We start from the raw sequence: 72,089 nt of genomic DNA on the forward strand, positions 1-72,089 counted from the left end.
ACTCAATTTTATGGTTAAGAAGTCAGTATGAAAAAACTCACAATGAAGTACAGATTAATCACTTATAGTCAAAAGTATAGAACTCGCAGTATGAAAAAAATATAGTTAAACAGCAACAAAATGCAGTAAAATGCAGTTAAACAGTAATGAATTGCAGCAGATAGCAATGAAATATAAGTAATCAGTAGATTGCTTTGAAACAATCGCTCACAAATCACAACAGTAACAGACAGCACATATAAAGCAGAGATTCAGTAGAACACTGTCATTAGTTTAGTGGGTCTATATTAGAACATCGAAATTTCAAAACTTCGAAAGTTCTAATATCGACCCCTATTCAGCAAAAGCTGAAAATATCGAAGCAACAGAAAACCGAATTTTTTCCTAGGGAAAGAATTCAGTTGTCTGTTTCTGTTGCTTCAGTATTTTCAGCACTGTGGTGGAAAGTTACGGGTTGGGTTCAGGCAAGTGTGCGATTGAGTGCGGGTTAGGTTAGTTAGGGTTAGGGTGCGGGTTAGGTATGTGTACGATTGTGTGGACGTGAGGGTTTGGGCGGGTTAGGTGAGTTAAGGTTAGGGCGCGGGTTAGGTATGTGTGCGATTGCGTGGACGTGAGGGTTAGGGCGCGGGTTAGCTGAGTTAGGGTTAGTGCGTGGGTCAGGTAAGTGTGCGATTGTGTGGACATGAGGGTTAGGGTGGGGTAGGTGTGTTAGGGTTAGAGCGTGGGTGAGCTGAGTGTGCGATAGTGACGGACCTTAGGGTTAGGGTTTGGGTTAAGGTAAGTGGATAGTTAGTGGTGTGTGTATAGTTTAGTGTAGGGTTAGGTGTATGATTTTAGGTGTATGTGTGTGGATTGCTGTTTGGTGTGCTTGTGTTGTGTGTTTGTGTTTTGGAACAGCAAATGTTTCCCCTAGGAAAAAATTCTCTGTCCTGTATGTTCGATGTTTTCAGCTTTCGCTGAATAGGGGACGATATTAGAACATTTGAAGTTTTGAAACTTCGATGTTCTAATATAGATCCAATTTAGTGAGGCTACCAACAAGCAGTAATAAATACGGCAAACATAAATGAAGTAGAAGGAGGTACAGTTTTTTTTTTGGATAAACAATCTGAAAATGCTGAGAAGGTTCCTGCATACTCCTCTACAAAATGTTTATAAAACAGTCATCCTTATAATTATTGTGATTTAGAGCATGTTGATCTTCCAAATATATTATTATTGAAAGTAGTACAATTTTTGCATAATAATAATAATTAAACATTCTCCACCTCACCACATCTGTTACCTAAAGTAATGATACCCAGGAATGTTAAAGGGTTGAAGGTTAAGGTTAAACCAGGTTAATATATCAGTGACAATGCTTTCCTCAAAAATAAATTGTACAAATCATGATTTTTATTGTTTAAGCTTCTTCTATTGCAAAGTTGAAATTTAGCTGCCTCAAACCTTTTTATCTACTGTTACAAGTGAATTAGTCATACATATAAAGCCATTTTACCAATTTAGTTTAGATCCTAGGACCTTATTGCCTATATGAGTAAGATGAAATTTGACTATTAAGTTTTCCCCATTGAATAAATTCCCACTCTCATATAGAAAGATGCATTGTCATATTTTACTTCTAATCTCAAAAGTTTTAAATGCATAGTGATCTCCAAAATGTGCTGCATAACACTATCTATATGAGTGGTCTTGATATCACTGTGCCCTTCCAGGACCATAGTGTTTTACAATGTTAAGCATTCCCACCCTGCATAAAGATAGCATCCTTAATATCTAAGATTTTGCACCACATCAAACCACTGGCCTAACAGCATACCTGTTTAACCTTTAGAGCATATTGTGCAAACCCCATAAGGTCTAGTCACCAATTATCCACATTTTTCTCTTGGTCTTGTTGCGGACTGTGTTATTGTTACCTAAAGGTGCTGATATCTCAGAAGAGTTACATTCATTTGCATTCTGTGTGTTATACTCCAAGGACTGCAGAATTGCTGTGCTTGTATGACTATTGAGGTTGTATTAACTGGCTCACACATAATTGAGTTGATAACAGGCCCTTTGCCATCCAGTATATATTTTCATTTACACAATTGCAGAGTAGAGAATTAAGATACAAGTGACTCCTGAAAAGAAGCAAATGAAGGACATTGATGACAATACTAAAGCTTGCCTCAGAGAGGCATCTGCTATTACTGCACTTTATAGTCAACGGACAAGAACAAGTAATCTTATGGCTAATAATAACACAGTTGTCACCAGTATATATGTATGTATGTGTACTCTGTCATAGCAAAAGCAATAATGCCATACCCACCCAGTACAGAAATAGAATTTAAAGAGACCAAGTATACAGGCACTACCTGCTTCCACTGTCACCTGTTGCTAAATCACTATATGGCTATTTGGTGCCTTAAGGTGAGTGGCTAAATATAAACTCTTTTTTTCTATTATTGTCAAAAAAACAGTTAAACCCCTCACTTCACCATTTGGAACTTGGGATTCTTTATACTGACCAGTAATGGATATGTCCTAATGTAATGCTGAGTGTCCAACTTGGGCAGTCCGTGCATGCACAGGAATGCTAGCTTTTTTTTTTCTGTTGGCGCTTGTGTATTTCTGCCCTTGCAGATGACATATAATCTTGTTTAGACGGCACACTATAATGACAAATAGTAGCCTGTATCGAAAATCATGGATTCACATGAGACAACCCCCTCTGTTGTTTTCATTTTTTTGTGTTGACTGGTATCCCCTAACTGATTTCCTTGAAGCTTCAGGAGCTTCACGTTACTAAAGTTATTGTGTGTGGTTATAAACAGCATTGCTCTTTACTAATATTCGCTCTCTGATGCTTTACTGAATGACAGTTCTAAAGTCAGAAGTTGCCTGACAAAATTAATGTGAAGAAAGATGTGGAAACTGATAAGTATTGGCTAAAGTATATGGCTACTAAATGAAGGACTCAAGACAATCACACACTGTAGGAATATAAAAAACAGTCATGAAAAATAAAAGGGATCAGTGGTCTAATGATCAGGGACCACCTGGCAGACAATTAAAATGCAGATTTGCACTCTGTAAGTCCTATCTCGTATCGTGAAAGCATCTTAAACTACCAGCTGTGTAGAAACATATATAATACAGCTTGCCAATGATGATTTCATTAACGTTTGTTTAGTTTAGATGAATTACCCAACAAGCTGATGTTGAATGCAATTGTACATTTTCAGAACATTGTGGTTCTGCCTCCCTGTAAGTAATATAATTAATTCTGAGATTCTGATATCACTGTCATAATTGTTACAGTGTCTGCTCTTTTGATCTAGTTGACATGATCAAATGGGGTTTGATGGAATGGTTGGTAATAACCTGAAAGCACATCTGTGAAAATATTCCATGTTGATACATGCATCTTATCCTAATGGTAGGAGAAAGGAAGGGCCTGTTATCATGCAGATTTTTCTGATGCATTTAGCAATTGTTACCTCTGTTGATCTTATATGCATATCATATGGAGAGGTATGGGAAAGAAGTCATTTTTTTTTTATCTTAGCATATTTCAGTTTTCCAACCAGACAAATGATTACAACATAGAAAAACTAGGGCTGCTTTCAGTACACAGAAACATGTTTTTTTTTTTAATATTTGTTTAACTTCACTGGGATTTGTACCAAAATTGACATAGACTCCTCACATTCAAGTAGGATCTCTCCATTAAACTACTAGAAAAAAATAAACAGCTGTCCTCATATAGCTCCAGAATATGCAGAGTGTTCTTTATTTATTATCAAAAGCTTATACAGAGCTTATACAGACATGCCATGCCATGGTAAATATCCTGTTCAGCTGCAGCATCATTAGTGAGTTACATACCATCCAGTGACAACAGAACTGTTTGTAGTGTGCAGAGAAATGCAGTTACACTAGAGGGTTAAACAATCTAGACATAAAATCATGCAAAGCACAATATTATGCATGCCTTACATTGTCATGACAGCTTATCCTGAGATGTCAAAATTGTGAGGAAATGTATATAACATTTAAAATGCAGTGATATGCTGTGAACATTGTAATACAAAAGAAGCATTATTGTGGCATCAAACCTGTCAAAGATGACTAACATGCACAGTGTGTCAATGCCAGCACAGCGGTTATCATTATCATGGATTCAGGGTGAAATGAAGGTACACACATGAAGACACACACACACATACACATGCACAAACACAAACACACAGACACAGACACACACACACACACACACACACACACACACACACACACACACACACACACACACACACACACACACACACACACACACACACACACACACACACACACACACACACACACATATACACATGAATGATGCATACCATCTGTAAATATAAAATCACTATAAGCATGTAACCATGCAACATCTGCCTATGCATCAAATATTTTAATAATCCTACAGGACATCACTGTACACGTATAGGTTCATAGGTTCATAGGTAGGTACTAAGTTATTGGCCCTAGGTCCAATACAAGCCTAGCCAAAAAGGTGCCCTGGCTTTCGCCACTCAAGAAAATTATTTTCCTGTGCCCCTGTCGAGCAGAGCCACAGAGGTGATTCCTGGGGGGAATTTAATATTTCCCATCCAATTATCAAGATTTTTCTTGAAGAGTACTAATGAGGAGCTTTGTTTGATATAGATAGGTCGTTTGTTCCAGAGTATGGGAAGTCTCTGGGACAGGAATCTATCCCTCCAGCATGTTCTGTTTATTGTGGCGACAAAGTTTAGGTTCCTAGAGCATGTAGCTCGGAGGGATTGGGATTTCTTTAAGTGGAGCATGTCCAATAGCTCTGGCCTTGACATAGCTTTGTATGTTAGGCAGAGATCACCTCTGAGTAGGCAAGAGTAAAGCTGGAGTTTTTTGAGACGGTCTGCGTTGGGCATCTGTTTGAGGTCAGTAATCCTCTTTGTGAGGTATTTCTGCGGCCTTTCCAGTTGTTGTAGATGTCTTGTGAGGTACATATCAAAAGGGGTATTGTACTCTATAATGGGTCTAATGAGTGACAAGCAGAGGGGAACAATGACCTCTTTTTTCCTGGATGAGAAACCTTTTGTGATGAGGTGTGCCATTTAGAAGGATTTCCTCACTATTGTGGTGATATGATTATCAAAGGAGAGACTACTGTCCATCTGTGTCCCAAGATCTCTTATCACAGTTTCAGTATTAAGTAGACTACCACCTATGTGGTAGCTCATGGGTACAGAGTTTTTACCAAAGGGGATGACAATGCATTTTTGGCATTGAGCTTGAGGCCATGGCTTTGACACCAGGCATCTGTCTCAGTGAGGCCCTTTTGTAGGATGTCCACATTGTTAGGAGTTTCAGTTATGGCTCCTAGTTTTCAGTCATCTGCGAACTTCATTAGCCAAAGATGTTCTGTGTTAGCTTGTACTTCAGAAACGTAGATACCAAACAGGAGATGACCCAGGACTGAAACCTGTGGTACTACACTTGTCACTTGTCTGATATCGGATTTGGAGTCTGCTACTTTCACAGTGTGAGTTCTGTCAGTAAGCCAGTTGACAGCCCATCTTGTGACATAGGGATTTATACCTAGTTTAGTGAGTTTATCTATAATTCCGGAGTGGGGGATGGTATCAAAAGCCTTGGCAAGATCTCGAAAGGCTTTGTGAACCACCTTATCCTTGTCTATGGCTTTGGTGACTGCTTCAAAGAAGTCAATCAGGTTTAGGAGACATGATCTGCCTTTTACAAACCCAAACTGGGTGGGGTCCAATGTTTGGAGATTACCAATATCTTTGTTTATAAGTTCCATGATAATATGTTCCATGGTCTTGCAGACCAGGCTCGTTAGGCTAATGGAGCTGTAGTTCCTGGGGTCCATGGTGGCTCCCCTTTTGTGGAGTGAGATAACCATCGTTGTGCGCCATTCAGTGGGCACAAAGCCTGAGGTGAGGCTATGATTGAACATGGTGCTTAGGTGGGGTGCCAGTTCATTCTGTAGTTCATGTAGAACACAGCCTGGGATGTTGTCAGGTCCCATGGATGCTGCGTTCTTGGCTTTGGAGAGTGTGGTTTTTACATGTGCAGCCATGATTACAGGAACTTTGCATTCTTCTGGTATAGAGATGGGCCCTTTAGGGGGTGGTGGGGTAAAGTTAGCACTGAACCTATCTGCCAGGATGTTAGCAATATCAGTTGGTACTGTATATTTAGTGCTATTGTGCTGTAACTCAGAGCAGATCTGAGTGTTGCCTTTGAGATTCTTGACATAGCTATAGAATGCTTTGTGGTTGTCTTTAGAATCAGTGGCGATTTTGTTTTCATAACTAGCTTTGGAGGATTTTATGAGGGATCTCAGCTTGTTACTGAGGCTGACCAGGGAGTTCTTCCAGTCATGGGATTTTGCTGTTTTTTGCAGCAGTTTCTTTCTTCTGTTGTAGAGTTTGTTTATGGCAGGTGACCACCAGATTGGCTTCTGTTTTTTGGAGGCTAACATCTTGGATCTGTTAGGGATAACACGATCCATGCACTCATGTACATGCTTATAAAGTGCATTTGTGTAGGATTCAGCAGTCGTATCTGTATTGTCCTTCTGCATGGGTGTTGTGAAGTTTGCCACTTCTGTCTTAAGAAGCGTGGAGAAAATTTTTCCGGTGGTTTCCCTAATGGGGGGTGGGGGCGAGATGTGGATGTCTAGGCTGATTAGCTTGTGCTCAGATCTGACCAACGAGGAATTTACCTCTTTTCTGGAACACCGGTCACCCATGTTGGTAATGATCAGGTCTAGGATATTGCTGCCCCTGGTGGGGGTGAGGATAAGTTGATCCAAGGCATTAGAATTTATGAATTCCAGAAAACGTTGAGCAAAAGAGTTGGTACATGAGTAGTTTTCCAGTTAATGGTGGGGTAGTTGAAATCTCTCATTATTAGGGTGTTGGGTTGTACCCTAATATTTTCCAGTGTATCAAGAAATGAGGAGTGGGAATCCTGGGGCATGGTGGGGGATCTGTAGCAAGTTAAAATTTGAATTGTGGTCTTGCCCAGAGTTAGTTGCACTTGGATGATCTCGGACGCATTATGCTGAGCAACTAGCCTGGAGGTTTGGATATCCTTAATGGATATGGACACACCTCCACCTTTAGTGTTTCGGTCCAGGTTAGGTGGCCAATTGGTGTGGTATGAATTATAGCCTGGTAATGCAGGGGTGCTCTCTGGAGCCTTGAACCAGGTCTCTCTCACTGCACAGATGTCTATGTTCTCCATTTTAAGGAGTGCCTCGAGTGAATGCATTTTGAGGTTTAGACTTCTAGAATTGAGTAGCATTACCCTCAGATTTTGCTTGCTTGTACCTGTTATGGTGGTGAATTTGTCATTTGAACCTTGCCTAAAAAAGCCACTATAGGGGTGGCAAGAGCCTTAGCCAATATCCGGAATCCCAAGGGTGACAGGTACAGGCCATCTCTGGCAAAGCATCATGGTCTGTCGATCATGCCATCCCAGGCAGGCAGATACTGGATCCCCTTAGAATGACACCAAAAGCTTAGCTAATTGTTGAAGTCAATCATTTTGTCCTTGTACTGTGGTATCATTCTGGGTGATGGCAGGATACTACTCAGGGCTAGGGTCATACCTTCCTGGGCTACAGGATCAGAGAGCTCCTCCATGTTTCTTTTCATGTAGTCCAGGGAGATACGTCTCAGGTCATTCACACCACACATTTACAGGTAACATGTGAATGTCCACAGCTTTAAACTATGTCAGACTTCCAGAACAGAAACAGACTGAGGACAGCAGTATATTATACTACAAGTCCTTAACAATTGTCTGTAATGACTACTCCATAAGGTGCCAAAATTCAGTATCATATAAAAATCTGTAAATATCACTAATGCCATTATGCGGAACATTTGTAAAACAACAGTACACCTCAGTATAAGTCCTTATCATATGTTTGTACAACCTACTGAAAAATCATCCATAGTTTAAGAATTGTAAGATAGCATGATTCATGTTATAAAGAGCAAAAACAAAAATGCAGTCCACCTTAGTAAGTTCTAATATGCCCAAGGCTTCTGGAAGAATCTGAGTCAAATTTGCATAATTAATAAGCATTATGAATATGTACAACACACCTGCCAGTAAAAATCATCAAGAAATTGACCCCTAGGAAGTTCACAATTTTTGAACATAGCCTAGGGTGGACTGCATGAGCAACATTCTGAATTGCATCAGCATGCACTGATGTGTGCTAGCTGTTCTCAGCATAAGTACTTATAGTTATCTCAGCATGAGTGCCTATAGTTATCTCAGCATGAGTGCCTATAGTTTGGTGTATGTCAAAAATTGAAAAATTAGAAGTATGCTATAACAAGATTGCAAAGTTTGCCACAGACTCACCCCACAGACCACACCATTGCCTAGCTCTAAAACAACCTTCTTGGCTAGAATTGCGTCACATATTGTTCTATAATCAACTGACAATATCACACAAAATCCTTCACAACCTGACAAAAGCACCATCTATACAGAAAGTACAGTTTTGTACCTACCATAAATGTAGATGTTCGAGGATCTCCATTGCTGCAGTCCTTGCATATGGGTACTCCGCTGTCCACAATCGGCCCGAATACCAAAGGGCTAGAACCGGCATCGGTCATCGGCGCCCGAGACTGACGTCAGTACGTGCCAGTACAAATGCGCATGACCGACGCCATAACCTCAGTCTTTCTTGCCTCAGACGTCAGAATGCAAAAAAAACACCTCCCAAACCCCAACCTAAAAAGAAAAGGGGGGAAGGAGGGAGGGAAAATTGGACTGCAGCAATGGAGATCCTCGAACATCTACATTTATGGTAGGTACAAAACTGTACTATGTTCTTCGTCTCCCATTGCTGCAGTCCTTACATATGGGTAGAATCCCAGAGCAACGGAAAAAGGGAGGCTGGCCAACTAAATAGCATTAGGAGCTGCTAACATGCCCTGTAAGATTGCAGTGGCAAACCCAGCCCTAGACCTAGAATAAAGAGGTAAATGATAATGCTTTGTAAAGGTATGTACAGAACTCCAAGTAGCTGCCTCTAGAATGTCTTTAGTAGCTACCCCTCTCAAAAAAGCAGTAGAGGTGGCCGTAGCCCTAGTAGAATGAGGCCTGATCCCAACTGGAACATCCTTTCCATGATGAGAGTAACAAAAAGCAATACAATGGCCAATCCACTTGGAAATAGTTTGTTTCGAGACAGCCTTCCCTCATGAAGTCAAAGCAAATGAAACAAATAATTGTTGAGATCTTCTGAACTCTTTGGTTCTGCTCAAATAATACCTTAACTGCCTATGTACATCCAAAGAATGCAAAACTTTTCCCCTTCATTTTGGGGGTTAGCATAAAAAGTAGGCAAATGTATAGATTGGTTCAATGCCACATTAGAAATCACTTTAGGCAGAAAAGTAGGATTAGTACGTAAGGAAACTCTGTCATTGTGAAAAATCAGAAAAGGTTCCACTGCCATGAGGGCCTGTAATTCAGATACCCGTCTAGCAGAAGTAACAGCCAATAAAAAAGCAGTCTTCCAGGACAACAACTGCAATTCAGCTGTAGCTGCAGGTTCAAAAGGAGGCAGAGTCAGCTTTTCCAAAACAAAATTAAGATCCCAAGTAGGAGTAGGAGCCCTCCGTGGGGGTCTTATATTCTTTGCCCCTCTAAGAAACTGTTTAACCAATGGATGTGAAAATAAAGGAGGGTCACAATCATAGTGAGCAGAAATAGCTGCAGGAAGTATAGGTGAAGATTTCTTTGTTTGTCCGGGGTAAGAAATGCCATCTGAGCAGCTGTATTCAGTCTTACACCCAGAAAACACATCTCTTGTGAGGGTACTAGACTGGACTTTATTTCATTCACAGAATACCCTAGGCATCTTAAAACTGTCATTACATACTGCAGATGTTGAAAAAGTTCGTGCTTGCCTTGAGCCAGAATCAAACAGTCGTCCAGATAAGGATAAATTTGAATTCCTGTTAGTCTGAGAAAAGCTATTACTAGAGCCAGGACTTTTGTGAATACCCTGGGCGCAGTAGACAAGCCAAAGGGCAATGCAGAGAACTGATAATGCAAATTCCCATTCCGAAACCTCAGGAATTTTCTGCAACTGGGCCTGATAGGAATGTGAAGATAGGCCTCCTTGAGATCCAGAGTCACCATCCAGTGATCTTTGCCCAGCATAGGTAACAGCTGTTGCAGTGTTAACATCTTGAATTTTGGAATTTCCAGAAAGGTGTTTAGAATGGACAAATCCAGAATTGGTCTCCAAGTATTTCCTTTCTTTGGCACTAAGAAAAGACGGGAATAAAACCCTGTGCCTCTTTCTGCAGAAGGTACTTCCTGTATTGCTCCCAACTGAAGCAGAGAAGAAATTTGTGTCTGTGCTTCCAGTCTTTGCTGATGAGGCACATCCGGCATACCTTTGAAAGGAGGGAATGTGTGAAAATAAAATTTGTAGCCTCGATTTATTATGTCCAATACCCATTTGTCTTGGGTAACCAAATGCCAATTCCTTGTGAAAAGTCCCAGTTTTCCTCCTAGAGGAGCTGCCAGCAAGGCAGAGTCCGGCAGCTGAAGACAGAGGTCATTGGGTCTGTTTCCGAAAGGACTGACCCCTGCCCTCCCCAGCAGAAGGGGTAGAAGAACTCAAAGACCTTGAAGTAACAGGGCCCTGAGAGGAAGCCCTACCTCTACCTCGCCTCGACCTGCCCCTAGATTGATAATCCAAAGAGGGGAAAGACCATCCCTTAGCAGGCCAATTCCTACTGAACTTAGCGCGCTGAACCTGTAAAAGTCCTTAACTGTCTGCATAGACTTAGCTTTTTCCTCCATTTTTTCAAAACTGATTCTACTGGAGGACCAAAAAGAACATCAGATTGTAGAGGAGCATCCATAATTCGAGCCTTAACATGCTCTGACAAGGTCTGATCTTTAAGCCAGGCATGCCTGCGAACAACTGAACTAGTAGCAGCCACCCTGGAAGAAGCCTGTAGAGCATCAAAACCACACTGCAAAGAATGCTTACCAACTTGGTCTGAAGCATGCACTAAATCCAGAAGCTCCTTACATTCAATACCTTCAGCTAAAGCATCTACTTTACATTTCAATTGGCCCAGCAAATAATTTTGATACCTGAGCATATGAAACTGACAATTTAAAGCTCTCATAGCCAAAGTAGAAGAGGTATACAGTTTTTTACCCCACCTATCCAGGGCCCTAGCATCCTTGTCCAGAGGAACTGGATTCCTAACCACAGAAGCCCTAACACCTTTGGGGCCTTGAGTAATAGTTTCTGGATCAGCCCTAGGACTCTTATATAAGTACTTGTGAGCTTCCGAAACCCTATAGTATCTATCTGGTTTAACCGGGGCAGGAGGCAGAGAATCTGGGTTAAGGGCAGCCTCAGAAAATACATCCTGAACAACATCCAGTACAGGGGGAATAGCCAAGGGCCTATGCTGAGGCAAAAACAAGAATTCTCTTAGCCTTTTACGAGAATCAGAATAATCCTGGCCCTCCCATTTGAAATGTTCCCTCATGGAATGCAAAGTCTCAGAGAAAGAAAAATCTTCTGGAGGGGACGCAGAGGGAGTAGTGTCCTCAGCCTCCGAATCAGAATAGGGAGGGAAATCCTGAAGCTCTTCTACAGAGGAATCTGACTCATTGGAAGACTGAACCAAACCCTCCAACTCTGTCTCTACCCTGGGCCTCTTCGCAGGGGGGGGCATAGAACCCCTAATTAAAGTAATCAAATCTTCAGCCATCTTTAACATGTGCTTCCTAGGAGCTGGACCCTGGGGACTAGCACCAGCAGGGGCAGACTTAGACATAGAATGGGCTTTGCTTTGAGAAGGAGGAGGCCTAACTACCCTATGAGGGGAGGGAACCACTGGCATCAGAGAAGCACCCTCAGCCTGGCCTAACACAGGAGAAGCCACTTCCTGTAGTAACAAAGGCTCCCCTTGAGACTCAGGTAAACTTTCAGAAGGAGCTGCTGAAGTAGTCAGTGGTTCTACAGAACCGGCGTCCGGAGTGGACGACTCATCCTGTTTGGACCGCAAAGACTTTTCTTTGCGTTTCTTAGAAGAACCAGGCGTCGGAGAATCCTGCGGCATGTTGTAATTACAACGTTTACCAAACACCAGCCTAGCACAGTCCAACCGACGTTTAATAGTACGCTTGTTAAAAGTAGCACAAAAGCGACACACAACAACGTCGTGCTCAGGCCCCAAACAAGGAATGCAGAGTGAATGGTAATCCCTATGAGGAATCTGTTTCCCACAAGAAATACAGTTATTAACTTTTTCTGACATCTGTCAATACTGAGGCAAGAAAAAGACAAAAGTGTCTAGCGGGTACTTAGCCCAACTTGGTCTCCGGTCTGAAACTCGAAAACCGACAATTCCAGAACGCCGAACGGCACTTGCAAATGCTGCTTCTGCTTAGGACCACGCGGCAAGAAAGACTGAGATTATGGCGTCGGTCATGCGCATTTGTACTGGCACGTACTGACGTCAGTCTCGGGCGCCGATGACCGACGCCGGTTCTAGCCCTTTGGTATTCGGGCCGATTGTGGACAGCGGAGTACCCATATGTAAGGACTGCAGCAATGGGAGATGAAGAACATCATTATATTACCTTATTCCAATAACTGTACACTTTGCTCCACTAACAAGTCCTTACTAAAGGTAACGAGGTCTACAAATACTGTGGGAGAAACAATTTACTCTGGCCGTATAGCAACATTCTGGAATTCTCCCCCAGACTCTATCAGATCTACAACAGGCACAACACTTTTTAAAAAATTACTTAAAACCACCTAACTAACTCCTGACTTTGTTTATATAATACCCCAGGATAGTGCTACCACAATATGCGAGGTTCACCTAACAATTAAGGAAATGCACACAACTAGCCAAGATCTTGCATTAATTATGTTTTCTCTCACCTTTATAAAACTACTAACCCTCCTTTTTTGCCTATTACCTCTCTATCACAAATCACAACTTTCCTACACCCTGAGAAGAAGAAGAAGAAGGGAAAACAAGTTTTTACTCTTTTTGTTCTATAGGTTATATAGCAAACTGTAGAACTATATATTTGTTCTTCTTGAATGATGTATCTGTAATTTACTAGTTTTTTTTTCTTATATACCAAACTGTAAAAATGAGTACTACATCCTTTTCCTGAATGATGTACCTATGATTATAACTGTGTTTTTCTCTGTACTGTTCTACAGATCACTCAACCCTGTAACCCTCTATTGTAATTACCACTGTATAACCTAACATGTTAATTATACTATAAATCCTTCTGCGTATGTGGAGCTTTTCTCTCCGGGCTTCCACTGAGAAAGGGTATCTATCCAGTCAGACTTTCCCGGTAAACAAATGTAAAATAAATAACATAAAAGATAAATGTGAGGGATAACTAAAAATCTCAGTTCAGTTACAGAGTATGGCAATGACATCTGCCAATAAAACATAGCCCACTCACAATGTGCCCAATTTAAAAATGAATCTGAATGTTCTAGTTCATTATACCTTCATCTGTGATCTGAGTAGCATCGCAGTGAGCCTTATTAATGACACCATTCCTAACTACTCAATATAAACAACAATGTTGATGAAGAGACAACTGAGGTGCATGCATGTGCTACCAAGAGACTCTCCAACTTCTTAATGTTTATGTTGCACATGAAGTGAGGACATCAGCCTGACAGCAGACCTTTGCAACGATAGAGGCATAGAGCACCATCACCAGGGAGTTCCACAGATGAACTGGGATCTATAGACAGGCATCCTGATCTGCTATCATTATGATGACTGCCACCAGAGGATGGAGCAGCAGCTTCAAGACTGGATTGCTGTATCTATCTGTCTATCTATCTATCTATCTATCTATCTATCTATCTATCTATCTATCTATCTATCTATGTATCTATCTATCTATTTAAAATTAGGGGGTGTGAGGGGGTAAATGGGGGCTTAATCCCCTGTTAAAACATTGGTTTTGGATGTGGATAGATTTTTGCTAATATTTTCTGTTTAGATATTTATGAGTTTGGATCATTGAAGTAGACGTACACAAACACACACACACACACACACACACAGGTATGTACAACATGCTCACACACACACACACACACACACACACACACACACACACACACACACACACACACACACACACACAGGTATGTATGACATGCCCACACACACTCACATACACACACATATCTATATTTATGCATGTGTGTGCATGTGCATGTGTGTCTGTGTGTGTGTGTGTGTGTGTGTGTGTGTGTGTGTGTGTGTGTGTGTGTGTGTGTGTGTGTGTGTGTGTGTGTGTCTATATGTACGTCTACTTCAATGATCCAAACTCATAAATATCTAAACAGAAAATATTGGCAAAAATCTATCCACATCAAAAAAACAATGTTTTAACAGGGGGTCAAGCCCCCCTTTACCCTCTCACACCCCCTAATTTTATATATCTATAATATATATATATATATATATATATATATGTATGGGAGCAATAGTTGTGTGAAGTTTTCTCCTTTTTACCAAGCAACACATAATACTTTAAAACAACATCTAACAGCTCAGCAACTTTTCCAAACATTTTCAGTTGTTAATTGAGAATGACTAGCAATATTTTCTTTAAATCCAAAGTAGAAACAAAACATAACATGCTAGACAAAAGATGCACAATACAGTATTTTATAGTATAAAATGCATCATTCCAGTTAAGAGTCCAGTGCTAAAGTAATACTGCAGCTGTATACGTTTCATGAAAGCCTTAATGAGTATATGGAAACAATTACAATAATAAACTAATAATACCTACAATTCTGTATTTTCCATTTTGTTGTATATTTTACAACTCTGTTGTATTACTTCATATGTACAGGAAACAAGTGATTTGTACATATACATTTTCCCAGGATATAGCTAAAATGAGATCCATTGTAGGTCATCTTTTCTATACAGTCATCAAAGATGTAAAATGCTAGAATGAAGCAATGAAATCAGATTCTTTAAAATGAATAATAATAAAATGAGGTCAGCATGTCACTTCAATAATGACAATCATCTAGAGCCAATGTTTGCACCACCTGTTGGCTAGCATATACATCTATAGCTATATCGACTATATAGATAGCTACCATATTTCTCCGTAAATAAGACCTAACCAGAGAGTAAGGCCTAGCATTGTTTTCCAGGGTGGTCATCATATAAGCCCTTCCCCAAAAATAAGCCCCAGTTAAGATCGTCAACAACACATGATGGGCGTGTTGAATTATAAAATAATAATATTATTGACACCTGTTGACTGAGGTTATCATACTCTGCTCACCATTTTAGGACCATCTGGATACCCAACTTCTTCTATCTGCAGAAAGTCATAAGATTCTTTCTCCAGGAGTCCTCCACAATTCTTACTGTAACCCTAATCCTCACTCACACTTGACGTTTGAGATCCTTGTCCCATAAACACTGGCAAGTGTACTTTGATTGGTCAAAGTACAGACAATGCACGTAAAATGTGTGCACTTAATAAAGAACAGGAGTGGTTGTATTTTCTTAACTGTCAACATTTCTGTTGCCACTCCTGTCTCGTAAGTCTTCAATTAACCCCCCCAGACAAGATGAGTGCAAAAAGAAAGAGCTATTCCATCGTGTACAAGAAAGGAATCATGGAGGACTCCTGGGGAAAGAATCTGATATTTTTCTGCAAAGAGAAGAAATTGGATCTCCAAATGGTCCAAAAATGGCGAGCAGAATACTATAACCTCAGTCAACAGGTGGACGAGGGAAATGCTAAGAAGTGCAAGTGTGGATCAGGTGAGCAACCAATATTTCCTGAGCTGAAAGACATCATCTGTGAATGGATTGCTAGCAGGAGAGCAAAGGCTTTGGTTGTGCGCAGGGCTGATATTCAAGCATTTGCCTTTGCAGTGGTACCACAGTTAGAAATATCACCAGAAGAATTCAAATCATCAAAACATTGGCTGGATGGCTTCCTTCAACAATATGAATTGTCTCTAAGAAGATCAACAACACTGTTCATGCTGGAATTTACTGAAGTTATTAAAGGTGCACTTGCATTCAAGTCCTTTGTTGATGGCATCAACTTTTCTAAATATCAACTCTGCAACATGATTGCTATGGATGAAACGGCAGTGTTTATGGGCCAAGGATCTCAAACAACAATTGATCAGAGGGGTGCCTCATTAATCTACATTCCCTCCACAGGTTATGAAAGCACACGTGTTACCTTTAGTTTGGCAATTCATCTAGATGGAAAGAAAATCCCACCTCTAATCATTAGTAAGGGCAAGAAAGATAAGATTGAACATGTTTCAGGCATTTACATTCTTGAAACCGAAAAAGCCTGGTGCACACAAGCAGTTATAAGGAAGTGGGTCGATGTAATGCTGCCACTTGTTTTGCAAGATGGTGAAAGAGAGCACTCACCGCACTAAAGACATGAAGAACTTCCTTGCACAGAGAAGAATAGATCAAATAATGATTCCCACAGGAATGACTGCCTATCTCCAGACTCTTGATATTGCAATAAACAAGCCATTCAAGGACCATTTGAACATGGAACTCAATGACTACACTGAAAATAGAATGGAGAGAAATCAGCGTGGAAACTTTGTGAAGCCTAGCCTCCAAGAGGTCGTGACTTGGGTGAAGAACTCATGGGATAAAATCACTGACAGCTGTGTTGCCAATGCACTATGAGCAGGCTACATGGACAAGCAGTGCTCATTTAAGGAGAGCTCTGTTGTTGGACATGACAGATTGGGGCCAATGGTTTTACAGGAAATGGAGTCACAAGAAATTCAGGCCGGAATTCGTGGGTTGGAGTCTTATGACAATGTTCCAGAAGAAGATGACATGACTGTATTTAAATAACTTTTCCATTATCAGGGAAACAGAATGGATTGCTTCTGCTTTCAGCTGTCAGCAAGCTTTTGTCAGTTTTTTGACTTTATTGTATTAAGGTAATGTTTTATTATCAGGGAGTATTTACAAAGTAAAGCCACTAGTTCCCAGACTTCATTTTTATGACTTTCCATCATTCTTCTCTTATGGTTTGGGTAAGGAATAAAGAAAGCATCATCACTCAAAAAGTGTCAGTCATTCACCTGTTTTATTCTTCTCCTCCAATACACATGTATTGAGATTTTTCTGCACTTTCTGTTAAGCATGAAATATTGCACTGTGAAAGCAAAGGTGTAGATATTCTGAAGTTGAAATGTTTGTTGCACTGTTTATATAGAATTCTCACACAACTGTTAACGCGTTACCTAGAACTATTGCCCAGTAACAGAAAAGTTTGTGTACATGAAAAAATGTCGATTTGTGTACATGAATAAATGTCGATTTTTGTACATGAATAAATGTCGATTTTTGTACGTGAATAAATGAATAAATGTAGATTGTTGTACGGGGGGGGAGGTAAATAAGGCATCCCCTGATAATAAGCCTTAATGCGTATTTCGGTGGGGGGAAAAGTATAAGACCCGGTGTTATTTTTTGGGGAAATACAGTATATAGATAGATAGATACACATGCATACATGTGTGTGTGTGTATATATATATATATATATATATATATATATATATATATATATATATGTATATATATATATATATATATATATATATGTATATATACATATATATATATATATATATATATATATATATATATATATATATATATAAAAACAAACCAGGCACCCAAGGAGGCAGGAGGAAATAAACCATTAAATAAACCATTAGGATTCACATATAAAAAAGGAAGAAACCTTAAGGAATTATTGGAGCATAGTTGTAGAACTACATCATGTAAAAAATTGGGTACATACAAATGTGGGTCTTGTGCCCAATGTCCATATATACTTAGACAGGATTCTGTATATATTTTACATAGAGAACATCAGATTAGGAGCAGTAGTTTTTCCAATTGTAATAGTAAGGATTTGATATACTTAGCTCTATGTAAAACCTGTGGTGCATTTTATATTGGAAAAACTGCCCAAAAACTCAAAAGAAGAATTTATGAGCATTTAAATACTATCAGATTCCATGATACCAAAATGCCTTGTTTAAACACACTATGATATGCCCCCAAGCAAAATGTTTTTTTTTTTTTTTGTTGTAGAAATGGTCCAGCACGATGTGAGGTGGGCCCTTGGGAAAATAGGATAGAGGTCAGAGAAGTATTCTGGCAGTTGTTGTTGTTAGCCAACAGATTCCCAGGGCTCAACAAACATATTTCCATTACCCCCATTTTGAAAATGAGGGCAGCAAAATTATAAAGAAATGTGCATATTTTTTCTGTATTTTTTCTGCATTTTATCTGCCTTATAGATATATATATATATATATATATATATATATATAGTTAACATACATATTTTTAGTAGGGTTACATTTTATATAACACTGTTTTTAACGTGAATTATTACATAATTATTTTAACAATTATTTCACATATTTTTAGAAATATTCCTTCACTTTGATAGGTTCTTATGGATTATTGATTTCATATTAACTCATTCAAAGAATTCATAAGACTCTTATACATTTTAACATAATTATTTATATTTAGCATATTTGCACATCATTTTTACTATGGTTATTTTTTAAAATAAGCTATGTTTAGTATATAAAATTTTTTTATATATAAAATTTGGTCTGGATACAAATAGTACATTTCATATTTAGTTTGTGTGGAGGCATTATGTTCTATGGCTACTATGGACATGTGATATTGTAGTGACTCAAGATTTTAATTGATTTTAATTAAACTATTAAATTACTGTCCAATTAAACTTTTGGGAGGGGTATAAAGGTTGCTACAGCTTGATATTCATTAATTTACTTTTACATCTGATGAAGTCTGGTGGATGAAAACGCAGTGAATTGTGTGGCATTTATGTATTAATAAACTGGTTGTTGCTTCCACTACAAGATTCGTGGTTTATTTCCTACTGCTTCCTTGGGTGCCTGGTTTTATCAAACTGCAGGATAGCCAGAACAGTTTATTGAAAATCTGCTGATCAAATGTACCAGCTTTTTTTAGGTGAGAGATTGTGGTACAGTGGGGATCAGGGATTTACACTTTCCCTCATGCATTTCAGTCTCAGAGGTAATACATATTATTAGCAAGGGTGTAGGACAAAAACGTAGTTTTTGTTTTGCTTCTAACTTTTGCGATTCAAAATATTGTGTAATCGGATTCCTGTGATGCAAACTGTTATGGGTTATGACTTAGCATTCAAACTTTTGAAAGCTTGAACATCTATCATACACTTATATCTATATCTATCTATCTATCTATATATATATATATATATATATATATATATATATATATATATATCCCCACTAGAAAATTTTAATACTTTGGAACTTAATCTTAGATCAGTGATTGTTTGTGAATATTGGCACTTCCTGCTGTGAGTCCCTGGTAAGCTACACATATTGCTCAGAATAAAATTATGACATGTGAGGCCCATTAGTGATTAGAGTTACCACATGTCCCTTTTTATACATGACAGGTCTTATTTGGACAATTGTGTGCAAAAAATATGAAAAAATAGTGAGTACCCTGAGATTTTAGGACAAAAAGCGTTTTCTAGGTTTCCTATAATAGTTGCTTAAAACAATTATTCTGTATTTGAAACACCTTACTATTATACAAAACAACTGAAGCAACACATGTACTACAAGATTAAGCTTTTTGCAGGAAAAAAGTGATGTCTATTCCTTTGTACTGTGTGTGAGCATAGTTTGCCCTACAAATCTCATGTTTCCTTGAAAAATATCACACTTTCAGGGTTGGCATAATGGTTAAAGTATTTTCCTCAAAGGCACAAAGTGCAGAGTTAGATTCTCACCTTTGAAGGGAACCTGGCTCAGCTCAAAATACCCTGTAAAAGCAGACAGCATAGTGCTTAACTATGAAAATGTGGCAACCCTGTTTTAGATGGAGAGTTAAATACAATGGTGAATATGTCAGGCAATTTTGTGGTATTCTGATGCACTTGCATATGTTGGGTTATTGCCTTTACATAAGAAACTAGTAGAGCTGCCTAATACCAAGGTATGCCCACTAATATCCAGGGAATTGTTATGGCTAGACTTGCATAGGCCTTAGAGCTGATAGCATATTACCAACCCATGAACCTATATTGGATGGGAGATAGGAAATTCACCCTGGGGATCATGTCAGTCGCCCTGCTAGACAGGGGCCCATAGAAGTAAATATTGTGTGATGAAATATCCAGGGAATTGTTATGGCTAGGCTTGCATAGGCCTTAGAGCCGATAGCCTAGTACCAACCTATGAACCTTATCTATTATATCACATTCACTAGGCTGTATCACCGTTTAGGCCTGTATTGTAATGGTGCATGACTATAATGCTTCTGTCATGTGTTGTTGTTGAAGAATACTTTTGTATGGAAGGTACAACCTGTATATAGTACACCTGCACTAGCATGCTTATTCTTCAGTCATCTCAGATATGCCTTTCTCTTAGTACTACTACTAAAGGTGCTCTTAAGAACCATTTCTCTCCTAACTCACACATCTTTGGCATATTGTCCATGACCTCATCTGAGCCTGCTACTTTCCCTAATTTAATTTTCCTTAATGCTATTCTTGCATTTTCTAGGGTGGCTCATCTTCTTCACAGACTGAGCCATGGGTAGTACAGCTTCTCTGGGTTTACTTCATTCAGAAGCTGCTGGAAGTACTCTTTCCATCTGCCTTTGAAGTCCTGTGGATTGGTGATCAGGTAGTTTCTGGCATCCCTTATTGCGTTAGGAAAGAATTTATAGAATTAGGGAAGAAATAGCCAGGGAATTGTTATGGCTTGGCTTGTATAGGCCCTAGGGCCAATAGTCTAGTACCAAGCTATGAACCTATGAACTGTCGCCATCTCTTTCAGTTCAGTGCCACTCTCCTACCTTTCTCGATAGTCATGCCTGACTGTCACAGGTCTTCTCTTTGGCGGATGCCCTCATTTCCTTTTGTTTTCTTCCTGTAAAGAGTGTCTGATGACTATCATCCTTATCTGTGTCTTTGCTTTTCAACCTGATAGAGTTTCTTTGTGCCATCTATCGAGTCACTTTCTGGAAGCGGGTAGAGTGCCTCTGACACTTTATGCTTTGCTATTGCAACTGCTCTCTCAGCCTTTTTGTTAGACAACAGTATTCTTTCCTAGCCTGGTCTATCTTTCCTATCTCCCACTTTTTTCTGGACTTCTGCATTCCACCACCACCTTTCCATGTGTACCTTATTTCCACACCTGTCTCAGCCACGTATCTGTTCTATAGTCCTCACAAATGCTGTTTTGAAGTGCTGCCATTCTCATTCGAATCCACCTATTTCCTCTTTTTCAAGAGGTGCAGGAGTCCTGAGTATTTCCTTGAACTCTTGTGCTTTCACTACTCTGAAGTTCCTGGTACTCAATATAGTATCTGATGATCTTAGAGCCTTCTCTGACCACTGCTTGCACCTGATTGTGTCAACCATTGGTTTATGCTGTGAGCTGCCTGTTTCACTGCAGATAAGTTTGTAATCTTTTACTGTACCCCAGTGCCTTTTCCTTAGTAGCAGTGAGTCTCCCTGAGTTGCATGTCAGATAGTCTTGTATGTGATCTTGTGACTGTCTCTCTTGCTGAACCATGTGTTGACTACTGTTTGTTATAGTACCCTAAAAAAGTTGGAGTACAGTAATTTAAGACTTTCTAGAATTTCCCACTTTTGCACATGCATATGTAGCTATAATGCATGCAAAGCCAACATATACTAAATTAGTCCACTGGATAAAATCTGTTTATCAGTTTTACTATGCAAGTGCATTTCACACACAAATACTGTTTGTTATATTGCTTCTTTAATTACTACAGAAAATTTGGAGTAGTATATTGTAGTGTAAGATGTATAGAATCCCATTTATTGTTTAATGATATTAATTCATTCATTTCTATATTTTTGCTTAGTTGTTAGTATGCCATATACCTGCTTTGATTTTTTTTTCAAGTTTTCATTTGGCTTTTGCTTTCTTTCTCTTATATTGTACCGTTCTTGTTCTTATTCTGTTCATTTTCATAACAATATTATTTGCTGTTTATCATCTGGTAGTGATATAGAGATATTTTGTTAATTTATTTTTATTATGCTTACTGTTGAAGTGCTGTTTTTGGTATGATCAGAAGGTACTTTTAGAGCATTGTTTGGCCCAACTATTCATTTGCTGTGTTAGTGATTTGATGTTTATGTTTTCCATTGTCAGCTTCTTTGATATCTGATATTATATTGTTACTTTCTGTTTTCTTATTTCTTTCTTCTGTATTGTTTCTGTGTTGAATGTTTCATGCAAAATGGTTACCTTCTGTTTTTTGGTATTAAAGGTTGGATGTAGGACTGTTACATTACTCCGATTTTGGTAGCTTATTATGGTTTAGTTTCAGTAAGACAGCAAATATGTTTCTTGTTTATGGCGATCATTTTATTTATTTTTTGAACTCCAGTCCAACTACAGTTTAATACCTTTTGCTTATAATCAGTGACGTAGATGTCTGACATTTTGCCTTCTTCACAAATTTTGTGCAGCTTAAATGCTATGAACTTCAATTAAACTGGATGTTTAATTGCCTTAATATCTTCACAGACAAGCACTCTTGCTATAAATGAGTGGTGGTGTTTTTAGTTTCAATTCTTTGTAACTTTTTTCTGGTTATCTTGACTGTTATTTTTAGTGATTTTTTAATGTTTATCTTTTCATGCACATCTTAATTAAATATATTGTTTTGGCTGGTACTGTTTGCATGGTGAAACAGTTTCATTTTAGTAAGCTTGTCTATGGAGATTTGCACATGGATAAATTCCAGGTTATCATCCTGTTTAACCAACTTTTTCATTTTGTTATATACCCTGTGAAGATTAGGATTCCACGTTATGCTTGTTGCTAATATGGCCTGAGACTCCAGCAACTTTTGTCCCTGGCTGTGCAGCTGATGGTCTGATTGTGTGGATGGGCTGAAGTCTTGCACTGGTGGAGCACTTTCTGCTCAGAGTGAGGAGAGCTTGTAGGCTGCACAGTTTCTTGTTTAGGCACCTAGCACTGAACAATAAAACCTTTAAGTTTCCGTGAGTTTTATTTGTTATGCCAGTAGGTTTGTTAATTTGACATTGCCTTAAAGGTTCTAAGGGCTGGATAAAGTTTTAGCCAGTATTTGGAAACCTAGGTGAGACAGGTGCAGACACCCTTTGCAAAGCAACATAATCTGTTAACTATGTTATGCCATGCTGACAAATACAAAATCATCCTGGAAAGAAAACTAAGCCAATTATTGAAGTCAATCATCTTTTGTTCACACTGTGGCATCATCTTTGGTGAAGGTGAAATGCTGCTCAATACAAGGCACATACCCGCCTGAGACACATATTCAGAAAGATCAACAATATCTCTTTTGATGTAGTCCAGGGAAGTACGTCTCAGGTCATTAACTCTCACATGTATTAGGATAGAATCATACTAGTACCTGTGGTGTAGTGACTTGAGTGCATGTGTAACTTCCTGGATCCTGGATCCAGATAAGCAACTAACTGTTATCTTCTCTTTGTTCAGTCTGGTGAGTGGGGCATCTGTGTGCTGTACAATGGAGTCCCCTATGATAAGAGTCCTGGGCAATGTGTTGGCTTGCCTTAAGGACTTTGACCTTGGGGCTCCACTGGGCTTATGACTATGTGTGGAGTTTGGTATTACTTTTAATAGGTGTTTTAGAAATTGCTGAGGGTTGGTGGCCCTCTTTGTAGGTTTAGGAGGTCTTTGAGGTTTGAGAAGATTGCTTATTAGTGCCTCAGCTTATATTGGTCTATGTGTGTGATGGACATTATGTGCAGTGGATGTAACGCGTGTGTGTGTTTTTGACAGCCTTGTTTGTATGCAAGATTTTTTGAAAGTGAAATTGTGTATGTGTATCTCTCGCATAATGTGTTTGTTTGTTTTTTTTAAGGACTAAGTGGTTATCTTTGGGCATGAGATAATTGCGCTTATCTACCAAGATGGCTACAGAGACATTTGAAAATTTCATATCCATGTTGTTTGGACCTGTATTTGGTTGGGGTACTGTAAGTCATGAACTGGGTTATACAGAGGTCTCCTTGACTCTAGGATCTGACACTACACTCGGTTAGATTGTGCTAAGATTTTATAGCAGTGCTGTTTAATGTGCAAACTAACTGCTCTAAGCTTGTCTCTCCATCATGGCTTTATTTTAGCCATACTAAGTTATAGGTTTCAGTTCTAAGAGATGTTTTATAGATAAAATTTACATTCTGGGTGTTTGTGCCTGTATAGGGCATTGCTAACATCTTTATGTAATAGCACCAAGAAAGATTCTTGTGCGTGCAATGCTACAGCAAAACTTAAACTACCTTGACAAAATAATTTCAAGTATTAGGACCTTTAGAATTATTTGAAGGCAAAGTCAACAAATAAAGCAAACATAAAGCAGTAGCACTCTAAAGAGTTAAATGAAGTGCAAAACAATAAAATAAATCTCTTATCTGCCAAGGATGGAACAGGCTTAACTCAGGACCCCATCAGAGTGTGGCTAGGATGCCAAGCAGATAGGAGTTCTGGGAAAATGAGCAGGAGAAAATTTGTAGTAAGGGAGGTTTACTCAAGTGCATTACTGGATGCTGGCTGAGCACTTTGTATAATAGATATATGGAAAACAATGGGTGGGAAAGCACTTAAATATGTTACACAACAGACAAAAGCAATGAAAGAGGGAAGGGAAGTACTTTGGAAGTCAAATTACCATAAGGCACTATAGTGCCTTTTGGGAAAATGGCCACCCAGTTTAATTACTTCATTGATAAAACACACCTAGGAGTAGACCCCCAATAGTTAGGGATCAGGGAACACATGTAAACAGTAATCTGGCCTTTGACTAACATGTGGCTAAGGTAGTGAGATATTCATTCTATGCCACTGAACATATAAGAGCATGGCACCCAGGACCAAGGAAGTTATAGTGCCATTTTACTTGGCCCTTTTCAGACCTATCAGTCAGTATAATGCCCCATTGGTATGCACCTGATCAGACACATGCAACAGTTGAAATGCCTGCAAAGGTTCCTTCCCAGGAGAATCCAGGGTATAAACATATTGTCTTATAAGGATCACCTTAAAATCCTATCTCATAGGTTCATAGGTTTATAGATTAGTACTAGGCTAACTGCCCTTGTGAGCCATTTTAAGCCTAGCCAATTACCCGATGTGGGAATTAAACCCTGCACCTTTTGTCTATAAGGTAAACATCTTAACCATTATTCCAACCTCCCACTTCTCTTTACTCTGTCTCCTACAGGTTACTGAGAGGCTATCTATGTCTGGCATACTAGGCATCATAGGATCCAGCTCTGAAGGACCTTTAGCATATCCCCAAAATAAACACTATCAGAACCATTAGATCCAGGTATTACAATTTTGCTTGCAACATAAATAGGGCATGTTGGTGAGATAGATATGTGTCTCAGAGGATCACCATGCTCTGGAACAGGCTCCCCATCAATAATAAGTAGAGTCCATCCTAACCCTATTTACGCATAATCCTGACCAATGAATGGGCAACTGTAAATTCATTCCAGGTCCAGCCCCCATGCCTCTGATGGACAGAGGCAGACAGTAATTATGTCCAAATGAACATACTCCCCAGCATAAACTTTGGAAACTTCCTAACTAACATACTTGTTCTCCTAATAAATATCTATGATACACAGGGATGCAATTGGGTTGGATTTTCTGCTAGTATTATAAAGGCCATCATGATAACTGGCCTAGTATATACCTATGAATGTATGACCTATGATGATGGCTCCCTGTCCACTCCCTTGGCCTATGTGGATATGTTAATGTCTAATGCACAATGTGGTCAGTCAGTGTGCACTGTATTGCATCTGGGTGTGTTATTGTATGCATCAGTTTTATTCTATGCTTGTCTTGTCTTATCTGAACACATTATTATTGACCAGAGGACCCCCCTTTACTATTTGCATGACATATTGCACCTCGGGCTGCCTCCCATGGGGTGCTGACACCGTCACTTTGTCTGACAACTCCTGACACAGCTCTTCCTTGGTTGCTGCCACTGGTATGTCAGACAGTGTTACAGTATCCCCATGTTGCAACTGTCTTCATAGAAGCATGGTATGTTGCATGCCACAGATTACAGATATCTTCCTGTTGTTATACTGCAATGCATCAGCAGATATAGACAAGTAGCAGAGCAGCCCTTCAACAATCTGAGGACATGACCAATGATGTTATGCATCTACAACAGTCTAGTGTTCTATGCCAGCTCTGTCACTGTTTAAGCGCTATGAATATGAGTCATTAGCTATGGTTGTCGTGCCTATTATTCACTATTATGAGTAGTCTACAATCAATGTTCATGTGATCAGACTAATGGGGATTCTGTGGGTTCCAGTGTGAGGACCTACCAACCAGATGATATCATAGAAAGTAACTTTGAATGAACTACTGGCATAGTTTGCATATGTGACAGATATTGTGATCATGTGGACTGTCTGGGTAGTCACAGATGCATTATATATAATATTGTGTGCACTGTACACTATCTAGCAGTTGTTGGCGTGGAAGCCATTCCAACGGATACACTTTATGCCATGTGAAGCAGGGAGGAACCTGATAGCAATGTTGGTTCAGTCAATTTCCTCAGGGACACAAGGAGTGGGCTATGTCTTAGAATAGCCACATAGAGGTGTTTCTATCCTCTGCTCTACATGGAAGCCAAAAATGCTCTTCCACATGCTGCAGCATCTGAGCCAGAGCCTATGAAACTCCAAAAATGTTTACGTTGGACACTGAAAGATCTTGACAGCAAGGATGGTTAATGCGACACAAACATTCATGTCAACAGGGATATGTGATCCATGCATCTACTTAAATTCCATGTGTAGATGATACATATTTACTAATTCTGTATGGTGTCTCTTACAAAACTGTAACAGTTCAGTAATTAACATTTAATCTCCAGTAACTACAGTGCTTTGCGTACAAAGCGACACAAAGTCATAAAATATCAGGATTTGCAGGCAGAAATGACAGCAATATGGAAGAAAGATATGCAGACAGTTCAATAGTAGTAGGAGCAACAGGTCTTACAAAAAATAATTTACAATCATATTTAGATATGTTACCAATTCAGGTAACCCTGTACAAATTGCAGGAGGAGTCATTACTGGGCACATTGTGGGTGCTGTGAAGAGCACTACTGGCTGACATCAAAGATTGAAACAATACTAATTTCATGAACTTTAATCACACTTTGACTTAGGAATGGAGTACAGTCCCATGACAGTCTTAGAAACACAAAAGAGTTGGAGAAATTAAAAAAGAGAGAAAAACTTTTCATGGAAATTTTTACATAAAACCTTTATTACTACTCATAAAATTGAAGTCATTTATAGAAACAAAACATTAAGTGTAAGAGGTGCAATTCTAATTTAAACGCTGATTGGCTACATGATTTTTGACTTTAAAGTTTTAAAACCTTTCTGGGAAAATACTAACATTCTCATGCAACCATTGGGGTCTGATAAGTTTAAGTTAACTAAATCTTTAGTAATTTTAAGTGCTCCAATTCCTGAGGTCATCCCAAAGTCACAATATTATCTTCTTTGGAATATTTTAGCAATAGCTAGAAAAGTTGTAACTAAAAATTGGAAGAATTCTCATACCACCTCAATTCCTGAATGTGTAAATATTGCAAAAATTGTTTGTTATAGTGAATTGATTATTTAGATGACAAAAAATGTATAATAATTACAAGCATAATAGCTGGTTGAAAGTAGAAAGTTTATTAGGAAAATACTAATCTTACAATCTTCACTGCAAACTGTATTATTTAGAGCATATTGATAATACATGTTGTTCTTTTCAAAATGAATAACTTTCGATTTGATTACAATGAAGTCTATAAAATTACTTCTGATCCACAGATTTAAGATGACAATGTCCCAGTTATGGAAGTCATGGAATGTCAACCACTGGTGGACTCTTTTTTGATATGAAGGACAGAAATTAACAACATTGTAAATTCTGGCTCCCAAGGTGACTGCTAACACAAGCTGACCAGCTAAAGCAGATGCCAAACCTAGGATCTTAGAGTGAGAGATACACCTGTATGCCAAAAAATGATGGTGTCGAGAATAGGTGATAACCATGGCTCATCATGTTAATATTGTTTCTTTCTGAATTGCACTGTCATGTTTAATTTTATCATTTGCGTACACAATGGCTCTCATATCATGCTGATACTCATTCATGTCATGATGTAGACTTGCATATGTGCTATTTCTCCCTTAGCATGATCACTTTAGATGTGTTACTGAATTGCACTTTTGCATGGATTATTAACAGCGTTCATTTTCTCTTTTTTTTGTTTTTGAAATAAAACTTTTTGGATAGTTGGACTTTGTTGGTTTGGTCTTTTTTAGTTTGAATTGCACTTTCCTTGAACGTTGCCACACATCATGATATTTTGCTTAATTTACTGCATTTTTTGAATACCCCTAGACATTCTACTGGTAAAGTCTAAGATCGATAATTTATTTACAAATTAGCCTGATTTTAATAGTAGCTAAAGATGGTACCGTGATCTGTGTTAATTATAGAATGTCTAATCAAAGATAGGGAGCAGAGAGATCCTAGGCTGCACTCCAATCCTGCTTGTCACTTGTCTTGTATATCTGAATAAGATGATGATACTTGGGTGTTTGTTTAAGTACTTTATTACATTTAAACACATCTGGATGGATAGCAGGAACATTAAACTTAAGCAAACTAACTGACAGACTAGTACACACATGTATGTTTACTTGACCTTGACTGCTCACTACAAAATGGCACTCTTGCTTGCATGTGCTCAGTGCTTATATGCACATGCCTGCTGACTGTAAAGTTTCTTAAAGGTATATCACACACTCTGATCTACACTGTTCCAACCTGCTAGTGGATTTTAACTGACATCTTTGGGACTTAATTTTATTCTTATCAAAAGTGCATACTATGCTATTCACTTACCCTAGCTTTTAGGTTGTTTTTAATAATCTACTTTGGGATATCAGAGTGTCTCTAAATAGGGAATATTTGGAGGAAGTGTTTAACTTGAGTGTTAAGCTTTCATTAGTGTGAATCAAAAATAATCTAAATTTTCATTGTGACTACAACAGACTTCAGCCATTCTATGAAACAGTTGAACCTGATGAATTTTCAGCTCTATCACATGTTTTAAACTAATCACATATAATTTCACATTTGCAGACTTTTAGCTGAAATGTAGTTAGGCTGTGGTGAAGGAGGTATGTGCCCTAGGTGAAAGGTGTTAGGGGATACAGTTGGGAAATAAACAATTGGTAGTACAGTACTGGCATTCATTTCTGTACTGCCATTTCTAAATACTGATACTCATACCTCTCAGCTGTCCAGATTTTTGCCTCACATTTTTGGTCCATTCCCCATACAATTATGGTTTTCTGGAAAATCACTGAGGTTTGAAATCACTCAGTAATGACATTGTTTGAATTTCAGAGTTCATTTCCTTCAGAAAATGCCTACTAATGCAAAACCTGTTACTCTCGCAACTTTCTAAGTTCATAAGAGAAAGTGAAGTAAGACTTCATCACAGAATAGTAGGAAATCTATATGTTTGATGTCTTTGCATACTGTGGCATTTGCATTTGCTAGTTTAGGGATTTTGAAAATAAAGCTTACCAGTTTGTGGACATACTTGACTGGGGAAGGGTATATCAAGTGGATGCTGCTTATAGATGCTATATTTGTAAGAAATGGCTCAATAACACTTTGTAATCTGCTGGGCTTAAGTATTTCATCCAGGGAATTCTTGTTTAGGAAATCAAGGAATTTTTTGGCATAAACTACATTTGGGGTAAATGTCTCCCAATTTATTGACATGGTAGTTAAAGTCTCCCAGAATGATGGCATCTTTGTGTATTTGAAGGTCATGAAATGTATTTAAGAAATGGACATCGTTTTCAGGGATCATTGCGAGAGGCCTGTAGCATGCAATGATCTGTTAGGTGGTTTACTTTAGAGCAAAAATCATCATCATCATCATCATTGTCATAACAACACAGCCTGATTGAAATTAAAGGACATTTCAGTGCTGTCTCCTCTTACACTCAGGCACTATCTTCATTCACAGAGCAGAGCCTGCGGTCACTATATCTGACCTCTATATTGCAGGAGCTCTGCCACAAGGTCCTACACCTACCAGCTTACTGAGAATTTTGTCATTGTTTAATAGTCTGCAGTCAATACATCTGACCTCAATATTGCAAGAGCTCTGCCACAAGGCCCTACACCCACAAGCTTACTGAGAATTTTGTCATTGTTTAATAGTCTGCAGTCACTGCATCTGACCTCAAAATTGCAGGAGCTCCATAACAAGGCCCTACAACTACAAATTTACTAATAATTCTGTCATTGTTTAATAGCCTGCTGTAGCTACATCTGACCTTGATATTGCAGGATCTCCTTCACAAGGCCCTACCTCTACCAGCTTACTGAGAATTTTGTCATTGTTTAATAGCATGCGGTCACTGCATCTGACCTTGATATTGCAGGAGCTCTGCCACAAGGCCCTATACCTACAGCTTACTGAACATTTTGTCATTGTTTAATACCTTGTGGTCACTACATCTGACTTCAATATTGCAGGAGCTCTGCCACAAGGCCTGCAACCTACAAACTTACTGAGAATTTTGTCATTGTTCAATAGTCTGTGGTCACTACTTCTGACTTCAATATTACAGGAGCTCTGTCATAAGACCCCACACCTACAAGCTTACTGAGAATTTTGTCATTGCTCAATAGCCTGCAGTCAGTACATCTGACCTCGATATTGCAGGAGCTCTGCCACAAGGCCCTACACATACAAGCTTACTAAAAATGTTGTCATTGTTTAATGTAAGCATATTTATCATAAAGAGCATTGCTACATATTAACTTTAATCAGTTAAATACATGCCTGCTCTGTGACTGGAAGTCTCTGTGAAACTGTGCACTCTAAGGACCTCATAATAAGTTGGCCTCTATCCCCTTTTGCTTGACCAGTAGACTATATTGCATCTGCCAGTTATTTAGTCTCAGGAAATGAGAGAAAACCTGTTTTACTTGTATCTCTTTGTTAATTGCTTTGTTCTGGCTATAAACTGATTGCTGTCACTTATAAATTGATCCATAACATTTCCTCAAGAAAAAATATTACTAGGTGATGTGAATGTTAATTGGTTGGACATAAAATCTTACTCCCTACATCTAGCATGAACTTATATGGTTTGATACAACTAATTAATAGCCCCACACATTAAAGCAGGACATGAAATTCTTTGTTAGACTGGATCTTAGTATCAGACCCTAGCAAATACTGCACCTCAGTGATCATCTCCCAATCTATGCGATGAGACATCTCACACATCCAGTTAAACAGCATATTTATAAAACAACATGTAACCTTTCCAAGTATAACCCAGACATGTTCATTATACACTATCATCTATTAAATGGAACTTCTTAAAAATCCTCCTCTTAGATGATGCTGTAATTGAATTCAATACAAATTTTCTAAATATTCTAAATAGCCTTATACCTCCTAGAAGGAAGAGACTGAAAACAGTGCAATTTGGCTATCCAAAAAGAATAGAATGCTAATGCAGGATAAAGAAAAATCATGGAAAGAATGGCAAAAATATAAAATACTTCAATATCTTGAAAACATCAGAATACTAGAAAGCAAATAAATGAAGACAAAAACCTATGCTATAATAACTTTCAGAATAATACAATATACTACCCTAAAAAGGTTTGGACATCCATTAAGGAAATCTTATATCCTGGACAAAAATTCAACTCAAACCCCTCCAGATTTCTCACCACCCAAAACTGCAATACAGTTTAACTCTTATTTTACAGATAGTATAGCATGTCTAAGCAAGGATTCCTCATCATCGAATCCCATCCCTGCCTAATAGCCAAATTTCACCACATCCACTTTCACTTTCAAATCTGTTCTCTCATCCTTTATAAAACTACTCTTAAACAAACTTAAACCATGTTCTTCTTCATCTGATGAATTTCCAAGTGAGTTCCTAAAAATAGCAGCCAACAGCATTCCCTATCTTGTCTCAATCCTTATAAAGAGGTCAATCCAGGAATCCCACGTTCCATCTCTCCCAAAAAAGTCACACATTATCCCTCTGCACAAAGGAGGAAATTCAATAGACATTAATCATTTTAGACCTATACCAATCTTATCTCCCTTCACCAAAATACTTGAAAAATGTATTCAAAACCAATTGCTTGACTATTTCTTTGAAGAAGAAGTTGATTCCCTACATGACATGGCTTCCACCCTTCCAATAGTACTGGCACTGGCCTTCTAACCTATATAGATGCTGTCAATAAAGCTAGAGATAATGGCAAATTAGTCTCTTTCTTATATCTAGATTTGTCCAAAGCTTTTGACACAGTTTGTCACAGCAAACGTTTTCTTCAAATGTCTTAACTAGGTCTCTCTGAGCCCACTCTTTTGTGGTTCAAAAGCTACCTATCCAACAGGTATCAGCCAGTAAAATGGCACTCCAAGCTCTCTCCTTACCTCCTAGTCACCACCAGTGTATCATAAGGCTCTATCCTTGGCCCCCTCCTCTTTAACATTTTCACCAACATCCTCCTTACTTCCACACAACAGGCCACCCTAATAAAATGTGCAGATGATTCCATTCTCATTTGCACATCTGACAACAGGGTACACCTCCAAAAAATTACTCAGAAAGCTTTAATAGCCACTGAAAGATGAATTTATAACTCACAACTCATTCTCAACCCAAGACCAAACTACCACTTTTTTCCCCAAATCCCTCTGTCCTGAAAAAAAAAAAAAATTAAAGTCCTCTCTCTTGATTATACAACCACTGAAGTCACTTCTTATAGCAAACTATTAGGGGTGATAGTGTATAATAATCTAACATTTGACCTGCATATATAAAATTGCATAAGATAACCTCATCAAAAAACAGGGATGCTTTGCAGAGCCCAAAACTGTCTCACTGATGCAACTAAAACTTCACTTGTCACTACTTATCTCCTCCCCACTCTTCTTTATGGTGGTCCCATCCTTACTAACCTCCAGGCTTCACAAAAATTAAAACTTGAACAATCTATAACAAAGTATCTAAATTTGCAGCACATAGCCCTTTCAGAACCCACCACTGTATAGCTCTGAAAAGCCTAAATTGTTTAGAACTGCCACATTAACTAACATATACACAACTTCTTACCACCTGTAAAATTATCCACCATCCATCTGCCTTTCCAGCACTAAAAACATTCTACACAACTATGTTCCCAGTTAGTCATTGTGATCCAGAGACCTCATACTCTTGTCTGTCTACAAACCTATCATGGGCATTTTCTGTATAAGGTTGTTAAGGCCTCAGATTCATTACCTGTATCCATCAGGTATATACCCTCCCTCCCATTTTTCAAAACCACTCTGAAAGACTTCCTATCTAAAATCTGTCTCTGTTCTTGCTCAAAACCAAGATAAATAAATAGTATCCCTAAATGTAAACAAGTACCTTTTTATCCCTTGTACCTCCTTACTCTCCCTTCTTCACTTAAGTTCCTTACTGCTATCTAATTCTCTTCCCTAACGTTCTCTCTAAATATACCATACGCCTGTTTTTCCCTCACTTCATATTGCAATTCCTGTTTGTATTAGACTAACTTACTTTTAATTTCTCTACAAATTGTCTAAAATTTCTCTAAATATTAAATGATTGTCATATGCCTTGAGTCGATTCTTAACCAATGGTTTTATATTATGTCTAATTTGTTATAATTATTTAAACTGCAGCTGTTTTTGTTTTATTTTTGTAGATTGTATAATTATTGTTCTTAAAATGTTTTGCAATAATGTGGAGTTTTTCTTCCCTTGCCCTCTGTAGAAAATGGGCTTCTATACAGTCAGACTTTCCCATCTGTGTCAATAAATAAATACATTTAATGAACCACTAAAGTAAAAGATGAGTGTGGTCATCTACTAAACTATTTTAAGAACTGAAGACTTGTTCAGATCATTGTTGATGCCGAAGAAGTCTCCAGCTCTTGAAAACAGTGTAGTAGAAGAAAGCAATTATCTTTCACTTCAGTCATGTAATATAGCTTCTCTTTAACTTGTAGAAAGTTTTATTTTTATTCATTCAGTGATATAGCCACCTGAGGCTTTTCTGTTTTTCTTTTATTTAGAGTGAGATTACTCATACAATACATTGGTTTGTGGGTTTCAGGAATCTTCCTTGAGGTAATGTGGTCTTTAACAAACAAACATCAGTACTGTACCATTCCTCTGGGTCGAAAAGGTCATGGGAGGTGGAAAAACCTGGAATCCAGAGGGTACTTTCTGCGCCTTTGAACTAAGTTTCAATGATACACACATGAACGTGCTCCAAATGCAGTAGGGCTTCACAGTCAAGCGATTTGTTATTTAGACTTTTAACATGTGCAGCACCATATTGATATTGTCTGGTAATTTATTTATGTTTTTTTTAGGTTCGAATACACATTAGTTAGACTGCCTAAAAAATGCACTATGGGACTCGCAGTGGATTCATCCAGTATGTGGAAGCCCTGGAATGAGAGGTCCTAAAGATTCTTGGCAAAACAACTAAGGCCTTGCATCAGTTCATCCCGTGTTAACACAGACTGGATCCACATTGAATGGTGAGAGCTTCTAGCCAATTGCTGAAATTAGTCATCTAGCCATTTTTTCCTTGTACCTCAGTATGATTCTTGGTAAAGGTGGGATCCTTCTCAATATCAGAGTCTTTCCTGCATGTGTGAAATGCACGGAGAGCTAGGAAATGTCTCTCTGCATTTCCCTTAGGGTTTTGCATTCTAGGTCATTTACACCCATGTGGGCCACCACTATGTTATAGACATACTTGCTCATCTCGAGGGTCATTTCTGGGTACAAGACTTACTTGTACAGCATTTGGTTTACTGGATGTCCATTTAACAATTGCTTATGAACAGAAAATATTAAGTGTTTCTTTTCCTTGATAAATATAAATGCTCAGCTAAGGTATAAACAAGTAAATAAAGAAGTAGCACTTTATCATGCTTTCCAAATGGGTATTGCTCTGACTAGGCTTGCTTGGAATAAATCAAAATGCAAGCACAGGTCTGAGCAATGCTGTATGAAGTTTAAGTAAGTAATTGCCCCTGAATCAAAATTGGTGACCACAACAGGGTTTTTATGGCATATATTAAGAAAGTAGATTGCTAGGCCTTTCTTCTGCACAAATACTGCTGTTGCCCAGTTGTTCCTTAGCCAGGTTTTGAACACATTTCTATCAGTTAATGATCCTGTGCCTTAACCTCTCTGCTATCAGGTCAGGAATATGTAACATAGCTCAAAAAATTATAGCCAAGCTAAGAATTTAAACAATTCAATGAAAATACAGTGTTTTAAATAGCCTTTGGCTCCAGTCAATAATGGTAGACTTCTAGAAAGAGCAACAAATTATCCTGTCAAACAGCCTTATCACCTCTTTCTCTGTTTTTTGTCTCTCTGTCAGAATACCCATACACATGGGAAAATGTTACTATAACAGAAACTAAGGTATAAATAGTATAAATGGAGGGAAAGAGTAGATTAAGCACTGGGAAACAACACAGCAATAAATAAATTCAATCAGGCACAACACTTCAATTAGTAGCAATCAAAATGAAATAAGATGATCAAAGCTTGTTTAAATACACTAACAACTGCAAAATCAGTTAAAATGGAGGGAAAAAAATAGATTTAGCACAGGAAAGTAACAAAGTTGATGATTTCAGTCAGGCGACTGTACAAACTTGACACACCACTAAACACTGAAGCAATCAACAAGCATAAATATGTATAGAAGAATCATTCTTGTAGTAAGTTTCAGCTCTTTGTATGTGGGATTTTTTTAATGATGAAAGCATGACCACTGCCATTGTCGGAGAAACATGACTGAATGATGAGTGTTTTTCTGCAGCAGCAGTTTGCAATCTGTGTTTAGATATGGAGATTTTTTTGCTCTGGGTCATGTGCAGGTGTCTTTCTAATGACATCTCTGTACTATGGACAGCACCTGGATTGGGTGTGCTCATTGGTATTATGTATATACTGATTTGTGGTCTATGCATGCAGTAAGGATTGTCTAAATGGCTGCATATTTAAATCTTCTCTTACTGAGCTGCCATCTTTGGAATTTCTGGAGATCAAATGTTTATAAATGTTTATCTAAATGAGTTCATGAGATATTATAAAGACCATACACTAGGTAAGACAGGAGTTCACCTACTGGAGCTCTAAAATTATTCTTTTATTGTATCCTGTGATAGGAACAATTCTGTGCTTCATTTTCTACTTTTAGTGTTGTAATATTCTGTCAAATAATGCATCTATATAGTTTCAGGAAATACTGACTATGTGCTGTGTCTTTCACCAAGTAATAAATAAATGAGATGAGTTTACGTATCACATCTCTACTTAAAATAATTTGAAAGATTTGATATATCATCAACTTGATATAGATATATTCATTTTAAAGATATGTTTGAGAAATAAAAAACATGCATTTTATTTGTATGTCAGTTTATAGACATTAAATTATGCTTTGCAGTTTATTCCTAACTTTTCAATTGTGACCTGATGGGGATGCCCCTTCTGAGGACATAGTGCTGAAAAGACTATGCTTTCCACAGGTTGCAGTATCCTCTCTGTTTACTTCCTTTTGTGGTCAACTCATGGTAGTTCTGGAAAGATAGCACACTGCATAAGATATGAAATAGCATACCAGTATTGACAAGACAGGAAGACAAAGCAAACTTTCCTGGTAAATAGTGTATCACCCGGCAGTGCAAACTGTCCCCATGCTTGTCTTGTTGGATGAGGAGATATAATGGAGAAGGAGCAATTGTGTTTCAGGACTGAAAGGTACTTCAGGAGAAGAAGTAATCTTTTTGTAAGTTTAACTTTTACCTAAGATGAGAGCTTCCCCTTTCAGATCACTGGTTTTAGCACTCTTCAGTGATTAGAGATGATGTATAAAATGAGTGCAGAATATGATGCTGGTCAGCCAGTCCTGGAAAACCCATGCTTCGTTATAGTGATGCCTTGCTTATGGAAGAGTAGTACCATCTTGTTAGTCAGTAAGTACTAGAGGGGGGAATGGGTGCTATTTGTTAGAGTTCCAGCAGGACTTTTCACAGGTGCACATTGGGTGTTTAAAGCAGTACTAGCCAGCAGTAGTCCTAAGGGTTGCAAACGTAGTAGCAACTTTCAATAACCCTAAAGGCTGCACTCTTCTTGTCTTCCCAAAACTTATAAAATTAGAGAATTATGGAAGGATTTAGGCAAAGGAAGCAGCAATGTTAAAAGAATTAGGTGGCTTCACATGTACTTTCTTTGAATGTGAAAACTAGACATAGACATCAAACCAAATGTGTTTTATTGTGAATGAGAATGAAGCAAAACTGCTAATGAGGCTACATGTTTGCACTGTTAAAAATGGGAAAGCAGTGTAGGTGTCCTTCTTTGGTGGCAAAGAAGGTGAGGAGGTTCACAGTATTCATAAAGCTAGAGCTCATTTCAGTAGAAACAGAAGAACTAAGAATGCCCCAATATCTGTTAGCTCTGTCAAGTATCGATGGGGGTAGTGTCATTTCTGTGAGTTTTATAATTACACATTATTTTTCTTTATTTTGTTTCTTGAAATTAATAGAATGTAAGTTTCTTCCTTTACATGTCTTATGTGTTTCAGTATCATAGTCACAGTTCTTCAGAACTCTTTCTGATGAGGGTAAGGGTAGATCTTCTGTCTTATCTTATCTCAGTTAATTATGATGCACCTGTAGGGGATTAAATGATGTATATGCCATTTTATTATTTTTTATATAAATAATTTAATAAAGAATATAAGTCAAAAGCATTGCATTTACTTGATCAACAAAGGAGAAAATAAGCCTGTACCATTTAAGTTCATTATTACTCCCCTTTAGCCCTACCTAAGCATTACACCTTTCCTTTAGCCCTACCTACCCCTTTACTATTTTTCTATCTTTTGCGTGCCTTCTTAAATACCTCTTTAAGTTTTCTCTTTTCCATCCATTTCTTTAGTCAGTTCTCCATTGCAACAGCCATCTTTGTGAATAAATACTTTCAGAAGTGCAGGAAATCTATTATCCCGATTATTTTTCCATGGCTCCTCTCCTTTCTACTCTGACCTTCATGTTCCCAGATATTGTGCACCTATCCAGTACCCCTGTCTTCTAATTTCAAATTAGAAGTTCGAGCTTCTCTAGTTTTTGGTTACATCCCTTCTGTTTCATCTTACAGTTAATTTTTGGTTATTTGTTTTTTTCTCTGGATTTCTCGCAGAACCTTGATGTTGCTTTCCTTATATGGCCTTCAAAGCTGCCCACAGTACTCAAGGTATAGTCTAATGAAGGCCCTGTACAGTGAAAGCATTACTTCACTTCTGAAATGCATACCCTGAGGACACATTCTATCCTTCTGTTTGCTGCTGACTCTCCTTTTTCAATCTGCTCCTGATAGACCAATCTAAGTGTTGTCAACATTCACCGATTCTTTTTTATGCTTGGTTATCATCATTTTCATTCCCTCTAGCTTTTACTTTATAACAGGGTCGCTGTGACCCAAAACAAGGACTTTGCCTTTGTTTGCACTGGGGCTGATCAGCCCTTGGCTTGCCTACTTGGTCAGCTTTTTTAGTTTATCTATCACTGAGATAACAAGGAGGGGTACCTTGCAGTACATCATTAAACAAGGCCGCCCACAATGCCAGGACCTGGCTCTTAACTAATGTCCAACTTTCCAAGCGCATGATGTCCAACCCTGGGGATTTGTTATCCTCCGTCCCCCCACCCATCTCCTCAATCTCTACTATTGTTATCTGTCTCATTAGGTTTCCCATAACTGCTTCGATCCCTGACAGCTGTACTGTGTCCCACCATTTTCCTTTATCCTCCCCTATTCAGTGTTGTTCCATTTGTTCCTTGTATAGTTCCTCATATTAATCCCTGAAATCACTTAATGTTTCATCTGTCTTCCTCATTTTTTCTTCTTCTGATATCCTTTTTACCTTAAATATGTCTCTTTCAACTACTTGCTGCCTAAACCTCACTAACACAGCCTTTAATATGTTTGCAGTACTACTAAACAATAGCTGCTCTAGGTGCTCTATTTTAAATTGTATTTTTTATCCAGTTTCCCTCATAAAATCCTTTTAATCTCCCTTTTTCTTGTCTTTTCTGTCCCTCTCCCCTATTATGCCAACCTTTCTTTATTCTCGCCCATTTTTGCCTTAATTTTTTATTACGTAACCAGGGAATCTGCAGTGTTTATCTTGCCCCCTTCCCATTTACACACTTGCTATGCTATCTAGCTATCTAGATAGATAGATAGATAGATAGACAGACAGACAGATAGATAGATAAATAGATAGATAGATAGATAGATAGATAGATAGATAGATAGATAGATAGATAGATAGATTGATAGATATACTCACAGACAAACCAATAGAAATATATATAGCCATACATATCAATACAGATATGGATATAAATATAGATATTGATATATTACTAATCTCAAGGTTATGTTTAGAGTTAATATGTCAATATTTTGCTGTTTAGTCAAATCTTGGCCATCTACATTCTGTTGGAGAGGTTATAATTTATTCCCTAGCCACTATCTCCCCCCTCCTACTGCAATTCCATCATGACACTTGAGGGGCAGGCATGTAATGGAGTGTGTAGCATATCTCCCTGCCTCACAACAGCTCAGTCATGTCCACCAAACTACCCCTGTTAAGCTGCATCCCTTAAACAATTTCCCTAGCTGCTACTAGAGATTTTAGATGGGAATGCTCATGTAAACACCCACCCTCCCCAAACCCAGGTCAATTGGTCTGTAGTCAGGGCTTTATCCCTCTACACCAATGAACCACCTATATTATCCAGTGGATGCTGGCAATTTGATCTGTACTGTCTCTGCATCTAGTTGAATCAGAGTGTGTATATGGAAGTTCTTGGTCCAGGTATTAGTGGAGCCTAGTTTGAGCTTCAGCATCACCTTGCTGTGTAAAATGAGTGAAGTTGTTTGATTACGTCAGCATTCTTTAGCACTGCTCTTTATTTGGTTTGAAATATAAATTGACTTTGTTCCAGCCTAACATTCACTGCTACATTTCCAACTTTGCTGGTATATATCAAGTAGCAGTGTAACAGCATAATTATATAGCATTTTAAACAATTAAGCTGGAATTCTATCGGGTCCTCTCAGAGAGCATATTATTGTATCCTATGCATCAGTGAAGTGTAGGTTCCTGTTATATAGTTCTTCTGTATATTACTGACACCCCATTCTTAACATCTTCTACTTCTTTTGAGTCCCTCCAGTCTTTGTCTTTTATCATGCCCATTTTGTCTGGAAGTTTCCTTTAATATCATCAATTTTCTGAGACAGATCATTAGTCTTTCCCATTCTTCTGCCTTCTTCCAGTTCTTTGCACTGCTCATGTAAATATGCATCAACTCTCCTTTCTATTCTCTGAAACTGCACTCAGTGAGACATATTTTCTTATTTCTATTACCTTTTGTTCTCCTTCTTTCCTTGGCCCTTGTAAAGCCTCCATAGACAGACATTTTGTCTTCTTAATAATCTTTCAATTCAGAATATTTTTGATGCAACCTCCTGGATAATATCACAAACATATGTCCATAATTTAGGTTTAAATCCATACATTCATTAAGTTAGAATATTAATGATCTCACATCTCATTGCTCTAGATGTTCTTCTCATTTTGTTTAATTTAATTCTAAACTTTGTAATAAGAAACCCATGGTCTGAGCTAGGTCTTGTTTTTGTTGACTGTATAAAACTCTTCCATCTTTAACTTCAAAGTATATAGTAAGTCTGATTTTGGTATTAACCAACTGATGACATCCATTTGTAAAGCCATCTCTTAGACTGTTGAAAGAGAACATTTGCTACGACCAATGAATTATGTTGGAAAAATTCTACTCGCAAATGGCCTGCTTTATTTCATACTTCTTTGCCAAACATGCCCATTATTTCAGTTGCACATTAGCTATCATCTTTAGCATGCCAATTACCTGTCATGAATGTAAAATCGTTTTTGGTGGTATTTTTAAAAACTGCTGCAGATCTTCATAAACTGGTCAGCTTCCTCTTCTTTAACATCCGCAGCTGGAGCATATACTTGTAGCACTGTAATGTTGAATGGCTTGCAGTCTGATTGATATTGTTCTACCATTACTCTGTGGTTGCAACCAAGAGTTGATTTTGACACCCTTTTTTAACTATAAGGACTACTCCAGTTCTTCAAGATGCTTGACTGCATTAGAAAATCATATGATTATTTGATCTACATTTACCAATTCCAATCCTCTTTAGTTCATTAATTCCCAATATGTCAATCTTTATTCTTGTCATCTCATACTTAACCATTTCTGCTTTATCTTGATTCAAAGTTCTTGCATTCCAAATTCCAAGGTGTACAGTTCTTTGCAGCACTGGACATTTCTTTCATGTTTGAGCAATGCAGCAGATGGAAATCCTTTCAGCTTTAATACATCAATGTCATAAACTTTGGCACTTCTCCTCCTCTGTTCTTCTCAGGTAATATGCTGCACACCTTTAGGTCTGTGGGTATCATTTACTGGTATAATTTTGGCATACATTTGGTTACCTTTGTCCAAAGAGTTTTCTTGGGGAAAAAAAACTCTGGAGTTGCTTTCTCTTGTGCAACATCTTTCATCTGATTTGTCTACCATGACCTTCATGTTTTATAGGTAACCCTACATGGTATGGCACATAGCTTTTCTGAGAAACAAAAGATCCTTCACCATGACACTGTAATGGTCCAGAAGGGGGATGTGTCTTTATTCCATGACCAGAAATATATAGTCTCCCATAATCACACCTTCAGTTCCTCATTTCCAAGGACTACAGATACAGTCCTCAGAGATTCAATAGGCACCCATGATTAAACTATATTAAAATTTTCAGTGAAAAAAACAAGTGGGGATGCAAATAGGGATGTTATGCAAAAGTGAGGCCTCATTATATCATGTATCAAAGATTTTTAAGCAGGAATTTTTGAAAGCATTTTATCAATCAACCAAGGTAACATTTTAATTTTCAACGGTTTGTAAGAACAGTATTCCTTTCAGATGTTAAGTCACTTTTCAAACATATCTACTCAGTAAATTCTACTTGATACAAATTATTGACAGACCTTTGATAAGTCTGATGATATAGTTGTGACACAAGCGAATTACTGCCAGCCCAGCTAGCTGGAATTTTGTAAATAATTAAATGTCATTTGAGAACATTACTATGATTTATATAGAAATGTAACAAAAGGAGACACTGCCAGACCAGCTATCTGGAATGTTGTAAATAGTTATACAACATTTGTGAATACTAGCACAATGCAATTGCTTGTGTTACCAAATGTATTACAGCTATATGTTATGTATATATTAAACTACTGGCACAGAAGTGTCTGTTGAACAGGGTTTTTACTGTACTGAGCTTCAAGGATGTGTACACAGTTTACCCAACTTAAAAAGAACAGAAATGTATATAAACTATATATCTGTACAAATGTATGTTTTAATAGTAGAAACTGGAACATACAAAGTTAACTTGCAAACCTTCAAGAAAATAAGTTGAAATTAAATTGTTTTACAATTGTGCTATAAAAGTTAGTTTCAATGCAGCAAGGAGACAGGATGACTAGAACTAGGGTGCCTTCTGCATTGGTTTATAAGTGGTTTATTGTTTTATGTCTTCTAGCAACTGCAAACATCTGAAGGCTATGCATTTTTCACAAGGAGATATCAAATGCTACAGTGGGGGTTTAGCTTTGGAACTTAAGTCAGGTGACAAAAATTGATGTCATCCAAGCTAACCCAGCAGTAATAATTTATATTAATTTCAGAACTCTATCAGAGAGAGACAAGGCATTTTATATTTTGTCTTTGACCTGGAAACATCCACTCATTAGCACCATCTGCACTTGCCTTGCTCTGTAAATAAGGTTTAGGGCATAGTATTTCTTTTAGATATAGATAGGAACAGAATAAAGATTAATTTAGATGTTTTCTGTATTTATTTGAGACTGTCCTGCAATGTTCTTTTAAAATATTTTGTGTGATTTTGAACTCTGACATTACTGTGTTGATTTTACTGAGTATTGTCTTGTTATTTTATTTATTATTAAATCAACCTAAATCTATCTTTGTGGCTGATATTTTATGAGACATACTTAAGCTCTTGGAGTACTTGCATATGTCTCTGGCGACACTGTACAGGCGACTCCTAAAATAACCTTGCAAGTCTTGATTAAGCTATCATTTGGATAATAGTAATATTACACAGTAGGATTGGACACCCTTTGTAAGGGCCTTATACTAGCTGATAAGTGGGGGTTGATGGCAGTAGAAACTGCCTTATCGTCTGGACGGAAGGGTCATAGCTAGTAAACCTGTGGCAGCCTTCCCCAGGTATGTGTGTGTGTTTGTATATAAACCAAATCTCAAAGTGTTTGTGTGTCAGCAACTTGGGCAGGGACATGAAGCACTGCTTGGACATAGAGGGTGCTGGAGGTCTTGGCTTAGCCCCTCAGCTGAGATCTTAACCCTATAGCTATGCCAGTGGGGAGTCTTATTGGGGATTTGAAAAAATAGGGAGAAACTAGTCCCAGACTGACTGTGATCACTATGTGCTCTTAAGGGAAATTGCACTTTACTGTGTGTGTACTTGTCATGCTCCCAGTGTGTATGTCCCTCACTATTGCCAGTGGTGAGAATTGAGGCTCCTTGATTACTAGACATGTTCAAGGGCATCACAATAGTCCATAAAGTCCCATAGTTAAGATAATGACGATGCTATGCAGGACAGGAGAGTCTTCCATTCATAAGTAATACACAACAGAATTGTACAAAGAAGTGATTACATTAAATTGTTCTCCCTCTCTCTGCCTTTCATTTTATACTTTATGATGTTACTGTCTCTCTCCCACTCTCTCTCTCTCTCTCCCTCTATCCTTCCTTGTTATGTTTCTTCGGATAATCTTTTTTCTGTCTGCCTAGCTGACTGAATCTTGACTGCTCTCATAATTTATGTTTTTAGTCTGTTTCTCCTGCCTTCTTTGTTGTTGCATAAAGAATTGCATGCTTCAATCAGAATGCACCAGGAATGCACCATTTCAAAGGCATATATATGGGTCTACCTGACAACACCGACACATCACAACACCGACAACGAAATCACCGACACCACATAACCGACAGTTCACAAACACGAAACCTCACATGCCCGACAACGAAATCACTGACACCACATAACCGACAGTTCACAAACACGAAACCTCACATGCCCAACACACCATAATAATGACAATCAACAAACAAAACAAATCCCCTGTCCAAAAAGCACACACACAACACAAGCACACCAAAATCCTTACAAACCCACACTAAACCTCACATACACAACTATCTACAACCTTAACCCAAACCCTAACCCTAAGGTCCGTCACTATCGCACACTCACCTAACCCGCGCCCTAACCCTGACTCACTTAACCTGCCCCTAACCCAAAGACTATCACTACCGCACACTTACCTAACCCACGCCCTAACCCTAACTCACTTAACCCGCCCCTAACCCAAAGACTATCACTACCGCACACTTACCTAACCCGCGCCCTAACCCTAACTCACTTAACCCACCCCTATCCCTACAGACCATCAATATCACACACTTACCTTACTCGCACCCTAACGTCCGTCACTACCGCATACTTACACAGCCTTTTCCCATGTCGGTGTTCTCAGCGTCGGTGTTTTCATCCATCGGTCTTCTCAGTTGTCGATCTTCTGGCATCGGTGTTCTCAGTGTCGGCATTCTGAGCTGTCGACGTTGTCAGGTAGACCCATATAATCAGATTATAAGATTAAACTGCTGGAAACAAACATTTTAACAAGTTATATGTTAAAATAAATAAATAAATAATAACATTAAGCAAACCAACTTTTTTACTCAAAGGCAGTACCACTGACACTTCAGTTTGAGTGCTGGCTCATCCTCTAGTAAACTTAATATAACATTTTCATATGTTGCAACATCATCAAAAGAAAAACAACCCCTGAGAAGAAATAGCTTATACCAGAGAGAACAGTCCATCAATCTGCTCCATCAGTTGGCTTACTAACATGAAATACGCATGTATTAACCACACAAAGGGATGAGATCCCCCAAATGTGAACAATCTCACACGTAAGGCCTTAATTGCTTTTAATTCATTCCCAACATATATCATAGAAATTAAGACTGAGTCATAGCCAGTGGCAATAGAAGTAGTAATATGATGAGTGCAACACCACCACAAAAGAAAAGAAGAGATCTTACAGATGAATACTATACAAGTTAATGCCTCTTTTTAACATATATATATATATATATATATATATATATATATATATATATATATATATATACATATATATAAGCATACATATATATCTGTAGATAGACAAATATATAGATGTAGGACAGCTAGTGGAATAACCAGCTACACCAACAGCCAGAATATCATCATTAAAACATTGACACAACAAACACCAACACATTCTGTTTATGCTCCATGGATTAATCTAGAGTGGGAAAACCAATTACTATTGTTTTTGCAAGGGATAAGCCCCCATCCACCTCCCATGTGGGGGGAGGGGCTGTGTTCCCCTTGCTAATTATATATACTAACCGCTAAATCACACATTCCCTGGGGAAAGGGAATATTCCCCTACATGAGGATTGTCAGTCTCACAAACCTGTCAACCGTCTGTCTGCAACAATCAAATGGTATTGACCAAACAGATGTCAACATAGCTGGTCATTTGATCATCTGTCTGCAACCTACATGTGTATATAAATATATATATATATATATATATATATATATATATATATATATATATATATAGGTATGCACACACATACTAAAATATACACATACACACACACACACACACACACACACACACACACACACACACACACACACACACACACACACACTGTCAAAGGAAAAACTTCAAAGACCAATTCACATAAAGTTCAGGTATGGCACCTTTTATTACTTGCAGCAAGGAGACAAAAACATGCACATACAGGATGTTGCCTAATTACTAACAGGCAATATGCTTCTCTTATACTGTTCTATAAAATGTTACTTTCTATGGTTGACGTAGTTAGACACAACTTTCTGTATTGTTCTACAGCAAATGTTACTCAGATTTTCTGCTGACATGTTCAGATTTAAAGCTCACTATGTGTTACATAGAAAATGTCACTTGGATTTCCTGCTGACATGACTGGATTTATGAAAAACATGTGAGAAAAACAACCTGACCTTGGGGGCTTTAGCCCACTACAAGCTTCTATTGTGAAGTTCTAATACATATGTTACATTTCAAGGTACTTTTCTAGCTTAGGTACAAGTAAATGCTGATTGCAGTTCATATTTTCAAGCAGCCTTTGTCTTCATTATCAATAGCTTCTGCAGCTGTGTATTTTCTGATAGCATGAGCAGAAAATCAATAACTCTTTGTTTAAATCTCATGACATTAGTAGAAGTGATACATCTATTATTATTTCCCTGACACTAGCAGAAATTGAATGCTTCCCTGTGAATTTCCAAAGCATAAGCAAAGATCATAACTGTGCATATTTCATGACATTACAAGATTGGAATGCTTCTGCAGTTTGTACAGATTTATGCAGTGTGAACTAGAATAAATGTGTTAACCCTTTTTAAACCTCAAATGCACTAAGCATATTAATAATACATATTTTTCTAACATTTCCCCCCTTTTAATACTTTATTCTACTTTCAAAATAAGCATAAACAGTTTTTCTTCCCCTAACCTCTTCCTACTCAGGATTTGCAGTTAAGTGAGTCATTCAGTTTAAACTTATGAAAGCATTTTCAATTTTTAACAGTTCTTCAAATTCAGCACCTTGATATAAGGTTTCTGAAACTGACATGTCTATAAAGTCTTTAATCAGTCTTTTCATGCAGGGGATGCAGCAGCAAACACATACCCCCAGTAGGATCATTCCTACACAGATGGCAATCAGAATGTTCATTATGATACTGCCTCACCCCCCAAACAATTTCTGGAAAAAGTCCATCAATGGATTTGGTCCTGGTTTGGTCATGGCCGACACTTGCTGAATTACCTCAAGGTGATTGTCTAGCTCATGTTTATGGTCAGGAATATACGAACAGCGCTCCTCCTGGATTAAAGCGCAAGTACCGCCTCTCGCTGCTAGGGTGAAGTCGAGAGCCATGCGGTTTTGAAGCACTACAATTCTCATGGCATTTAGTTCATCAGTCACTAATTCTAGAGCGGAAAAGGTTGCATTGCTCATTACTTCGATAAGTTTAGACAGTTTTCTCAGCTCCCAGATCGATTTTACTGCTCCATATGCTGGTAATATGCCTGCCCACGATATAACAGAATCATGTGTGTCAGTCCATCGCCCACAGCATGATGATTTTTCCAGGGTGCATCGATTTGTCCTACTGGATTGACAGGCTTCTTGACAGCTTCTCGAACATTTCAGATTTTTCCTCAAGGTAAAACTGCTGTGTGTCGTATGGTCGGAACCAGGCAGCCCAAAAAACAACTGCTGGACCAATTCTCAGGTAACCACTTATATGCCTTTCTACCACATACAAAATAACAATCTTCTACTTTAGTAGTAACTTTACTATGAATATACACTTGACCTGCATGAAACATTTTTCTGTCAATTATAGGCAGTTGTTTATAGAGAACAGAATCATGTCTTACTTCCTCAATTGTTTTGTGCATCAATTTAAAAAATGAATCATAGTTTGTATTACAATAAAAACCTGTGTTATTAGCTTTAGTATAGCATCTATAAGGAACAGTCACATTGCAATTGCTCCAGCCCACCTGAACTGTATCGTTTCTGTAAAAACACACAGTTCCCTTTTGTTGAACAGACAAGTGCAATGCTATTTTATCTTGTGCTGTAATAGTTGATGTATCATGAACCAAGTTTTCCCAGTTCTCGTTGACCCCTAGGGGGACTGAAGTTAACAATAACGCCCCCCCCCCGTATGCTGTTGGCAAAGCTGTGCAAATCCAGCAATTCGAAACATTGAAAGTCTCAGCATATACATATTTGATTGCCTGATAAGTATTGAAGTTTGGATGCCAGTCTATGTGCAACTCTCCACGTTTATTCAGTTCAGTTTGTGTGGCTGGGAAAAGGAATGACCATAACAAAAAGATTATTGTCACTAGTACAGTTAACAGAATGATTATGCAATACTTCTGAGGAAATGGTTGTTCTGCATTCCTATTTTCTCCAACTCTTCCGAGTAGTTTTATTTGAATTTCTCTAGATTCTATCATTTTTGCTTTTAACATGTGGTCTTACTCTCTGCCCTAATAGGACCTTCAGCACCGATGGTTTCTTCACTGGGGTTGAGATGGATCAGTCCTATTGATCTGACCCCCCTTTGTAGCCAGACTTTGTGCTGAGGGCCCCGATGGAGAGGTAAGATTTTTGTCCAGTTCAGTGTTCTTAACTAGTTTGCAGTGTGTCAGGTGGATCCACGAGGCTCGCTCTGCGATTTTGACTGCAGTGGGTGTCGAAAGAAGCACCTGGTATGGATCTTCTCACCTTGGTGATGTCCAATTCTTCTTTTTAACAGTTTTCACCCAGATCCAGTTCCCTGGGATCACTGCCACTTCCGATGTTTTGGTTTGTTCTTTATCTGAAACAGAATTTGACTGCAACAGATGTTTAGAATTCAACAAATTTCTCATGTATTCAGCTAGTGTACAGTCAGCCTCCTGGTCTGCGGGCATGAGAGGTTTCCACTGGGTATATAATAAGCCCTTCCAAATAGTTTTTCAAAAGGAGTCAATCCTTTTGCAGCCGGAACAGTTCTCATGCTCAACAATGCCAGCGGCAGACAGTACACCCAATTCTTTTCTGTTTCTGCTCTTAATTTTCTTAACTTATTCTTTAAAATTCCATTATGCCTCTCAACTAGCCCTGCAGATTGCGGATGGTATGCACAATGATTTTTTAAAGAAATGCCAAAATGCTTACTTAACTGTTGTGTGGTTTGGTTTACAAAGTGTGTACCGTTGTCACTGTAGATCCTTTCCGGAATGCCGAATCTAGGGATGATTTCTTTAACAAGGACTTTCACTACTGTAGCTGCGTCTGGATTTTTGGTCAGAAAGGCTTCCACCCATCTGGAAAACATATCTACAATGACAAGACAATACTTCTTATTTTCACATTTGTTCAATTCTATGAAATCCATACAGATAGTATGAAACGGATATGGTGGTGTGGGAAAGCTCCCTTGCTTGGGCTTTAATGCCCCTTGTGCATGATATTTGGCACATCAAAAAAATTTTTAGAATAGTTTGTAAATCCATATGTTGTGAACACTCGGTTCGCCAGCTGTACCATCCCCTTGTTCATAGGTTCATAGGTAGATACTAGGCTATCTGCCCTAGGGTATTTATAAGCCTAGCCAGAGTGTATTTGGCTTCTGCCTGCCTATTAGATTAGCCTACTGTGCCTCTGTAAAGTAGGTCACAGAAGGTACCCTTTTAAGATTAGTTTACTGTGCCTCTGTCTAGCAGGGACACAGAAGAGATCCCAGAGGTGAATTTGCGATTTTCCATCCACGCGTCCAGATTTCGCCTGAAGAGGGTCAGCGAGGGGCTATGTCTAACATGAATTGGGATTCTATTCCAGAGTGAGGGGAGCTTCTGGGAAATGAATCTGTCCCTCCAGCATGTCCTATTTATTTTTGTGCTGAGGTTTAGGTCCCTAGAGCGTGTAGCTCTAAGGGACTTGGATTTTTTGAGGTGGAGCATGTCCATTAATTCTGGGTTTGACATGGCTTTGTACGTCAGGCATAGATCGCCTCTGAGTAGGTGGTAAGCAACTAAGTAGAGCTGGAGTTTCTTTAGTCGCGCTGCATAGGACATCTGTTTGTAGCCCATGATCCTCTTGGTGAGGTACTTTTGGGGTCTCTCCAGTTGCTGCAGGTGTCGGGTAAGGTACATCCCAAAAGGGGCATTGTATTCAATTATGGGCCTGATGATTGACGAGTAGAGGGGCACAATGGCCTCTCTTGATCTAGATGCAAACACTTTTGTGATAAGGTGGGCTATATGGAAGGTCTTTCTAGCCACTTTGGCAACGTGATTATCAAAGGAGAGATTACTATCTACATTGGTCCCCAAATCTCTAATTACTTCTTCTGTACTTAATGGATTACCACCTATGTGGTAATTTGTGGGCACCTTGTTTTTCCCAAAGGGGATGACTATAAACTTTTTAGCATTTAGCTTGAGGCCGTGGCTCTGGCACCAAGCATCCATCTCTGTGAGACCCTTTTGGAGGATGCTTGTGTCAGCTGGAGATTCGATTATGGCCCCCAGTTTGCAGTCATCTGTGAACTTTGTCAGCCATAATCCCCCCGTGTTAGCCTGAACCTCAGAGAAGTATATACTGAACAAGAGAGGTCCCAGAACTGAGCCCTGTGAGATGCCACTTGTAATTGGTTTGGATTCAGACATGGCACCTGCGATTCTGACCATGTGGGTTTTATCTCTGAGCCAGTTTGCAACCCATCTTGTGATATAGGGGTTGATATTTAAGCTGGTAAGCTTATTTATGATGCCCGAGTGGGGTATTGTGTCAAAGTCTTTTGCAAGGTCCAGGTAGGCTGTGTGGACTACCTTGCCCTCATCTATGGCTTTGGTAACTGTTTCAAAGAACTCAACTAGGTTTAAGAGGCAAGATCTGCCCTTAACAAAGCCGAATTGGGTAGGGTCCAGTGTCTGGAGGCTCCCAATGTCTTTGTTTATGAGTTCCATGATAATACGCTCCATAGCTTTACAGACCAGACTAGTCAGGCTTATGGGGCAATAGATTCTGGGGACCGTTGTGGCACCACCTTTGTGGAGTGGGACCACTGTAGCTGTATGCCATTCTTTGGGTACATATCCTGTAGTAAGGCTAAGTTTCAACAGTGACTTAATGTGAGGGTTCAGTTCTTCTTGGAGCTCGTGTAAGACACAGCCTGGGACACCGTCCGGTCCCATAGATGCTCTGTTTTTTTGCTTTGGAGAGGGCAGCTTTCACCTGTGCATTTGTGATGTCAGGGAGGTTACATTCAGTTGGGATAGGCATTTGCTCATTTGGGGGGGAAGGGGGGGGGGTTTGCGCTGAATCTGTCTGCCAGGATGTTGGCTATGTCTGTAGGTTCAGTATATTTTTTACTGTTATGCAACAATTCAGAGCATATCTGGGAGTTTCCACCCATGTTCCTGACATAACTAAAGAAGGCCTTGTGATTATCTTTAGTGTCTAGGGCAATTTTTCTTTCGAAACTGGCCTTTGATGATTTTATGAGGGATCGCAGTTTCTTGCTAATACTGATCAGAGATGCCTTCCCTTTTTGGGATTTTGCTCTGTCATGTAGTAGCTTCCTCCTTCTGTTGTATAGCTTATTTATGGCTGGGGTCCTCCAGACTGGTCCCCTGTTTTTGGAGGAGTGAGTCTTGGTTTTATTTGGGATAGCATGATCCATGCATTCCTGCAGGTGCTCATAGAATGCATTTGTAAATGATTCTGCGGATTGGGCTGTATTATCCTCTGGCCCAGGGGCTTTGAAGGATTCCACCTCAGTCTTGAGAAGTGCAAAGTTGGCTTTTGAGAAATTCTTTACAGTGATTACCTTGGCTGGGGGTGGGGACGGGATATGGATGTCCAGGGAAATTTGTTTATGGTCTGATCTTACCAATGAGGGGTTTACCTCTGGTGTGGAACATAGATCCCCCATGTTGGTGATGACCAGGTCCAATATGTTGTTCCCTCTTGTGGGAGTGGTGACCAGTTGTTCCATTGCATTAGAGTTTATAAATTCAAGGAACCATTGGGCGAGGGTGTTTGGGCTTGAGTAGTTTTCCCAGTCAATGTGTTTGGAGAGACCTTCATATTCTCCAGTGTTTTCAGGAATGCCAAGTGGGGTTCCTGTAATATGAGGGTGTTCTGTAGAAGACTACAAACTGAAAGTCAGTTTTGCCCGCTGTTAGTTGCACGTGGATGGTTTCCGATGCTTCGTGCAGTGCCATTAACCTGGAGGTGTAGGTATCTTTGATGAATATAGATACTCCCCCTCCTTTTCTGCTTCGGTCTGAGTTTTGGGGCTGATGCGCATGGTATGAGTTATAACCTGGTAGTGCTGGGGTGCTCTCAGGAGCCTTGAACCAGGTTTCTGTTACTGCACAGACATCGATTTTCTCCATACTGAGGAGAGCCTCGAGTGCATGCATCTTGAGGTTTAGACTTCTGGCATTGAGTAGCATTACCTTTAGTTCTTTTATCCTTGGGTTGTCTATGAAGGTGGGTTTGTACTTTGAGCCTTGCCTAAAAAAGGCACTATGGGCACTATGGGGGTGGCAAGAGCCTTGGCCAGTATACGAAAGCCTAAGGGTGACAGGTGCAAGCTGTCCCTAGCAAAGCAACGTGCCTTGTCGAGCATGTCATCCCAGGCTGACAGACACTGGATCCCTTTTGAATGACACCAATACTTTAGCCAGTTGTTGAAACTGATCATTTTGTCTTTATACTGTGGCATCATTCTTGGTGATGCTACTCAAGGTGAGGGTCATACCAGCCTGGGCTACATGATCAGAGAGCTCCTCTATGTCTCTTTTCATGTAGTCCAGGGAGGTACGTCTCAGGTCATTCACACCAGCATGGACAATGATGGAGTCATACTTGTACTTGCTTTGGAGTGACCTGAGTGCTTGCATTATGTGGCAGATCCTTGCACCTGACAGTCAGCTTACAGTGACCTTCTCCTTGTTCAGTCTGGTGAGTGGGATGTCAGTGTGCCGGACAATAGAGTCCCCTATAACAAGTGTATTTGGTGTGTTGTTTGGCCTTAAGGGCTGTGACTGTGAGGCACACTGATCTTGCGAGATATGTGATTTGTGGGTATTGTTGAGGGGTGGCTGTTGCTTGGATATCTGCTTAGGAGGTCTTTGCTGTTTAGGCAGATTTTTATTTAGAGCCTCCAAGTATGTTTTTGTGTGTTTATGTGTTGGGTATGCAGATGCAATAGGTCTGTGTGAGACTGGATTTGTGGTGTGGGTGATTACCTTTTCCTCCTGACTGACTGTGCCAGTCTTGGGTTGAGAGAGCTCTGCCTCCAGTTTGGCTGTGTAACTGCATCTCTCACATGTATTAGAGGTTGTTGGAAGGAGGAGAGGGTTGTCTGTGTACATAAGGCAATTGTAACATTGCCTCAAAATTCCCAGATTCACCAGCTGGACTGGAGAGTAACCTTGAAACTGACCCCTGGACATACCAGATTAGTATAGGGAACTGTTTTTTTACTGATCAGATTAGGGAAGGGAACTGATTTTTCACTTGATCAGGAAGGACCAATCGGGAGCCTAATACTTATGAGAAGTCAAGGATGGTGTAGTGCTTTAGCTAGTTAGTGTTTCCTTATAAGATCTGAGCAAGTGCAGGGCTTTAGAAAGAGAATAGAGTGATTACTTTGAGAGTTTGAACAATTCGAAGGGAAAAAGTGAAGAGCAGACTTTGTGGAGCCTGGAATAGTTTAAACCTGTTTAGGCGGAGCTGCCCGATGCTGCTCAGTGAGCAAAACCGCACAAAAAGAGAGTTGTAGGGTTTTAAGAGAGAGAGATCAAGGAGTTTAGAATTGACCCAAAATGGCCAATAAAACTACAGCTTCTAGGTAGTAACCACTCCTCCAGGGACAGGCAGGCTGTTCAGTGTTAACCACTCCCACTGGTGAACACAGAGACTTCCCTTTAGCCCAAGCAAGCACTGGCCTTCTAGAAACTTCCAAACAGTTCAGAACAGCAAATCTGTAACTGAACTTTCTTAACTTTCAGAAAGTGGGAAAAAAGCAAGATTTTTTTTTTTCTTTTTATTGTAGTTTAAAGGTAGCAGAGATACACAAGCAGCAAAATAATCAGAACAGTGCAATAGATGACCCCACACTTGAGTGCTAGGCCAAAATCAGGTAAAATGCAGTTTTTAGAGAAAAAAACAATTTTAAATTAAGTGCAACACAGGAAATGTAGTAAACAGGCTCTAGATGTGTTCCAAGTACTATTACTGTTATAGATATAAACTTTAGCAAGCCAGAAAATGCCAAAAAGTAGGCGGCAAAACAGTAAAACTTAACAAAAAATCAGAAGAAAATACTTAAAATCACAAAAGTGGCTCCTTTTCTTCTCTCAGCGTTTTCTCCCCTTGATAGGTGCTTCAGCAACAACTAGCAAGCCTGAAAAGATGCCAAAACCACGAGGCAGACGGGTTTTAAGAGAGACAGATCAAGGAGTTTAGAATTGACCCAAAATAGCCAATAAAACTACAGCTTCTAGGCAGTGACCACTCCGACAGGGACAGGCAGGCTGTTCAGTGTTAACCACTCCCACTGGTGAACACAGAGACTTCCCTTTAGCCCAAGCAAGCACTGGCCTTCTAGAAACTTCCAAACAGTTCAGAACAGCAAATCTGTAACTGAACTTTCTTAACTTTCAGAAAGTGGGAAAAAAGCAAGATTTTTTTTTTCTTTTTGTTGTAGTTTAAAGGTAGCAGAGATATACAAGCAGCAAAATAATCACAACAGTGCAATAAATGACCCCACACTTGAGTGCTAGGCCAAAATCAGGTAAAATGCAGTTTTTAGAGAAAAAAAAAACGATTTTAAAATTAAGTGCAACACAGGAAATGCAGTAAACAGGCTCTAGATGTGTTCCAAGTACTGTTACTGTTACAGATATAAACTTTAGCAAGCTGGAAAATGCCAAAAAGTTGGCGGCAAAGCAGTAAAACTTAAGACATGGCATTGCCCATGGCTCAACAAAGCTGCATATCTAAACAAATTAGATGGTAATATCGGTTTCCCTTCTTTAGAGATGTACAGCCCCTTTTCGAGAATTGCTCCTCATTTTACCCATCTTTGTTTTTCAGCTTGCATAGTGAGTGTCTGCATTGTCTTTAACATTTCTAAGTCTAAAATCTCAGAGGGTTGTAGTTCCTCATTTAAAAGAAATACTTCTGAAGCTGCCTGTTTTGCAGCTGTATCACCTCTTGCATTACCTTTTGAAATCCTATCTTCTTGCTTGGTATGAGCTGTGCATTTACAAATAGCTACTTTCTGAGGTAACTGAATAGATTCTAAAAGATCTAAAATAAACTGTGCATGATTGATAGGTTTGCCAGTAGATGTTATCATTCCTCGATTTTTCCACTGTTGCGCAAAAATATGTACAGTAGAAAAAGCGTACTGGCTGTCAGTAAAAATATTCACACATTTATCCTTTGCTAAGGTACATGCCCGTGTCAAGGCAATCAATTCTGCTGCCTGTGCAGATAAGTTGTGTGGTAAAGGTTTCGATTCTATAATCTCAGTATCAGAAACTACTGCATATCCTACTAGGTTCTGTCCTGCAGGACCCCTTTTGCACGAACCATCCATGTAGTATGTCACCTCGGCATCATCCAAGGGGACATCCGTGAGATCTTTTCTAGGTAGTGTCTTTTGCTCAATCACCTGCAGGCAGCGGTGTGGTGTGCCATCTGCAGGCATTGGGAGCAAGGTTGAAGGGTTCAAAGTTGTGCATCGTTCAATTGTCATGTGAGGTTGGCTCAACAATATAGTCATACAGGAAAGATGCCTAGCAGGGGAAATATATGATACCTTCTCTTGCAGTAAAATAACTGCGACTGCATGAGGCACTCTTAAAGTGAGAGGGTGGAATAAAACTACTGAGGCCGAAGCCTGTACTGCCATTGCAGCTGCAACTACTGCTTGTACACAGTGAGATAAAAACCGTGCCACTGGCTCTAGTTGTGATGAGTAATAAGCAATGGGGCATTGCTTGTCCCCATGCTATTGTGTTAACACTGATGTCATATAACCTTGCTTACAATCTACAGTTTGGAAAAAACATTTATGGTAGTTTGGTAATCCCAGAACTAATGAGGACGCGATTAACCATTTTAGTTTGCAGAAAGCAGATTCTGCCTCTGGTGTCCATTGTAACAAATCCTGTGCTGCCATAGGCTTTTTAGATATCAGGTCAGTCAGAGGTGCAGATTCCAAGGCATAGTTTGGAATCCAGCTCCAGCAAAAATTAGTTGTACCCAGGAAGGACATCATTTCCTTCATGGTAGTGGGTTTTGGTGCTTGCAAAATTGCTACTTTTCTGTCCTCATCTAATGTTCTACCCTCTTTGGATATCACATATCCTAGGTATTTGACTTGCTTTTTCCAAAGCTGTAGTTTATTTTTGTTTACCTTATGTCCTTCAGTGGCTAAAAATCATAATAGCGCTACGGTATCTTCTTTGCAGTCTTGCTGGGTGGGGGCCGCCAGCAGGATGTCATCAACATAAAGTAAAATCTGACTGCCTGTTGGTGGGGTAAATCCCGCCAAGTTGCTTGCCATTTCTTGTGAGAATATTGTTGGACTTTCACAATATCCCTGTGGTAGTCGCGTATATGTATACCTTTTCCCCTGAAATGTGAATGCAAACCAATACTGGCTGTCAGGGTGTATCGGTATAGAAAAAAATGCATTGCTAATATCTACCACAGAAAAATATTTCTGTTGAGGTTTTAAATCATTCAACAGGGTGTGTGGGTCTGGCACTGTAGTTGCCCTTGGTATTACTGTGTCATTTACAGCTTGTAAATCTTGGACCATACACCATTCTCCATTTGCTTTCTTAACAGGAAATAAGGGTGTGTTACATGGTGAATCAGGAGATTCCACCAGCACCCCTTCCCTAAGTAAAGCTGCTATAATAGGTTTGATTCCTACCTCTGCATCTTTTCTTAAGGGATACTGTCTTTTCTGTGGTCTAAATGCTGACTTTGGTATGATAGTAACTGGCCCCGCTGTACGAATAAGTCCAACATCTGACTTTCCTGTTGACCAGAGAGTTTCTGGTATATTCTGTAAGGCATTCTCTTCCTCATTTAATAGGAGTGCTAATCAGCTGTCCTTGCTAGACTGCAAGTGTACAGCTGGGTGGGTCTGAGTTATCCAGTTCAACTTCTGTATTTGTATTCCCTGTTCTGACAGTTCTAATTCTGTCTGTTTTTCGCATCTTGTGACTTTTTCTCCTAAGTCTGCCCATTCTATGTTTTTGTCCTTAGTTAAGCTAACATGTGGTAATTGATTAGATTTATAGAGTGTAAAGAACTCCTGGGGCAATGAACAGCTGGCTATACTGTTCCCTTGCGTGTCCCAGTACAGATTACGTAATATCAATCTGTTTGCACGATTTTTAAACAATTCTTGCTCATATTTCTTATCAGGTCCTGGCGTGTTACAATAATACAGGGTACAGTGCAATATGTGTTGCTTATCAATGTCAAGGGAGAGGAACTTGCTGATGGCTACATTCATCAATTCTTCGGTCACAGCCCCTGGACCAGTCGTAATCAAGTCCTGGCTGTATCAATAAAACATTTCACCCTCTGATTGCACTGCATGGGTATCAATTTGTCGCTGTGCTTCCATACCCTGCATGGTTGGGACTACTGCTATACCAAATAGCTGCATAAGGTCTCTGCCCAAGAGGTTTACTGGGCATTTTGCAGAAACAACAATTTTGCTTCTCTGAGTCAATCCTGAAACAGGATCAGTTATTGCAATGTTACGGGAGAGGGACTCCCGGTACAGCTGTCCATTAGCTGCTTTTACTAGTATGTAATCAGGTGACTCTGAGTTTTCTGGTAGTTTGGAAGGATGTATCAGGGTTCGTGATGCCCCTGAGTCACACAAGAATTTGACTTCCCTCCCTTTTACCAAGAGTGTAACTTCTGGTTTTGTGTCCGCTAAATAGAGCTCCAGGCTCAAAAAAGCTAGGTCTAATATTTCATTTTCTTCACTGTCCATAACTTCCTGCACTTCCTCTATCTCTTCTGTCACATCCTCTACTCCTTCTATCACATTCTCATTTGTCCTTTCTCCGTTATCCCCTTCTAGTGATTCCTGACTATCATATAGTCAGTCCTAACCCTCCTTGTCTTCCGTGGTTGCCTTCTTGTTTTTCTTGCAATCCCTTGCCAAGTGTCCCTTTTTACCGCATTTAAAACATTCTCCCCTTTTCTTTCGCCCTTCAAAGTCCTCTGATCGTTGATCAGATTGTTTGTTTCCCTGGGCATTTTTCTTGCCCTTTTTCCTGGACTGTACTACATAAACTTCTGCTCCATCGTCTACAGAAAATACTTGAGCTTTCTTTTTCTGTTTGCTATTAAAATGCCTTTCGGCATGCCTAGCATATTCAAGTAATGACTGTAACCTGCTTGTATGATGATCTACCATGTGTTTTGTAATAAAACTGCTTATGGGTACAATACTGCCTTTTAAACATGCATTCTTTAACTGCTGTTCATATGGGGAATCTTGTGTCTGATCTTCAGGAACCTGCATTCCACAGTGGTTATTAAAACATTCTAATAATCTGACATAATATCGGTCAACAGTTTCACCTTCTTGTTGGATGCATTAATTAATGCAAGTCCAGTCTGCCCTAGGCTTCCATTTCTCAGAGATGCGGTCTGTAAGACCTTTTACTCTGTTGTCTAGTTCTGCACTGCTATGTCGGAGGGGTCTGTGTGCAGCGTCACGGGGATTCCAGTTGCCACTAATCATGTGCCAATCTGGCCCCACAATTTGTATAACTACTTTTTCTACCTCTTCTCCATTTAAATTATAACTTAGCCTAATTCCTTGTAAATCTTCTGAGAACTTTCTAAAATTAACTTTTGAATGGGAAATTCCCTCAGTGGCTTTCCGGATATCTTCTGGAGTCCAGGGTCTATATACTAGAATAGTTGGGTCCTGACCGTCTTGTCCTGCCTGAGGATTAGGTACTTCTATGAGTGGGCATATTTCTTCTTCTCTCATAGATTGTGAATTCTTAACCATTTGATATAACTCAATGCCTTCATTCGAGTTACGTGTTTGAGACCTGGTCCCGATGGGATCTCTAATAAAGGGTTTTGCTTTTGTAATGTCTCTATTTTCAGTGACAGCAGGATATCGTGGGGGTGGACTAACCTGTTCACTTGCTTCATATTCTGGTAATGAAGGCGGAGGGGTTGACGCTATTACTAAATTATTGTCCTCCTTATCTAAGAACATTGTTTTTGAATTGTTGTTCCTTTGTTCCCTACAGTTTACTTCCTCAATCCACCTATGTGCCTGAGGAATTCCTAATTGGCGTTGCTTTCTTACCTGACCTTTGGAATCGGTTTTGAGCTGTTTGACAAAGTTTGATAAGCGAGGATTTTTCTAATTTTATGTCAAATTCCTACTTATTAACCCATTTTGAATAGTATTTAATATTGTCGGCGCGCTGCGACTGCATGTATTTTGCGTCTTCGGTTAACGGCGGATTTTGGGGTCTTTTCATGCAATTATTACCCATTTTGTTCTACCCTTTTGATCGTTACGTAACCTCTCTTATTTTTAACGTGGTACCACGGATTTTGTTATAGTCTCTTCAGAATGACTGCCTACCTATTCTGTTTTCCCTGCTCTATGACAAGACAGTACTCTTTTCTGTCCCTGACTTGTAAAAATACAGTCTTGACAAAAACAATACAAATCTAGTCCCTGATCTAAAACAGAAAAAAGTAGATTCACTTTACCTGAGCCTTCGTGATTGATCAGCTGGTTCGTGAAAACCCGCCCTTCAGTCGCAGTTCAGAAAGTGGCTGGCCTCTTTTGCACGACAATTCAGTCAGAGGGCTTTTTAAATAAGAAGAACCAATTTGGTTTCTTCCCCGTACGGTTTCAACCACTCGGCCCGTCTGATCCGAGGCGAAGTGAGGGTTTCCGGCCCGAAGGACCAATCTGTCAAAGGAAAAAAACTTCAAAGACCAATTCACATAAGGTTCAGGTATGGCACCTTTTATTACTTGCAGCAAGGAGACAAAAACATGCACATACAGGATTTTGCCTAATTACTAACAGGCAGTATGCTTCTCTTATACTGTTCTATAAAATGTTACTTTCTATGGTTGACGTAGTTAGACACAACTTTCTGTATTGTTCTACAGCAAATGTTACTCAGATTTTCTGCTGACATGTTCAGATTTAAAGCTCACTATGTGTTACATAGAAAATGTTACTTGGATTTCCTGCTGGCATGACTGGATTTATGAAAAACATGTGAGAAAAACAACCTGACCTTGGGGGTTTTAGCCCACTACAAGCTTCTATTGTGCACTTCTAATACATATGTTACATTTAAAGGTACTTTTCTAGCTTAGGTACAAGTAAATGCTGATTGCAGTTCATATTTTCAAGCAGCATTTGTCTTCATTATCAATAGCTTCTGCAGCTGTGTATTTTCTCATAGCATAAGCGGAAAATCAATAACTCTTTGTTTAAATCTCATGACATTAGTAGAAGTGATACATCTATTATTATTTCCCTGACACTAGCAGAAATTGAATGCTTCCCTGTGAATTTCCAAAGCATAAGCAAAGATCATAACTGTGCATATTTCATGACATTACAAGATTGGAATGCTTCTGCAGTTTGTACAGATTTATGCAGTGTGAAATAGAATAAATGTGTTAACCCTTTTTAAACCTCGAATGCTCTAAGCATATTACTAATACATATTTTTCTAACACGCACATATACACACTCAAATGTGTGTGCATACATGCACACTCATGGATAGACATATTATTCCAATAAGAAGAATCTGATAATTATTCTGATTAAATTATTAAAGAAAACTAAATCATAAATTATTAACAGGAAATAAACTAGCCCCATTTCTTAAACTTGATACAGACTAATGATAACACCTGGTGCCATGTACGAGTGCTTTATGTTCAGTATACCTGTTTACTTGTATAAGGCATTTCCTATATTTTGCTAAACAGTCAGCTCTGTTTCCCTGTGTGCTTTTCTGCTGCTTCCTAAAGTGTGTTAAGCTGATTTATTTTCTCTAACCTGTGACTCAAAGGACTGGCCCATCACTTATTTTGAATTCAGGCTCCTAGGCAGCAAGACACTTTCCTGTGGTACATTTGGATGGGGATATATGACTGAAGTGGCATTCAGCTGCAGAAACATATGGCTGTTGCAAATTCCCTCTGAGCAAAAAGAACCATGAGCTGCCATGCTTACTGCTAAGAGAGCCAAATGTACAGGGTGGGGGATAATATCCATGGCCCGCAAGGTACCAAGAGACTGCAGGCAGCATGGCAGATGGCAATAGGCTGCCCAGTGGGCATGTCAGTGGCAGTAAAATTGTAGTGCACAAGCACCTTTATTACTAGTGCATGTAGATCACTACCACCTTCACAGTGTCTAGGAAGCATCACCTAAAACACATACTGGAGCATGAGTGTGACTGCAGTACGTACTGTACCTCAGCAAAAAAAAAAAAAAAAAAAAAGTTTTGCTTCCACTTTATGTATGCACGTGTTTATTTAAGCTGTGGACATTATAATTCATGCTTATCTTTCTCCAAAGGGAATTTGCAACAGCCATATGTCTCTTCATCTGAATGTCACTTCTGCCATGTTTCCCCAACCAGATGTATTACTGGGAAGTATCTCACCACTAGGAACCTGAACCTGTCAGCATATTTTGGGTAAATTTGGGGCAAATTTGATTTGGCTAGGCTTAAAATGCCCGATAACCTAGTAACCACCTATGAACATATAACCTATAAAAATGACCTTAAGCTCATGCAGAAAAACTCTAAAACTTTTAAAATAAACAATAAAAAAATCACATCCAGACAATCACAAAATGACAATGTTAGTAAAACTGTTAACCCCAAACAAACAAAATTAATGAAACCTAAACAAATAGCTAACCTATAAAATGTTAAATAAGGACGTAAGTCCAAGCAAACATCTAAAACATAACCCATACTTAACATCATTAGGAAAAACTTTAAATACCCCACAACTAGAGCAGCTAACTACCTAAAGCACATTCACAAAGCTCTTGATAACTTACACAAATCTCTGTTTAAAAGACGAAATATTCAATTCAGTTATCACTGAAATTAATGAGAAACAGTGGTCAAAATAATACAAAAAGAGTGCACAATGCAACATCATGGTATTCTTGTGTTTAAATGAAATATCATCAAAATTATCATCAACCTCACTTTTTCTCATTTTCTACATGGAGTCACGGTGTAATGTAGACTGTTGTCATCTCTCTCAATTCAGTGCCACTCTCCTACCTTCTTTGACAATGAGGCCTGACTGTTGCAGGTCTTTTCACACAGTCTATCCATCTCTTTGGTGGGCATTCATATTTCCTCTTACCTCCTTCCTGTCTCTCTCAATTCTTCTCCACTAAATCAACTTTTGCTTACCTGCACATGTACCTGAGCTACTGTAGTCTGTTCTCTTTGACCTTGTCTGCAATTGGGTCTATGTTGGCTTCCACTCTGATATTATAATTTCTTCATCTGTCCCATAGTGTGCATCCTATCTCAGGCACCTCATCTACATCAACTCCAACTTCCTCAACTGCTCTGCCTTCACTGCCCAGATTTTTGTATCATACTGAAATAGTGGTCACACCATTGTTTTGTAAACCTTACTTTTCAGCTTATTTGGCATTCTTTTGTCACAAATGATGTCTGGCAGCTTGTGCCAGTAAACTGCAGTCCCTTTAATTCTACTTCCTTTCTCCTCAACTTCCCTTCTCAGATAGTTGAAGCCATTAACCCATTCCACACTATTTTCCCTCCGATCTCAATTTTCAGCTTCTTCTGATTTCTCCCGTTATTTGGCATGACAACTTTCCTTTTTGTAGTCAGTTTAATCCTATGTGTTTCGTTTCTGCATTCCATTCCCTATCCTTTGCTGAAAGTCCTACTCAGAGTCTGCTTACTATGCCACGTCATCATACAGCAGCTCTGTTCATCTGTCCCGTCTGACCTGTTTGCTAATTTTGTTAATTACCAGTATCAGCAACAATGGGCTCAGAGTTGAACTCTGATGCACACCCACAACCACTGGAAACCCCTCCATGACTCTGAATATTGTTCATACTTTTTTTATCAGGTCTTTTTACATAACCTGCACTAATTCTGCTCATATTTCCAGAAAATCAAACCATCTCAGGACTGCCTGAATCAGCTTTTATGAGACCTTATTAAAGTCCAGGAATGCCCATCTGGAGTGTGTCCTTATCTCTAGCTTCTTATCCATTATCTCCATCACTGCAAGCATCAAGTTAGTTGTGCTGCCTCCTGATCGGATTCAGAATTGCTCATCTCTCATCTTACTTTCTGCCGCAGTGCTTATTGTTTTGTCAGTCATCATCTCCCAAACATTCATGCAGCATGAAAGGAGTCGTGAATAGCTCCTTTGTTACTGTACATTGGCATGGGAATGTTCCTTATTGGTAGGTGTACACCAAGGAGCCATTTCTCCCCAGCTTATCAAACATCTTGACCATATCTACTGTGACCTTATCTGAACCTGCTGCTTTCCCTGACTTCATTTTCCTTAGTGTTGTTCTTATGTATTCTAGGGTGGACTCTTCTTTCTTTTTTATTGCAGACTTTCAGCGGAGTAGTAGTGCAACTTCTGTAGGGCTTTCCTCATTCAAAACCTGCTGGAAGCACTCCTTCCATTTGCCTTTGATGTGGACTGTTGATCAAGTTGGTGCTGGCATCCCTATGAAGGGTGTCTGATGACTATTCTCTTTTCCTTTCTGTCATTGCCTTGCAGCATCATAATAATTTCTATATGCCATCTTCTGCATCACTTTCCAGAAGCTGGTACAGTGTGTTTGATGCTATGTCCTTTGCTATTGTGACTGCTCTCTTAGCCACTTTGTAAGCTGACTAGTATTCCTTCTTGGCCTGGTTTGTCTTTTGTATCTCCCATCTTTACCTGTACTCTTTTCTTCTGATAATTTCCTGAACTTCTTACATTCCATCAACTACTTTTCTTATGTGTTGTATTTCCATACCTGGCTTGGCTACATATCTGTTATGTAGTGTTCCCACATGTTATTTTGAGATGTTGCCATTCTTCTTCAACTCCACTTATTTCCTCCTCTTTTTCCTGTGGTGCTAAAAAACTGAGTATTTACTTGAACTCTTACGTTTTCATTCCATTCAACTTCCAGATTTTCAGCCTAGTTTCTTTTTACCTTAGTGCTTTCTCTGACTCCTACTTGCAGCTGATTGTGGCCACAAGTGGTTTATACTGTGGGCTGACTGCTCCAGTTTGGTGACTTTACAATCTCTGATTCTACCAAAATGCCCTTTTTGTACTAGAAGAAAGTCTATGTGAGTTGCATATTTGCTACTGTTGTATATGCTCTTGTCTCTGTCTAACGTGATGAACCTTGTACAAGCCACCATTATGTCATTTTCCAAACAAAAGTCTAGAATGGGCTCTCTTTTATTCTTGTTACCTCACCAATGTGGATCAAAGCCATCCTATTTTATGTGTCCTAATATCAGCATTCATTTCCACCATTATCAACACAAGCTTATGCTGTTCTGCTTTCTCTATTAAGTCATACAACTGCTGCCTGAATGCACTCTTTTCCACATCATCACAACTCTGCTGTGAGAATATGCAAAGATTATGAACACTGCCATACATCTCAACTGTCCAGATTTTTCACAGAATATCCAGATTTTTGCCTCATATTTTTGGTCTGCTTCTAATAGAATCTGTTCTTTTCTAGCAAATCACTGGGATGACCTGAAGATTGAAGTCACTAAATAATGACATATATTTGAGTTTCAGACTTCATATTGTTCAGACAAATGCATTCTAAGACATATCCTGTTATTCTATAAACTTTCTAAGTTTATAAGAGCAATATTTAACATCTGTCCCTATTTTTGTTCCTTTGTCCCCCCATTATGTTGGGCTTTGTCCAGATTTCTTGTGCTAAGAGGTTGACAGGTATGAAGAATTCCTCCTCTTTAGAGTGGAGTCTGATTGCAATGAGACTAGCACTAATTCTGATGTCATCCATCACTGTCTTCAGAAGGCTCTCTTTCATCACAGTTCCCACACCATTTCTAGTCTGCCCTCCCCCCTGAATAGTAGACTGTTGATCTCAAGCCAAGTGGCCTTGCTGCACTGCCCTTCAATCTTGAATCCTGGATATACTGGATGTCTAGTCTCCTCCTCGACATCATGTTATCCACTACCAAGCCATGTCCTGTCAATAAATTTATATTCAATATAGAAATTCTTAGTTCCTGTTTGGTAGACTTTTTTTCTTTTTTACATCCAGCTTTGCTTAACACAGCTATCCCAGGTAACTTAGTCTGAGCAGCTGGTCATCAGACACTAGCCTATTAATTAGGGATGCTTATGGCTTGCTTATGGCAGACACACATTGACCAATAGAGGCAAATAGACCCCTCTCACCACTAGCATAGATCCATGGCATAGGTCAAATAGGCTGGGACCTCAACCCACTTATCACAGGTAAATACCCATGTCAATTCGTGATGACATTAGTCAACTTGACTAAATCACCTAGTGCCAAGTTTTGCATCACTGAGCAATTAGACCTGACATGGTATGCAATCTGTTATCCATGCTCTGCTATGTCATATGCTGTAAGATTATGGAATACATTTTGCGACAAAATTTGTTAAATCTGTGGTGCAAGACAGTTTAATTTGCCAGACAATAGATCCCATACAGTGCGTATTTTATAGCTCCAACTATCTAGCTAGCTATATAAGGAGAGAGAGAGAGAGAGAGAGAGAGAGAGACATAATATACACATTAATATGCGTGTGTGTGTGTGTGTGTGTGTGTGTGTGTGTGTGTGTGTGTGTGTGTGTGTGTGTGTGTGTGTGTGTGTGTGTGTGTGTGTGTGTGCATGTGTGTATGTGGGGGTTTTGTTTTAATTGTAATGTTCACATCCATTGGAACAAGCTGCCATAATGAAAGACTGAAAGATGTGATGTGGATTACATGTAAATATATTGCATTGTAGTGCTAAGAGGACTTCCAAAGATTACTTAATAATTCTGTGAATCCATACATATGAAATGTACTTTCAAAAAGAAAATATCTCTCTTTTATTACTCAGAAGAGCTATAATGAGTCATAGTGTAATACCATTACTGAATGAAATCCCCCTAGCCTATTCATTTCCATGCAAAAAACAGATTACTCCTTCTTGTGCCAAGTGTCATAAAAATGTAATAAGGAACAAAATCCCTTTAGCAGAGCCAAGAGTATATTCGAAAATGTTAGATCATCTTTCTTTTGCCATGAGTACTCCCTTGCCACCACTATTGCATTCCATCCACTCAGATATCATTAATAGAGTAAAATTAATGAAAATTAACAAACATTACAGCCACAACAGGTACAATTCACATGGGGCTATATTAAAATTAAACTGTCATTGTGTATTCCCTTGTTCTTCTTGTTTATTTGTTTTCAGCAAATAATTGACAGCCAGGATTGCACACTTGGTAGTCATAAATGAGGATACCTAGGGACAAACAAATGTATTATTATTACAAAAAAAAACAATTGCTTATAACTAATTATCAATGTAGTGACAATTTTAGGAAAACCTTTTGAATGAACACAGACACAAATGTATAAAAAAGCAAACTCTTTATTATTTATCTCACATCTTCTTTCTAAAATGTGTGATAAATATCCAAATGCCTATGTGATGTGGTGTGTTGTGTCTTTATTCCAATAAGATGTTAAAAGACAGCAGCCAATAAGTATGGCAGATATTTTTCCTATCCTTAAAGGAAATTAGTAGAATATGTTCTTATATCGTATTCCTGGTACTAAAGATTAGTAAACAGATTATATTCTGCAAACTCTATCATCACTGATTGCAAATTAAGTAATGGAATGCAAATGATGTATGAATGTGTACCATTTCATTTTTCTTTTATTCTCGGTATAACATTTTCAGAAGATTTAATTTATCTTGATGGATCAGAATGTGGTAACAACATCACATAATGAAAACAAAACTATGAACTCATTAGTAATAACTACAGTATGATTCTCCCAAAGGATTGTATTATTATGGCAGTTAATAATAGATGGAAGAATTACGGTGCTTGGATATGACTCACGCCTTATTATAGTCCAGTGATTATAAGAAAGGAAACTAACTGGACTGGCAAATCTAGTTTTAAATTTCTGGTTTATGCTGGTGATAAAAAGAGGTCATTACTCAGATTTATGATCATCTTTACATTCTTGAATAAAATACATGGAACCAAGTATTGTAAAATACTGCTGGAACATTCTAAGTATCTACATGGCATGAAGCATCATGGGGAGATTATTGAAAAAATTTCTGAAGACTGGTTCAACAATACTGAATCATAAGAAAAGTAATCATGTGCCTTTTGTATCCTTGCTCAAAATCAAGGAGTCGCAACGTCAAGATTCTATAACAAGAATATGTCATTTCCAGCTAATAAAGCTCCATTAGTCATAAAATAATGTCTAATGAATTCACTGATACACTCAGCTATTTCCATAAATGTTTCTGAAATTAAAAGTTTATCCATTATGCTTTTATTCTTAACTAATCAATGAAAGCTAGATCATTTTTTTAGAAATATTCTTCAAACATCTAATAATTGCTTCCTTTGTTCTATAACAAAAAAGCACAGTTATCATGGCAATTTTAGATTTTGAGAATTGTCTGGCCATACTAGTGACATGTACAATAGAAATAAGGTGTTCAGACTTCTAGGTGGTGAGAAAGTTCCCTGTAATACATTTGTTTTGGGTTACATGGCAGAAGTGAATTTCAGCTAAAGAGACATATGGCAGTTGCAGATTCACTTTGGGCAAAGAAAAGTAGGCATCACAATGCCCACAGCTTCAATAAACAAGTGCATGTAGGAACAGAAGCAAAGTGTATTTTGCCTGGGGTACAGTACATGCTATTAAACTTCAACATATAGAAATGCACTACAGCATATAGGACATTCTACATGCTATTGTAGTCACACTCATGCTCCAGTATGTGTTTTAGGTGATCCCCTAGACACTGTGAAGGTGGTAATGATCCACACATCCCATTAATAAAGGCACTGTCCATTTTGCACTGCAATTTTACTGCCACTGACATACCCTCTGGGCAGACTGCTGCTGATGCCTGCCATACTGCCTGCTGTCTCTTGGCACCTTGGGGGCCATGGATGTTTTCCCCCACCCCATACATTTGGTTATTTTATCTGTAGGCATGGCAGTCCATGATTCTCTTTGCCTAGAGGAAATTTACAACAGATATTTCTAAAGCTGAATGCCACTTCAGCTATGTGTTCCCAACCAAATGTACCGCAGGAAAATGTCTCACCGTCTAGGAGCCTGAATCCAAGAAGGGGTTCAGGCTCCTAGGTGGTGAGACAGTTCCTTGTAATACATTTGTTTCAGGATACATGGCAGAAGTGAAATTCAGCTGAAGAGATGGAATTTACAGCAGCTATATATTTCTAAAGCTGAATGCCACTTCAGCCATGTTTTCCCAACCAAATGTACTGCAGGAAAATGTCTCACCATCTAAGAGATTGAATCCATGCTGGCATGTCAATACCCCAAGGAATTTTACACTTGCAAAATAGGCTTATTCCCATCAAGCTTTTACAGGTTGTCCCTGTTCATTAAGTACATAGGTGTCAAATTAGGAGAACATTTGCAATTTCCCATAAGTTGGTTCAAGTTATATTTAAATAGGGTTAGGGATGAGCTAACCTGGCTGGAAGTCTGTTCCAGAGAATGGTAATCTTTGAGATATATGCTTGTCCTTTAAACATGTCCTGTTCATGTTGCAGGTAAGGTTTTAGGTCCTTTGAACATTTATTTCTGAAGCTGTTTATTTTCTTGCTATGCAATGTTTTCTTGGTGTGCAACAAATCCATCAGTGTGTGATCAGAGGATGCCTTGTAGGGAAGGCATTGATCACTGAGCAGCAGTCTCTAACAGACCGAATAAAGGAGTAGGGCTTTGAGACTGTCTGCATTGACTTGTTGTTTACTCCCTGTATTATTTTTGGGAAGAACATCTGCAGTCTCTTAAGCTGTTGCAAGTGCCTGGTCAGTTGCATGGCAAAGGGTGGGTTGTACACTGACTGTTCTGGTTAAAGCTGAGTGCAGCAGAACAGTGACTTCTTTGGACCTGAATGGCAAGGCCTTACTTATAGGTTGTGTAACATAGAATGATTTTCTGACACTTTAGACACATGCTGGTCAAAGGTTAGGTTACTGTTAGCATGCATTCCCACATCCCTGACTACTGGGTCTACTTTAAAGGACTTTTTATCAATGTGGCAATTTTCAGTGATGGTCATCTTTCCAAAGGGTACTATTATGCATTTTCCACATTGCATTTTAGTCAATGGCTTTGGCACTGGTTGGTTGACAGAATCAGGTGATCTTGACAGGTATCGCTGTCTTCAGGGGATAAAATGATGGCACCTAGTTTGCAGGCATCCGCAAACTTGGTCAGCCAGTGTCACTTGATGCTTTCTTGCCTTCAGAAAAGTATATGGCAAAAAGGAAAGGCCACAGCATCGGCCCTTGCAGGCCTCTGCTAATGATTGGACTCTTTATGGAGGTGAATTCCACTATCCTAACTTCTTGTGTCCTAAACTTATGTTCAATATCTGAGCAAGGTATTGTGTCAAACACCTTAGCCAGGCTAGGTAGGCAGTGTACATAGTTTTGCCTCATGCTTATCTTTAGTGGCTTTCTCAAAAAGTCTACCAGGTTAAATAGGCATAGCCTGATTTTGAGAAAAATGAACTAGATAGGGTTCAGTGTCTATAGGTTTCCTTTGTCACTGTTTATCAGATCTTTGATAATTCTTTAACATTTCCTTTCACATGAGACTAGTCAGACTTAGTTCCCAGGGTCTGTGGAAGTCCTGTCCCCCCTTCTGTAGAGGGATATCTGTTGCAACCCTCCATTCATTTTGCCTGAAGCCTGTCAGGAGGCTATGGTTAAACAGACATTCTAGTGGGTTTGACAGTTCATGTTATTCAGCAGGCATCCTGGGATATTATCAGGGTCCATTCGGACCAGTCTACTTGCCCTTAGAGAGCACAGTGACAACATGATCCATAGTGATACATGTGGAAAATGGTGGGGGCATTTGGGGGTGACTGGAGGTGATAGCATGGTAAAAACAAAACTAAATTAACTGGACAGCAGATTTGCTATATCCTCTGGCTCCATATAGGTGATTCCATTCCCCATTCATTTGGCATATACTGTTGGGTTTTGCCTTTAATGCCTCAGACATAACTGAAGAAAGCATTGTGTTTGTCCTTTGCTTGGAAGCCAATTTTTATCTCAAATTTGGCTTTGATGGACTTGATTGGCTCCCTGAAATACTTGTTCCAAGTGCTGAGAGAGTTTTTACCTTGCTGGGTAATAACCTTCCTGTTTTAGGAAATGATTTTCTTCTTTTTGTTGTACAACTTATTTATACTGGAATACTGGGATTCCACTGAATAGCTTGTTTTTGGAGGCTGTTTTATATTTATTTTGGGTAGCTACAGTTGTTAGACATTCATACGATTACACAGTGTTTTCTGTGAACCTGTTTTTTTGTGGAATGCGTATGCACACACACACACACACATATACACACACACACACACACACATATATACATATATATATATATATATATATATATATATATATATATATATATATATATGCATATTCTGCCTTTATGCAGACTGTGTAGTTTTATCCACATGGGAAAAGCGGTGATAAATATCTGATAAATACTTCATGGCAAGTGTAGTGTGATGATAAAATATTTTGCATTCTGGCTTATAAAGCGTTTTCACTACTACCCATTATTACACACACTTACACACAGACACATACACACACACACACACACACACACACACACACACACACACACACACACACACACACACACACACACACACACACAATTTTTAATGTTTCTTTAATAAGTGGCATAAAAGCAGAAATATTAATAGATAGGGATGTAATGTATAGTGCAGTGAATGAAGCCTTAAGTATCGTATCTGGATAGGGAAAAATTGCCATGTGTCTCAGATTTGTTTAGGCAGTTGCTGCCATTACATTAATGGGTATAGTTGCTTGCATCATCATAGTTCATTTATGCCTCTGAGCTTCTTCACTGGTCTGTAAGATGCCTATGAAAATATATTAAAGTCAAGTCCAATAAATAGTAAGTGGTGCCATAATGGGATCATACACATTACAATAGCATTGCCTTTTTGTCAAATTTTGTAATTATTGAAATGCTACCATTATTTGTTTAGTCTTCAGCATTTGAAGATCCAGATTCAAAAACCACAGCAATGCTGTGCTTGAGAGAAAGTCATCAATTGTGGAAAGGAATAACCCTTAAGATATGTAGCAGCAGTAGTACATGTAACATTGCAGTAAATAAAACCACACACCCGCTCTACACTGACTATAATGAACTTTAAGCACATTCATGGAATATAAAACCACATAGCCTGAATAATAAAAATGCAAAATTAGTTTTTTGCACAAATATGAGGATACAAGGCTTCAGTTTGTTAGTTTGAAGTTTTATATGATGTTTTATTACTTTTCAGAAATGCACAGAATTAAATAAAATCCAGA

The sequence above is a fragment of the Protopterus annectens genome, chromosome 2.part0 (genome assembly GCF_019279795.1).
Source record: "Protopterus annectens isolate FY-2018-M chromosome 2.part0, PAN1.0, whole genome shotgun sequence".
Taxonomy (NCBI): domain Eukaryota; kingdom Metazoa; phylum Chordata; order Ceratodontiformes; family Protopteridae; genus Protopterus; species Protopterus annectens.